Source organism: Jaculus jaculus, chromosome 15, assembly GCF_020740685.1.
Source record: "Jaculus jaculus isolate mJacJac1 chromosome 15, mJacJac1.mat.Y.cur, whole genome shotgun sequence".
Classification (NCBI taxonomy): domain Eukaryota; kingdom Metazoa; phylum Chordata; class Mammalia; order Rodentia; family Dipodidae; genus Jaculus; species Jaculus jaculus.
The window spans coordinates 39,688,800-39,760,888 of NC_059116.1; the positions used below are offsets into that span (position 1 = coordinate 39,688,800).

General features: G+C 40.2%; 1 protein-coding gene across 1 annotated transcript; it reads left to right on the forward strand.

Moving 5' to 3' along the window:
- Window positions 1-6,283: 6,283 nt before the first annotated feature.
- On the forward strand, window positions 6,284-38,395 carry LOC123455057 (vomeronasal type-2 receptor 116-like; the record flags this gene model as incomplete). The annotated part of the gene is made up of 7 exons (XM_045134743.1): window positions 6,284-6,366; window positions 9,532-9,621; window positions 30,438-30,725; window positions 31,082-31,319; window positions 31,724-31,885; window positions 33,350-33,470; window positions 37,509-38,395. Coding segments are annotated over exons 1-7 (1,869 nt in total), but the record flags the coding sequence as incomplete, so codon positions are not given.
- Between the last annotated feature and the right edge of the window lie 33,694 nt (window positions 38,396-72,089).

Consider the following 72,089-nt stretch of genomic DNA (forward strand, 5'->3'; position numbering starts at 1 on the left):
CCTGCCTTATGGAATGGCTTATGTTTGTGGAGGTGGGATGGCCTAAAAATTTCTGCCCACCAATTGGACAGGTCTTTGTGCCCCAGCCACCTTAATCCCAGATGTAGATATAATTCCTGGAAGCTAGATTCCCTGGCTAAGGTAGTCCTACAAAACAGGAGAGGACTATACTTACTAATGGCCAAAACGGGAGGCATATGTTTGTTTTTATAGGAAAAATGCTGCCTTACACCAATAAATTAGGAGTCATCTAGGACAAGATTAAGAGGCTCCAGGAAGACTTGAAGAGGAGGCAATGGAACCTCCAGGACAAGCTGCTGCAGATGGGCTTATATGACTTCTTACCCTACCTTCTCCCTCTACCTGGACCCCTCCCCCTCTTTCTCCTTCTCCCTCCCCTTCTCCTTCTCCGCGCTGTAGGGCCTTGTGTAATTAACAAAATTACACAGATTATTCACCAGTGGCTAGAGGCAATAAAACTACATCAGGTCAAAGTACATTTTCACAGTCTGACAACTCAGGAATTATGTTCCTCAGATGACCCACTGCCATTGCCTCTGTCCTCCATGTGACCAATGATGGGTAAGCTCCACAGAGAAGGACAACTTAAGACAGGCCATGGAGTGCGTTCTCAACGAGCTAAACACATGGTACCCAATGACGGGTAAGATCCCCAGAGGGGGACAACCTAAGACAGGGGCCACAGTGACTAACGCTCTTACTAAAACAAAAGAGGGAAATGTTGGGCCCTGAAAGGTCCAGGCATGAGGCCTAGTGGGACTTCATGAGCCTTGGCAAAAGTTTGGTGACCTGTCTCTGGCCAGCTAGGACTCAGTAAGATGCCTAATGGCTTCTTGCCTGCCACCTCAACGTAGCAATTGAAATTAACCATTTCAATAGTTAGTTTCCTATTGGCCCTTACCTCTTCCCCCCTCCCGCCCATCCTAAAATCACCCCCAAGCAACTCCTCTTCTATGCTACTGAGCAGGAAAAAACATGACATGATGCTCACTGAAGTGCAATAGTGGCACACAGCCATAGTGGGTAACCAACTGCACTTGAATGGGCTAACAGATCTTCTCAGTGGAACAAAACCATGGCTGGAACTTGGAAACAAGTCAGAATCATATCCAAAATATGAGTTAGCTCTCCACTATCAAGCTCCCACCAATCTTGGCCTACAAGAGGTTCTACAACTATTGAATTTTCTCTGAACTAATAATGGTTATCTCATTTATCCAGTCCTGACTTCAGTCTCCATTTCAGAATCTGCTCCTCTTTGTCATATGGGTGCAGAACCTGAGGAGAGAATCATCCTATGGCACCTCTCCAGGGCCCCAACTGAAACCTAGAGCAATTGGGAAAATGAGCAAGAGTTCTGCTTTCTTGGTGAACCTGGTACCAGCATAAGTGTGAAGGAGATAGACACCGAAAACAATGAAATCCTACCAAACCAGAGATCCAGAGACACAGAGGCACCCAAGACCTCTTGAATGTAGCAGACCTAAAGTGAACCCAACATGGCTCAGGGATAGTCATGAAAGAATGGGTGTAAAGATTGTTAGATACACAAGTTGGGAAGTTATGCACAGAGATATTGCCTGTTCACCTTAACTGATGGCTATCCCCACAAAGAATGACCCACAGTTCCCATGGGGATATCTGACATTCCCAATGAGGAAGGTCCCTTTGGAGGGGGGAGGAGGCTAAGGATGATACCAACATGTGCTGTTTACACACTGAATATGGGCATAACTAATGAAGAAGAAAAAAGAAATACCTGAAGTAATTGCCACTTGTTTGCTGAAGCCCAGACATGCAGACATGAGATACTCCAACTTCAGGGAGTAGAATATAACAAACCTATTTTACTGTGCCATTTACTCATGGTTAATTTTTGAATTTATGGTACATTTGAATGAGTTCCTGTCTGTTAAAGATAATATCAGCCAGTATAGCATGAGCTCCTCTAGTCATTGTCTAAGGATGGTTAAAAACTGACATGATTTTGCAAGTTTGCAGGTGTTACGGATTTGGATGAAATGCATAGCTGCTCTAACCTGTTTGCAAGGGGAATATTAATAATAACTTTTTATGTGGTTGTTTCAGAAAGATTAAATTAAGAAAAATATGGAGGCATTTATCAATATGGTCTGTAAGATATCAAGCCCATAAATATTAGATTCATGGTTAATTTTCTTGCTCTGTTTTGATAGAAATAAGCTGGGTTCCACTGAAATCATAGAGTAACATATTCAAGAAAACTGGGATCTGAAGAGAATCAGATGGTTCTGGAACCTCCAACATTCTTGCTCTATATTCAGCTCTTCTAAGTCATGAGCTACACCATCTTCTCTGTAGCAATTAGTCTATAGTCTTGAAAACAATACCAAGTATCTTACAAACAAACTAATTAATTTAACCTAGAAATTTTCAGAAAAGGACAAGGAAGATACTCTACAGCCTTAGCACCTGTGACTGTAAACATCTTTAATTAGTTTAGATACCTGTGTGGGTAACAATTACCCAGAGAACGTTGGAAACAGAGACACAGTACTTGAATTTTTTTTATTTTTTCAGATGACAATCAATGTTTGAGCATCTGGCTGTACCCTAAAGTAGGGAATATGTCTTAAGAGTTAATTTTGTTGTAAGCACTGGACTTAAGATGCCAGAAATGAGACAGTTACTTTACATAGAATAGAGCAGAATCTGGTCTTATTTGAGCTAAAACAGCTAGCTGAATTCTAACACAACCCTTAACAAATCTCTTTCAAATGGAAAAAATAATTGACAACCAGATTTTAGTTTAATCTTGATAGGTATTAATTTTATGTAATAGGAATTTTTATTTAAAAAAATATACATTTCACCCATGAATTAAATTTGACAAAGCTTAAGCAAGATATCCCAACATATTTTACCTAACAGGAGCAAAAAGATTATAGTGACTGAAATTAAATGACTTGGAGCATCCTTGAGAATTTATAAACATTTGAAAAATCTTTAACTTTAGGCATAGTGTTTAGGCTTAGCCTGAAAATTCTTTCTTACATATGCACACCTTTATCCACATACTTTAACATTCTGATCTAAGTACCACTCAAAAATCATTTTTAATGAGCATTTTATGTCCAGCATTGAAAAGTTCCTTCCCAGTTTCTTCATTCTACTCATCTCACCCCATAATTAACCATGTTTTTTATAAGACTATTAAGAGTAACTACAGCAAATTTATTAATCCTATTACTCTCTGACAAGCATGTAGTCTAGATTAAAGACAATTCTCATCATTGATTCCTCTAACACACTTTGAAATGATTTTATCAGGATTAACTAAGGCAATTTTGTTTTGTCTTAAGGCAGGCTGTCCTAGAAATCAGTTCAGTTGCCTCCTCCTTTTAAGTAACAGGACATTACAGTCATTTTAACATACTTGGCAAATAAGTCACCACCTCAGAGAGAATTTTGTTGTTTTCAATAATCCTGTATGTAACTTGAAATTCACCTAGAACAAAAACTGAGTAATTATATTTATGATATCATGTAACAAATGACATTGTTTACATAAAACTTTAGTTCACCATAGGCTTTAGTTAAAAATGACCATTTTTTCGCCCTTGCCACTTCATGGTTCTGGCTGATACAATATAAGGAGGTTCCCAGGCAACTGGCAAAGGTCACAGGGCAAAGCCTAAGTTTGGGTATACCAGCATTGGAGAGGGCGTGGCCTCCTGTAGCCCGGGGATCCCTAGCAATGACTGGGTAGCTCAGGCCCATCTCCTGAAGGCTCCAGCCTATCCCTGCAATGCCCAACCCAGGTATATGGGATTCCTCTGAACAATTTTTCTCTTGTGGCATGAGTGTGTGCATGTGGTGTACATGTGTGTGTATGCATGATTATATGTGCATGGGCACACATGTGAGGGCACTCATGTCCATGCAGCAATCAGAGGTTGACATTGGGTATCTTCCTCCATCACTCTGTCTTATTCTTTGAGACAGTCTCTCTGAGCCTGGAGCTCACCAGTTTGACCTGACTAGCTGTCCAGTGACCCCTGGGGCTCCTCCCACCTCCTCCTCCCCAGTGCTGAGAGTGCAGGCACATACTGCCATGTTTGGCTTTTACATGAGTGTTGGGGGTCTCAGCTCAGGCCCTCATGCTTACTCTGAAAATGCTTTCCCCACATCGCTGTTTCCACACAACTGAATCTATGACCCCTTCAAAATAAAAGCTTTGATTTAAAACCGAGTATTGCAGCAACTGGGGAAACAGGGCTTCTGTGCATGGACAGAGGTCTCCTGACAAACCTGGATGTGCTCCAGAGTGTAGATGACTGGATTGGAGAAGTTTTCTTTCTTCTCCCCAGTCACGATGCCCCCAACAACACAGAAATTTATCTTCAGCTTTCTTCCAGACTTGGTCCAGGAGGTCTGAGTATCATGGAAGAAGTGCTCATCAAAAACCAGCTCCATGTGTGCAAAGGACATAAAAGCCACTCCATTCATCCCTGTATGTTTCCCCAAATAAAAAGAATTATATACCCTATGGTTAATACATATGGCTCAACACATACATACATGTACACACACATGTCAATTTTCCCATACATTTTAACAGCCTATTCTGAAGATTTAACTTCCAGATTGGTTGGGGCAGGATAAAACACAATAACTTTTATTCAGCCTTGAATCATAAGGAAATTATGACATTATTTCTAAATAGATGAAATAGAACTTCTGGTTTTTTTTTTTTTAAAAAAATAACAAGGAAGCCTCACAATGATGTTTAGCACCTTTTCTCTAATTTGCAGGATCTGCATTCTTCTTTCATAGACTCACGACATAGATGTCAGAAAGTGACACTTGGGAGAGGAAGTAGGAGAGACAGAGTAGGGACACAGTGACGTGTGAGGGATGATGCAAAGAGCACCACATTATCTCATAGTCAGAAACACGCAAATATAACCTGACATGTAAACTCGTGATACAAAAGCAGAGAAGAGACACTTGGGTTGAGGATGGGAACCAGTGGAAAGAGAGAACAGGGGTGTGGTTAATGTACAATGTGGAACACAATGTTATATGTGTATGGAAATATCCTGTGAAATCCACTATTTTGGATGCTCACTAATAAAAGAAGAAAAATAGACATATGTTCTAGGCATTATCCTAAATATTTTATCTCATGAATGATTAAATTTCTCCCTCCCACCATAATGGAACCCCCTTTTTGTTTTTCTGCCTCTGCCTCTTAATTCTCTCCAAGGACTTTATTCCCTCCCTTTAAATATATGGATGTTTTTTAGACATTAAGCTATGTGCAGATAAGCACAAACGATGGAGGAAGGAAATGTTTTAGATGAATAAAGACATCGCCACAAGATAAATATCCATGGGGATTGAGCAGCAGGGAGGGACTCATGGTGTGGGAATCCATGTGAAGCTTAGTGTCTGTGTTGACATTGAGGGACTGACCAGACAGTTTGATTCACCATGAATTGGGAGTTTCATGATTGGTAATGCAAACATTGGAAAGCAGTTACAGTTGTTGGAATTCTCCACATGTGACTGGTAATTATCAGGGCATGGTTGACATAGTGATGGTGAGTTCTCTGGGTGACTGTACACTGGGCACATGCAAGCCACTGCCTGTGTTTGGCAGTTAACTATGTAGGACCCATGGTTCTGCCTGAGCTCTGACTCCCATAGACCCTTTCTGATACTTTCAATTCACATGTTTCTTGGACCCTCTGATGAAATCCACTTACATCATTTCAACTGTTCTCCAAACAAATCACTATTGGCACAGACCTGGAAAAATATTTCATCAGATTAACTCATTCCCTAGCAGGCGTCTGTGGACATGAGTGAGGTCATGGCACCTGAGGCAGAAGAGGATCTTCACAACATGTTTTTCAACCTCTATTTGTCACTCAGATGGGGACCTCAGATGCAGATGCCCAGGGCAGAGTGTCTCATATTCCTCCAGAGAGAACAAACTTTGTGGAAAGTCACATGGGAAGTTGAGCGGCCTTTCCATTCAGACACAGAGAAAAAACAGACACCCCTGGACATGCACGAACACATCTCATATATGGTGAATATCTTCATGACAGCACATGTCTTACCTCTGGTCACGTATATGTCTCAGAAAGACATGGAGAAGAGGTTCTCCCTGTTTTTTTTCTCTTTGCTCTTGAACTTTCCACACCAATTTGGCAGTTTCACTGGAAGCAGGTGCTTTTGGAGAACAAATCCCCAAAAGCACATTTTTGAAGGCATGCAGGATGACTGCATTTTTGATATTTATTTACAGAAAGAGCATATACCAGAAGGATTTTTCATGTACCTTCTTAATGAAAAGTAAGTGTCCTGTAGTTGCTTCATTTTCTGTATGTTATCATCACCTGTTGATGCATAAATTGTATGTGGCTGATTAGCTAACACTGTAGGTCTTCTGTCATATTACCTCAAATGACATCCATATAATGTGACCAAAAATTATTTTGGTCTTGTAATGAGCCACAGTGTTTTGTGTTTCTTTCCACACCTCACCTAAAATGGTAGGAGTGGAAATAAACAGTCCTCTCTGCCTGGCTTCCTCACAGGTTTCCTTCTGTTGCTAACCCCAAGGCATGTGCTCAGTGAACTTCTCAGAAATAGTTTCAGTGACTGTGTTCAGGGATGAGCTGCTTCAGCCAGGTGTCCCTTTGTGTCTCCAGTGTTTCTTCACTGGCATTAGTTCCTAAGGCCTCAGAAGGGTCACTTACCTCTGTGCCACACTTGACAGGGAAAACCACTCATGTAAATACTTATTGACTCATTAGAATGATGTGGCAGCATCACGTAACGACATGTGTGCTCTGTGACCTATGGATCTGACATTAAACACAGGTACAAGACCGCCACCCACTGAGGGAGTTCATGCTCTGTGAGGTTATTGTGCATCACTGTGACATATGCATGGCCACCAATTTGAATTTTATGAATTTCAGGTATTTGCTAAACATTCTAATTAATGAAAGAAGCTGGCACTTAGTCAATTGTGAATCTGTGTTTGCCCTTCTGGTATAAATGGGATGTCAGTGAAGGCACTGAATGCTGTCCTGGTCAAAAATCCTAAAGCAGCAGTGGCTTCCAGTGCTGGCCACTAACATTTGCAAGCAGGGGTGTATTTTTCACTACAGGTTACCTTTGCAATTATGAAATAGGTCTGTATCTTACATTGTTTGATACAGCATTTTGTCTACTCCTCTATATTTCTAGGTTTTCTTACTATATATTCCCTTCTTTTCCAGTAATTTTATAAAAAGTATTTTCAAACTGTGACCAATGTGCACACAGTGATGCTGATGGTGATGCAGTGTTTTGTGATGTCAGGGGTGCAGAATCTGACCTTTCAGTAGTGGATGTTTTTGCCTCCATTCTCTTGTCATTGGCATAAGTATTCTCATTGTTTACACTTAATAGCATTGCTAATAATACTATGTTTAAGCTGGGATATATCTGCTATAGACAATTCTACTATTTAAAAAAAAAAAAGATTGTGCTCTGTACTGGATATATGATTGGCAATTGCAAATTGAGAGAAAAGGAGCAGATTTCAGATTCCCATGTCTGAAAATAATTAGTTAGAGTTAACAGAGGCATAAGGAGAGGTTCTGGTATAATGCGGATTTCTAGAGAAAGATGGTATGGGTGATCAAACAATCCTTTCTTGATTTAGTTGAATTTGGAACACAGGGATATCAAGTGATCAGACATCTATATTAGGTAGATTGTCAGAGAAATTCATAGCTAAATTTAACAATGGGATATGAAAACAAAATTCTAAGTGAGGGTTCTAGTGGTAAACGAAATCAGGGAAATCTCTAGAATTTGAACAGAGTGCATATCTTGATTTTGAATACAGCAGAGTAATTTCAGTTTGACCCAACTGCCTTATAATGCTGGATGTTGGGTAGAGATATTTTCTGTGTTCATTAGCAGTGAGACTGGGGTGCCTCCAAATCCTCTCCTGCTCTCACTTTCATCTTAGAGACCAACGTGCCTCAGTGACTGCTTCTTCCAGTCATGTGCCCTGGGCATGTTGACTATGACTGAAAGAATATAATTACAATTATACTGGCTTTTAACATTCAGGTGACACATCCTCTCAGCACTGGATTCTAGGGCTCCCAAGGCTTGTTTCAGTCATCCTAAATTCATAAGGAATAAGAGGAACACTAAACCAAGGAAAGCATTTTCCTGCATTAATTACATCTTTTGAGAATTCCTTGGTAAGTGCATTGCCGGTTATGCCTGTTTGCCTCTTGCCCATCTCTGTGGGTCACACAGCACCTCACATGCTCCATGTTCTTAGAAAGTGAATAAAACTCCTTTCTTGTTCTCCCTCTTGCTATTTCATTGCACTTCTAATTGTCAAGTATTCCAGAAATAAGTAGATATCATAATGGTGGAAATATTACCCTGTTCTGATTTTATGGGATTTCAAACATGGATCCTGTAACCATGTTCACTGATGACAAGAGGAGATCTCACAGGTCCATCTATGTATGTCCCTGTTCATAGCTTCTGATCATGTCAAGTGTAGGGCACTGGAGTGGTTGGATTCATGTGTCCTCCAAAAACCATAGGTGTTCTGATTGCAAAGTTACCACATGATGGAGCTTTGGGAATCAGCACTTCTTGGAGGCAGTGTACTTTTGGGGACAGACTGATGGGCATTTAACCAGGTTCCCCTTGCCTGTGTTTGGCATAGTCTCCTGTTCCTGTTGTCCACTTTATGTTAGCTAGGGTGAGATATCTAACCTGTTCTCATCCCATCCTTTTCCCTGCTCTCATGGGACATCCCCTCAAGTCGGAAAGCCAAAATAAGCCCTTTATTCCCCAAAGCTGCTCTTGGTCAGGTGATTTCTGCCTGTGATGCGAACCTGACTGCAACAGGCCTTACTGTGCAGTTAGCTTCATAGTGTACTAGGATGTAGCTACTCACACCCCCACCTTGTGTGAGACAAAAGTGTTTGCTTTTAGAAAGGTGTCTAGACCATTTTTTTCTTTAATTTAAATCAACGTATTGTTGCAGGGCTTATTCATATTATTTAGGTCATAATGTAATGTTTCCTTTTTAAAAAATATTTATATATTTTATTTATTTGAGAGAGATTTAGAAAGAGGGGGAGGGAGAGATAGAAAATAAATACAACAGCGCTTTCAGCCACTGTAAATGAATTCCAGATGCATGTGTCACCTTGTGCATCTGGCATACATAGGTCCTAAGAATTGAATCTGGGTCCTTTGGTTTTGTTGGCAAGGACTTTAACTGCTCAGCCATCTCTCCATCCCCTCTCCTTTTTTGTGAATGAGATTTTTATCGATTCATAAGAAAAGTAGTACATAAGATGTTCAGTGGATACTCTAGGCTCCAGCTAGCCTACATTTCACCAATCAGACAGGGCTAAGATGCATGATCATTTTTCCCGAATGTAATTTTATAGCTGTTAATAATGTTTGTGCTATCTTACATAGGACAGGTTACAACTGTGATGATAATTTGGGGCCCAATTTACAATTTGTTCATATAATAAAGTTCTCCCAGAAAAATGAAAATTCCAAAGGGTAAGGATGCTTTAAATATAAAATATTTAAGAAAAGCTTTCTCTCTGTTTCTTCATCTCTTAAGTAAGAAAAGTGGTACTTATGGTTGCTACAAGGTTGAAATGTGCTAACACAGATAAAGGTCCTGGCTTACAATAAATGCTCAATACATTGTAGTTTACATTGTTCATCTCAAAGACATTAGGCCTCCTCCTGCTTAGACTATGTCATTTCAAATGCAGTAGAGCTCTGTTAGGTGACATCTGCCTTCATCATGTTCTATTGGATCTGTCAATTTGTAGTTCTTATTTGTACAGAGAACTCACTTATGTAATATGGTATATATGCCTCTGTTCCTTGTCATGTAGTAAATTTTCTCAATAATTTTTATCTCTTGATCTTATTTCATAAAAGAAAGAAGCAAGCTTTTACCTAATGAACAAATTTAGCAAAACTTGTCTATTTCAAAATATACTAATTTTAACTTTCTCTTTTTTACTATTAATTTTAATTTTTTATTAGCTAAGTACATATTCAGTGTGTAAATAGCACATCTTGTTACCATACTTCCTGTCATGCCTGTGCCCCTCCAAAGGGCCCCTCCTATTTGGGGATGCCAGTTTTCCCCATGGGTATTGTGGGTCATGAATTGTGGGGGTAGCAATCAGTTATGGGGAAGAAGCAATGTTGCTGTGTACAATGTCCCAACTTGTGGATCCAACAATCTTTCTGCCCCCTCTTCCTTGAATTCCCCTGGATGATGTTGGTTTTTTTTTTTTTTTAGGTCTACTTCAGTGATGAGATCTTTGGAGCCTCTGTGTCTCTGGATCTCTGGTTTGGTAGAAGTTGATTGTTATCTTTGTCTATCTCCTTCACCCTTGTGCTGATACCAGGTTCACCAAGAAGCAGCATTCTTGCTTATCTCCCCAATTACTCTATGGTTTAAGCTGGGGCCCTGATGACGTGCCCTGGGCTGACTCTATCCTCAGATTCTGCATCCATCTGAGAAAGAGAAGCAGACTTTCCAATGGACAGTTAAGTCAGCACTGGATAAATAGGATAACCATTATTAGTTTAGAAAGAATTTGATAGGTGTGTAAGCCCTCTTGTAGCCCAAGATTGGTTGGAGCTTGAAATTGGAGAACAAACTTGTTATTTACATCTGATTCTGACTTGTTTTCCAGTTCCAGTTAAGGTTTCAGTTCCAGTTAGCAGATCTGTTAGCCAATACAAGAGGAGTTGGTAAACCATGATGCTGTGTGCCACTATTGTACTTGGGTGAGCATCACGTCATGTAGTTTGCTGCTGAGTAGACCTGGAGTCCTTGTTGGCCATTTTCCCCCAGTAGCTTATGTAGCATCTTCTGGCACTAGATGAGCTGACCATCTGGGGACTTCCAGCCCCTCTGTTCTATTTTAATTTAATTTAATTTTTATTGACAACTTCCATAAGTGTAGAAAATAACCCATGGTAACTCCCTCCCTCTGCTCACTTTCCCCTTTAACGCTCCACTCTCCATCATACACATTTTTCTGTCAACCAGTCTGTCTTTTATATTAAGATCATCATCTTGTCCACCTGTTGTGAAGGACTTCTGTAGGTAGTGTCAGCACTGTGAGATCATGTGTATCCAAGCCATTTTGTATCTGGAGGAGTGCATTGTAAGGATTCCTACCCTTCCTTTGACTTTTACATTCTTTCTGTCACCTCTTCTGAAATGGACCCAGAGCCTTGGAAGGTATGATAGAGATATTTCAGCACTGAGCACTCCTCCATTACTTCTCAGCACCATGGTGTCTTCTGAGTTATCCCAAGGTAATTGCATCTAAAAAGAGAAGATTTTCTAACAAAAAGTGAGAGTAGCATTAATATATGGGTAAGAACATAAATAGAAGTGCTTACAAGGCAGTTTGGTGAACACAGTGAACACATTTAGCCAGACACCACACCCCTAGGGCTCATGACTACCCCTGTGTAGGTTTTCAGTGTCAGCGATGCATTACTTCCCATGGAGCAGGTCTCCAGACCAATTAGAGTAGCTTGTTGCTCCTATAACAGACATGCCACTATTGAACTCATTGGATCATTTGCCTGGCTCACCAACTTTAAGGCATGCAGTGTCCACTATTGAGTATCTTCATTGGTGATTTCTCTCTCTCTCATTGAACTGCATGAAGCATGACTTTTTCTACCTTTCTGTCAGCTGGTCTACACGGAGGAGGCTTTCAGTTCAGCTCCAGCAGGGCTTCTCAGTGACATTGCAGCAGTCTTCAGCAATAGGGTCTGACCATCTATTCCTGGTGGGAAACCAAGGGCCTAGGCAATGGCCTGTAATGTTTTGGGGGCATCAGGGACCTCCCTGGCCAATACCTCACTGGAAGGTATCCCATCACTAGCATCGAAAATTTTCTAGTAACAATCTATGGCTTCTGAGTGTCCCATTGTTCAAAAATGTACATTTCCATATGACTTATTTATAACCTCTTAGATTTGGATCAGCCCTCCCTTCTCCCTTCCTTCACTCAATCTCTTCCACTGACCTCACTTAGGCATTTCCCCCCTCATTAGACTGTTCTGCTTACATTTATACTATAGCATCTTATAAAGTCCTCCCAGTTTATTCCTTTTATATCCCCTTTCCAGCCAACTGACCTCTGTTACTGAGTTTTATTCCACATATGAGGATCCACATATGAGAGAGAACATGTGACAATTGGCTTTCTTGGCCTGGGTTACCTCAAATAAGTTGACTTCACAAATATAACATAAGTCTAACTAGCATGTCTACCATGTAGCTTAACTCTTACTACACTCGAATTAGCTTACATACACATATTATTATTCTTGGTTCATACATGTACATGATTTTGGATAGCTATGCTCCTCCCACTGTTCTGACCCATCTCACTTCTGACTTCTTTGACTTAGCTATTACCCAGTCTTTACTCTTAGACTTAGATGATACTGAAGGTCACCTACCTTTCATATCTATGATCTCTTATATACTTATTTTTAATTGTTTTTAGTTTTAGGAAAAAATGTTGACAAAATGTCCTCCCATAATACTAATATCCCATGACAAATGGATGTTCAATTTTATCAACATGTTTATGTATTTTGATAAAATATTATCTTACATACATATAAAGATGTAGATAAATAGATAGATAGATAGTAGGTAGATGGCTGGATAGATAGATAGATAGATAGATAGATAGATAGATAGATAGATAGATAGATAAATGTAAATTGTGTAAATTTAAGATATTATCTAATGTTCTAATAGTGTATTCATTTTGACTATGTTCACATTATATTTTGAGGTGGAGATAATAAGCTGTAAGATACATCATGAATGTAAAGCCGCTTCTCTCCTATGTTATCTTTTTGGGAAAAAGGTAGAGAGACATTGAGATAAGAACACACCATGACCTTCAGCCATTCCAAATGAACTCCAGATGCATGTGCCACTTTGTGCATATGGCTAATGTGTGACCTGCATAATCGAACTTGGGTCCTTCGGCTTTGCAGGCAAACTCCTTAACTGTTAAGCCATCCCTCCAGACCTCAATAATGTCTTTCATTAGATTTTGTCATAAAACCCTAGTGGACTTTTCTTCTGCTCCAAGTGCCTGGCTTGATTATATTGTGTCACCTATTAAATACTACATTACATTATTTGCATTCATATACACTGTATCATATTTGGGGCTCATTTATGGAAAGAACTTGGAAGGAGTTGAAACGTTAATCTAAGAGATACCTTGCAGTGTTGAATGCAGTTTCATGGACAATTACTTTCAGAGATGAAAGAACTGAAGGCAGTGAGAACTGTGGAGTACAAGGATTGGCTCATGAAGGGAGGAGAAACTTTGTAGATACTGGGTTATGCATTGCACTGTTAGGCAGAGGTAGGAGGATCGTTGTGAGTTCAAGACCACCCTAAGACTACATAGTGAATTCCAGGTCAGCCTGGGTTAGAGTGATACCCTACTTTGCAAAACCAAAACCAAAATCAATCAAACAAACAAACAAAAAACAGTATGTGTGACATACTTGCTATGTTCTCATTGACTATACCCTGAGAATTTATTCAAGGTTGTGTTGCATGGAAATGGACTGGTCTGAGTAGATGGATATGGCACAGAAAGAGATAAAAGCTTAGGGCCAAAGAGAAAAGCTTAGTTCAGCTGCAAATGTTTGAGACATCATAAGAATTGACACTAGTCCAGCTGTTCTCCATTGGGACAGCAAGAAAAATGCTGACTCTATTAAAAGTAAAAGGCCTGAATGCTGAAAGAGTGTCCTGCCCCTAAATCTGGCTTTATTATCTCCTGGATTAACAAAATTGGCAGCCTGTCTAGTACTTTCTTATGCAGTATTAACAATTGATAGAAAGGATCTTTGGATTTGCAACCTGGTTTTGGGTGCGTTTTCTTGAGGGGTGGGGAATGGCCATGAGTAATGTGAGGAAGAACTATTGGAAGTGCCTGCATGGAGGTCCAGTGGATTCATGATGATGAACCTTCGGCTGCACTAGAGACCAAATGGAGTTACCAGATCTAAGAGATGGCTGCTAAAGAGAACTGCTGGTTTGGGATAAAGTTTTTCCCAGTGTGTAAGCAGACCATCTGGAGGGGCAAAAGTGGAAACCTCAGGCAATTTTCACTTGTTAGTGTTGTTGGACATGGAGATACAGAATTTGTTTGCCCATTTCTTTTAAATCTTGTATTTGTTCAATGTTTCTTTACTTTTCTATGTCATCATTTACAATTTTAATGTTTACTCTGTGCCATTATTTTATTTTTATTTTTATTTTTACAGCTAACCATTAAGAGCCCTTGCACTACAGGGATGTTTGTACAATGTTAGGATCGATAAAACTATGGGGACTTTTAAAGTTCAACTGAATGCATTGCATTTTACAAACATGGTTAGAAATTTATGGGGGCCAGGGTGGAATGTGGTGATTTGAATTAGTTGTCCCCCATAAAGTCATGTATTCTGCAAGGTTGAGCCCTGGCTGATGGAAATTTGGGGTGGAGTGTAACTGAAGGAGGAGTATTACTGGGAGTGAACCTTGATGGTTTGTTAGCACTGGCTTACCTGTGTAATTTTGGCATACTTTCTTGTTGCTGTTATCTTCCTGATGCTGGCCAGGAAGTGATATCCAGCCTTTGCACAGACCACAGTGTTTCCTGTAATGACAGCGTTTACCCTCTAGTTGCTATGCCAAAATAAACCATTTACTCCCACAAGCTGGCTTTGGTTGGGTGTTTTGTGTCAGCAATGTGAACTTAGCTGCAGCACTTTGCATAGTATAATAATTTCCAAATCTACTCATTTTAGAGTGAATACCATCATTGTGTTCTTCATGCTGAATGAGCTGAGCTTCATTTTGTACATGTGCCCACATTCCACATCTGCTTGTCTGTGGGTGAGCAGTTACTATGATTCCATAATACGGCTGCTGGGCAAAGTGCTGACAGGAATTGGATACCAGGTGACTCTATACTGGGTTGACTTATATCCCTTCAGGCATGTGCACAGGAAGGTAGACCTGGATACTGTAGGAGTTTATAGTGCATTGTGCATAACCATTTACAGAACTTTGTATCACCATCAGAAAAATTTTGGTGGATCATTGATGATACTGATATTGACAGAGGCTTACATTCCCAGCAGGAAAAGTCAGGGATTCCTCCTGGGTCCTCACCAGACTTTCTTGTACTTTGCTTGTGTGTGTCATGGTTACTTAACTGTTTTAGATGGAGTTAAGTGGACATTAGTTAAATATTATCCTAATGATTAAGTATTATATTCATTTGCTCTGTAATTACAGGTCATGTGTACCTCTTCTCCTATCCTGACTGACTGGTCAATGTACCCATTTATTGTTTGGTTCACTCATACATTTCTGTTTTATTGTTGCATTTTAATATATTCTCTGTATGAATTCTTCTCCATGAATTGCTGTAAATTGTTCTTAGTAGGGCACTTTGTGTGGTTTGTTTCCTGTGCTGTGTGAAAGGTTGTATTTTTCATGTAATCTCATTTATCAAACCTTGCTAGATTCCTGGAATTCTTGGAATAGTTTCCCAGAAGTCCCAAATCTACACCTATATGTTGAAGTAATTTCCATGGTTTTATCCTAGCAAGAATCCCTTGCCTCATGTCAAGGTGCCTTATTCTTTTTGAGTTAATTTTTGTATGAAATGTGGTCTGGTGGCATTACTCCATTCCTCACCATGTGAATATTCTTTTTCCCTATATTCATTAGAACTAAAACTTTTCTCCAATATACATTTTGGTGACCTATGTACAATTTGATTGGATGTAAGAGCCTGGTTCATATTGTGACACTTCCTTTAAATCACATTGTATCCTTGTCTATTTTTGTGAGACTGCCACATTTTTCTTATCATGGCTCTGTAGTATGAAATCTATAGTGTGAAATCTGGTACAATGAAACCTTTTGTATTGTGCTTCCTTCTCCTGACATCTAAGTATTTGTGGATATTCTGTGAAAACAGATGAATTTTACCATTTTTATCTCTATTTTCATTATAAATATCATGATCCAATATTGTAAACTTTGCTTTACATAAAACACTATTTTGAGAATTTTATGGGAGAATTTAGGATAATCATTGATCTATTTAAGAACCAGATTTGCTGGTTTTTTTTTTTTCCTAAAATATTTTACATGCTGTCTTTCAATATTTTTTTAGGTTTGGGTCTGTGATACAAACTATCTCAGACTCAGTCACATGTTATTTGCTCCTGTCTTCAATGGTTACAAGGTCCACTCTTCCTTTTGTTTATACTTCCACATATCCACTCAACAGGTATTTTCTCCCAGGTCAGATATAGAAATGGTTTGCATATATTTCTGCCATTGCATCTCTAGGCTTCATTTGTTACATCTTTAACCAACACAGTGATGTGATTTTAAAGGCAATCAGTTATATGAACAATGATTAGTTATACCTAGTTATTTCATTTGTATATTTAATGGGAAATTTATATGCAATTCAAGAAATTATGTTTTATGTTCCCGTTCATTTGATGAATTTCCACATGAGAATTTTACTAGCAAAGCAAAATGAATTTCTCTCATGGTAGCTTCAATAATACTTTATTATACTTTTTATAATAGTTGTTTGGTGAATGAACATTGTAGCTTATTTGTTATAATTTGTGAACATTAAAGCAAGGCTATAGTTTAACAGTGTCATATTCTAAGAGCCTGTGTGATGAGTCATTGGATACTATGTCACATGCTGGAAGCTTGTGAGATACTGAAGTGATGCACTGGGGAAATTTCACATTTAGGCTGTGACCTCCCAACATACATTGTGGAATCTCAATGTTTCCATCATTTTCTTCTTTACATCCCTAAAGTGACATGAGTGTTTTGTTACACTACTTCCCTATGATCCTCTGGTCTTCTACATTCACAAAAGCACTAGAAACCAAAACCCCAAATTGTGGATTGAAATCTCCAAGCCTCTAAGGCCAATAAAACCTTTCTTCTTTTTAAGGTGATTATCTCAAGTATTGTGTTTTAGCAGATAAAAGCTTAAATTCATGAAATTTTAGGTGTGCACATTGATGTATATCATATTAATATGTTTGCTTCAGAAAAACTACAAATGAATTCTAACAATTTCCGTATCTAAATTTAATCTTTTCCTGAAAAGCTGAGAAATGCTGATTGTTGATTGCTTTGCTTCTCACTTATTTTTGCTTTATATTTCTAACTTGTTTGTGAAATTACACTTTAGAATTTTGATTAAATTTTCATTATTATTTGTGCATGTGTGATTGCATATTTGCTCATGCTAATGCTTTTTGTGCCCTATTTGCCTTCACCTTCCAAAATATTCTCTTGTCTCTGTCTCATATATTGCATCAGCCTCAGTGTGGTGGAACTACAGAAACCTGCCACAGCTTCTGGCTTACAACATAGGGCCTGGGGACCAGAGCCTGAGCTTCAGCAGTGAGTGCTTTATTCACTGAGCCATCACTCCAGACACTCAAATAACTTTTTAAATTTTGAATTTTTTTATTTTAAAAAATGTTACTTGAGATATGTGTGTATTGAGTACACAAAGGGTGATACTTCTTCACTGATATACCCACTGGTAACTTGCCCATGCTCCTATATTAACCCACATGTGTGCTCATGTAAGCAACTCTAGTAAAACTCAAGTGTCACATACACAAATACACACAAAGACATGGAAATAGAAGAGTGGTTAGTTTAAATGTAAAAAAGGATCAGTTGAAGGGAGAAAGAGAATATAAAGAGAGGTGATTATGTCCAAGTATCTATGACTGGGGAGTTGGCTCAGTGAGTGATGGTGCTTTCTTGCAAAGTCTGCCAGCCCGAGTTGAATTCCCCTGTACCCATTTAAAGTCATGTGCACAAAGAAGCACATGCACGTGGAATTTGTTTGCAGTAGCCAGAGGACCTGGCACAGTCATTCTCTCTCATTCTATCTCTGTGTGTGTGTGTGTGTGTGTGTGTGTGTGTGTGTGTGTGTGTGTGTGTGTAGAGCTGTCACTCTTTCTCTCTCGCTCCACTTGGAACTTCTGCAATTGCAACAAAATAAGTAATATTTATAAAACTATATGTATTCTTAATATTCCTAATGAAAAATTAAAATTAAGCAATGGTCTACAGTTGTTCTTAACAAACTATCACTATGATATGATTGGTGATATTTTTTAGTTTTTTTAAATTTTAATTTATTTATTTAAGAGCGACAGAGACAGAGAGAAAGACAGATAGAGGGAGAGAGAGAATATGGGCACACCAGGGATTCCAGCCTCTGCAAACGAACTCCAGACGCTTGCGCCCTCTTGTGCATCTGGCTAACGTGGGACCTGGGGAACCGAGCCTCAAACTGGGGTCCTTAGGCTTCACAGGCAAGCGCTTAACCACTAAGCCATCTCTCCAGCCCTGGTGATATATTTTTATATAAAGTAGGGTGGACTATCATTCATAATTCAAACTTTTCTGGTGTTCATACTCAACTTCCTATACCTTCAATGTAATCACAGGACATTTTTACTATAAATATTCCATATATATAAATATGCCATCAGTCATGGAAATAATTTTATTCATTCATATGCTTCTTTTTGCATAATAACTACGTTAGGTGACTAATTTATTTTTATAGTATTGTGATTCATTGAGACTTTGTGCATATATTTGCAATGAATATGACAGTACATATTCATGACTTCTCCTTCTTAATTCTGCTTTGCTTTTCATTTTCCGGACTACACACACTTTACTCTTTTTTTATTTATATGTATATATTTGAGAGAGAGAGAAAGACAATGAGAAAGAGGCAGAGAAAAAGAGAGAAGTTGGATAGAGAATGGGTGTGCCAGGTCTTCCACCACTACAAGAGAACTCCAGACACGTGGGTACTGGGGAACAGAAGCAGGGTCTTTGGCTTTGTAGGCAGATGCTTTTACCACTGAGCCACTTGTACAACTCCTTGATTATTTTTATTAGCATATTATTGTATTTCCTTTGAAATGTGTCAGCTCCTTTGATTATTCACTTATTGATTTGATTGTCTCTTTTGTGGAAAATGGTTGATTGTTTTATCTCCACCTTTCTCCCTCCACAAGATGGTTAAGGAGAAAAAAAGAAAAAAGCTTTCCCCATCCTCTGTCTCTTTACTCTATTCAATGTTTATATTGCTGTGCAGGAGTTTCTACTTCAAGTATTCACATGTCAATTTTGCTTTAAATTTATATCCAGCAATATTGGACAGGCCAATATGTAATATGTTCTCAATGATTTTACCTGGTAGCTACATAAATTCAAGGATTTCTTTAGCCTTTCAAATACACATGATTGATTTGATTTCTGTTTGGTTCAGGAGATATATATCTCTTTTCAGTCTTGTTCAAGTGGTCATCCAGTCTTCAAAGATCTATTTCTGGAAGAAACTGTCTGTACTTGAAAGAATGCTTTGACAAGTGATTGAATATTTCAACATTTGTATACAACTTCTATGTGATATTTGTTGTTATATAAGAAATAATAACTTTTCCATTCATTATCTTCAAATAAGTGAAAGTATATACATTTATTTTAGCGGAAGATTTGGAATGTTGGAGAGATGGCTTAGTGGTTAAGCGCTTGCCTGTGAAGCTTAAGAACCCCGGTTCAAGGCTCAGTTCCCCAGGACCCACGTTAGACAGATGCATAAGGGGGCGCATGCGTCTGGAGTTCGTTTGCAGTGGCTGGAGGCCCTGGCGCGCCCATTCTCTCTATACATATATCTGCCTCTTTCTCTCTCTGTCTATCGCTCTCAAATAAATAAGTAAAAATAAACAAACAAAAAATTTAAAAAAAATATTTGGAATGTAAAAATAATCACACCTCATAGTTTGCCTAGTAAATAGACTCAAGAATATGTGTAGTTGTATACTAATCTGCTTGCTATGTAATAAGCTTAACATTTTTATACTAGTGGATTTTAATTCTAGTTCCCATTCAAAATAAATGTTATGTGGATATAGGAGACTGAATTCTTGTTTTCATGAATACAAGGCCAGCACCTTACCAACTGGGCTATTTACTGTCCCAAAATCTATTTCCTATTTTATAAAATTATAATAGCATGAACTATCCAGGCAATTTTATTATATATTCTTTGACTGAATTAATTTTCTTACTTTTCCCTACACAAATGCATCAATGTTGTGCTACTGCATAAGAATAATATGCAAAGGTGGTTAAGGGAGAGAATTTTGGGCGTGCTTTCTTAGACATTCCAATCCCAAACAGCATTTTAGAGCCTTCTAGTTCACTAATGTGCCTATCAGAGAAAAGTGTTGTCCACCACATTCTGTTCCCTCCTCTTACATATTGATACATATATGAATGGAGTTTCAGAGCCTGGTGACTCCACTTTTCCTTGTTAATGCAAGTGCAATATAGTGCATTTTAAATGAAAGTTCTTCCATGAACTATAAATTTAATCATACATTGAGTATGAACAAAAAAAGAAATGCCATGAAAAATGTGATTGGATGCCATCAATTAGAAAACTGGACTATCCAGTGGCTGATGGCCAAGAGTAAAGAAAGCTAACCTGTAATAATTTACTATTGATTTATATTCCAATTACCACAAGTAAATTTGTGTTTCACTGATTGACCAAGAGGAGTAGGAAATCATATTTAATTTTATGTCAACTGCAGTGCTTTCAGGAAAAAAAAAATGTACCATAAACAGGAAAAATATCCATACTCAAAGCCCCAGATATTCCTTAGATTAATACATTGAAAGTAAAAACCTCTATGTAAAGCATAGTAAAACACAAGACATCATGTCATTGTTTGATGACAAATAGATAATGATTTTTTTGTTTGTTTGTTTTTGGCCTGTAATCAGAGTACTATGAAGACAGAAGCAGACAGCTCAGGGGTTTTCTGACTTCTCATTCTAGCCTAATTGGTGAGATCCAGACCAATTAGAGGCTCTGTTTCAATAAATTGGATGGCATCTGAGTTTGAGTTTGACCTTTGTCCTCCATATGCTTGGACAACTATATGCATCCACACAGATATGAACACATCACACACACACACACACACACACACACACACACACACACACACACACCTGCACAACAAAAAAGGCTGACAGATGAAGAGACTCTAAAAAACTGATATTTAAGCTGAAAGAATAAAAAATCCATACTACACATGTACACTATTGGAAAGCTAGATGATAACAGTCATATACTTTTGTGTACATGACAGACTTAACATATGAAAGAATAGAATAATTGATAAGAGTTAAAGTGGTTCAGGTATGAAATCCTGACAATGGAACAATAAATTCTCACTTTTTGAGATAATGTATACAACCCAGAAAAATGTGCTCTGGTATACTGGAAGTAGAGTACAGTATTAATGGAAATATGTAGAAAAATGCAAAGGTCCATGCCTCAACTTACACATTAATGATGAAAACACATCAGATTCCAAAACTCCAAGTTACCAGAAGAAATGCGGGGCATAAAGTACATATGGACAACTCAAAGACACATTATTAAAACCCATTCAAACAAATGTAAGCTCAATATGTTGATGTAATGTTAACTAACAAGGGATAAGTGTTAGCAAGGATTCATTAATGAAATATTTTTCTACAGATCACATGCATGTAAATTGTAATGCCAAATACTTATAGTCCATTATGTCATGCCTAAGATAGCAGGAATAAAATGAAGGAAGAGGAGGATGAAAAGGGAAAATAATTGTTACTTCAATTCACTTCAAGAACCTTACAAGAGACAAGTGTTGTTACTATTGACATATGCTGACAAGAGGAAAACAGAATACAATATATAAAGAAACAGAGAAAAAACTTTCATGTCAAATAATGCTTAAGACACTAAACATAGAAAACAAAGAAAGAATCCTAAGAGCTACAAGAGAAAAACAGATTATCGCTAACAAAGGTAACCCATCTCAGTACATCAGATTCTGCAAATGGAAACTAAAAGCCAAAAGAGTTTGGCATTGACTATTTCAAGTTTTCAAATACGTTGATGTCAATCCAAAATATTATACTAGCAAAATTAGTCCTCGTTATAGAAGATAAAATGTCTTTCCATGGCAAATGCTGGCTTTATAAGTTTTTGAGAGCTAAACCATCCCTACAGAGAAAACTGCAATGAATACCTCATACTGCAGAGAACAAACATACACAAAATCCTACAGGAGAGAAAAAAAAAAATCAATGCTCAAAATTGGAGCAGACATAAAGCATATGAAGACAAGAAACTCAAAAGTCAAAATGCCTTCAGTTTAAACTGGGATTAACTCATACCTCTCAAATATAACTCTGATCATTATTGGACTCAGCTCCTCAATCAAAAGATGCAAGGTAACAGGTTGAATCAGAAAACTAAATTCATCTATTTTCTATCTATAAGAAATTCACATTTATGATTAAAGATAGACACTAACTGAAGGAGAAAAAAAAATCAAAAAACATTCTAACAAAATGAAAATGGGAAACAATTAGGTCCAACTATTCTACAATCTGACAAAATAGACTTTAAACAAGAGAGGTAAAACTGACAATTTATACTTAGTAAGGGAAACATACAAGATATTTTTACCATCATAAACTTTTATGTGCCAAACACAAGTGCACCAAAATTTTAGAGCAAAATTTATTTGATATTAAACAAATAAATATGAACACAACAATAATATGTCATGTTAATGCCACAACATAGTCAAGAGACAAACATGTAGCCAAAAACATAGAGAAACAATGGAGATAAAGAACACCATAGATCAAATGGATTTAACAGGCATTTATAGAATATTCCATCAAACTTGATAGCATACACATTCTTCTCAGCAGCTCATGGAAATTTCTGTAAAGCAGATCCGACATTATGGCATAAAGCATGCCTCTACAAGTTCAGGAAAATTGACATAACACCCTGTATTATATCTGACTGAAATCAATGAAACTAGAAATCAACAAGTGAAACAAAACAAAATATACCAAACTCCTGGAGATTTAACAACACAGTATTAAACAATGATATTTAAAAATCAATGATTTAAACAATCAATGATTTAAAAAAACAATGATTTTAAAATATCCTGAATAAAATGACAATGAGTCATGACCTTCAAAAACTTTTGGACTATAATGAAGACAGTCTAGAGAGGAAAACTGATACTTCTAAATACCAATGTTTTAAAATAGAGAAATCAAAAATAAATAATTTAACCATTCACATGAATACTTTTGAAAAATAAGAACAATTCCAAACCAAAATACTAGACAAAAAGAATTAATCACGATAAGTACAGAAACCTTTGAACTCATTTTTTGAACTGAAAAATTGTTGATACTAATAGATGATTGTTTAAAATTTAAACAAGATTAATAAACTAATGGCCAAATTTATCAAAAGAAAACTAGAGAACATTATGAATACGGTAGCACAATAAATACTAATGAAATAGGGAGAGTCGTTAAAACATACTTCAAAAACATGTATTCCAAAAAAAAATGGAAAATAAGTAAATTTCGTGATTCATATCACCTACCTAATCTGAGTTTAGAAGAGAAAAAATGCATGGATGTAGGTATAACATGTAATGAGATTGAAAAAGCAATTAAAACCCTCTCAAGAAAAAAAGTCCAGGCCCAGATGTATTCTCCACTGAATTCTACCACATACTCATTGAAGAATTAAAACCACTTCTTCTCAGATTATTTCCCACAATTAGAAATGAAGGAAGGGCTGGAGAGTTAGCTTAGTGTTTAAGTGCTTACCTGTGAAGTCTAAGAACCCCAGTTCAAGGCACAATTCCCCATTGCCCATGTAAGTCAGATACACAAAGGTGGCACATGCACCTGGAGTTGTTTGCAGTGGCTGGAGGTTCTGATGTGCCCATTCTCTGTCTGTCTCTCTCTCTCTCTCTCTCTCTCTCTGTCTCTCTCTTTCTCTCCCTGTCTCTCTGAAGTAAATAAAATTAAAATTAAAAAAAAGGAGGGAATATTCCTTTACATCCTTTATGAAGCCAAAATTATACTAATACCAAAAACAGACAGAAACACAAGAAAAGAAAATTATCCCTCATGAACTTAGATGTGAAAATTATGAATAAAATTCTTGAAAATTAAATCCACTACCATATCAAATGTATCATCCACTTGATCAAGTAGGTTTCATCCCAAGGATGCAGTAATTGTTAAACATATAGATAAACATAAGAAATCACATAAATAAATAGAGTTAAGAGCAGAAATCATATGATTATTTCAATAGATGCAAACAAAGCCTTCAGCAAAATACAAAGAGCCAATAAACATCTAAGAAGAGTATTCAACACCTTAGCTATCAGAAAAGTGAGAGTAAAACTACTCTGATGTTTTATCTCATTCCAGTCAGAATAATAATTATCAAAAAAATCAAATAAGAAAGTACTGGCAAAGGTGTCAGAGAAGTACTCTCATTCACTGTTGATAGGCGTGCAAACTTGTACAATTATAGAAATCAAGGTGGAAATGCCTCAAAATTCTGAAAATAGGGCTGGAGAAATGGCTTAACAGTTAAGTGTATGCCTGTGAAGACTAAGGATCCTGGTTCAAGGATCAATTTCCAAGGACCCATGTAAGCCAGATGCACAAAGTAGCAAATGCATCTGGAGTTTGTTTTCAGTGGCTGGAGGCCCTAGTGCTCCCATCTCTCCCTCCCTCCCCCTCCCTCTTTCTCTCTATGTCTGTCTGTCACTGTCAAATAAATACATAAAAATAAACAAAAAAAGTCTGAAAATATATCCACCATTTGATCCAGGGATACCACTCCTGTGTACATACCCTAAAGACTGTGCTCTTCACCACAGCGATACTTGCTGAGCAATATATTTTGTTGCTGTTTTCATAATCGCTAAGAATTGGAATCTTCACAGATACCTACCTGTAGGGGTTCAGCCCTGGTTTGAAGGAAGGTCCCCAAAAACAGGTGTGAAAGTGAGTGGCACAATAACGACTTGAAGTCAAATTCTGGTACAAGCTGACAGGCTAATGTTGAAGGCAGCTGAGTTTCTCTGTCTCTTTTTTTCTGCTTCTCTTTTTCTCTGCTTTTCCCTTATTTTCTCTCTTTTTATTTCTTTCTCTTTTTCTCTGCTGCCACAGCTCTTAGCATCAGTCTCTTATTTTCTGATAATGTCATGCAAGAGCAAACTTCAAGAAAGGTACAGTTCCACAGAACTCATAGAAATTCTTTGCTATTTCTTTACATCAAACAATCCCATAAATTATTTACCACAAGTATAGTCATCAGGCCCCTATAATGATGAACTATTTTCACACTTCCCCCAAGTATGTGCGGTCAAGCACTTGCAATTTCCTGATCTCCTACTTTCAATTACTATATTAAAGGTGAGAGATAGAACAACCAAAAAATGGGGGTTCCCACCATTGACCCAATAAACCTATTTATCCCTCAAACATTTTCCTTTTTATGTCTCTCCAATACTTAGATTTGGTCCCCCCAATTGAACTCTTTCTGACCTTGGTTGTTTTTCCTGTAAGGATTCTTGGTAAAGAGTCATAGTTTGCTGCAATTGCCACCATTCAGAAAAATTAGTCATAGAACAATTTTAACATTGTTCCAGGAGGTTCACTGTTTCATCCTCAGTGTACTGCACTTCATGCCTGATGTTCTTTAGGGCCTTAGGGAAAACAATTATTTCTGACCCATCTTGTTTGTCCAATTCTGAGATACTCTCAGATACATAGACCAATACCTCACTAACATCAATTTTTGATGGAACAGTAAACTTAGATGTTGGTGCACCAACTGAAAGACAGAAAAAGACAAACATTATACAAAAAAACATAGATATCTATAGCACAGAGAGCCAAAGATGTTTCTATAGAGGGGCCACACTGGACTCCAAGGAAGAGACAGCTGGGCTGGAACTGTGTCATGCAGCTCTTCAGCACACAATACCTTGTTATCCTGAAGTGGCATGCTTGCCATCTCTGACACCTTCCAGCAGATGAATGGATAATGAAAATGTATTACATGATCACAATGGAATGCTACTCAGCAGTAAGGAAAAATTCAACAGTGAAAATTACAAGAAATGCATGGCCTTGAACAAAATCATACTAAGCAAGGTTACAGGCTCAGAAAGAAAACCACCCATTCTCTCCTCAGATGGAACCAATTGAGTTGTGTATAAGTTGTAATAACCATAAGAATTATTGGCAAGGAATTCGTGACACCAGGAGAACAGGGAAGGAGGGAGGGATGAATGGAGGGGATACTAGAGAGAGAAGTGGAACGACAGAATACAGGGGGCTAACACCTTCAGAAACATTTGGGTAATGGATGTTTGGAAGGTGGAAATATACAAAACTAATGATGTCATGAATGAGTGCTATAGAAAGCATTCTCTTGGTCAGTTAATTAAAAGATATAATACTTAGTAAGAGGGGCAAGAGTAGTATGGGCTGAAATATAGTGTAGGGTGTGGAGAAAGCTTAACTCCAAATCTGTAAGTTTTGCTCATAAATCCCATATGAAGAACTGGGTTGCCCCACACAGTGAGCTGTTTTCTCTGCAACCCACAAGCTATGGTGGTGACAATGGTCTCCAAAGCATGAACAAGCAGATCCTACCATAGACAAAATAACCAGCCAATGCAAGATGTACACACCAGTGTAGTAGTTGCACACAGTCTATGGGGGTAAACAAATGCACTCTGGCTGGATCTGAGGTCTGTCCTGTGGAAGGGAGCTCATTCCTGCTTCTGAGAACCTAGTGAAAGGCCTATGAGTAGAGAGGTGTTACATTCTAGAGATGATAGGCCTCTATTCTCTGGATAATGTGAGAAAGTACACCTGTCAAAAATGTTTTAAATAACTATGCTTATGCCTTTTGACCCTTGTTGGTCTCACTCTTGGTTAGAAAACCTGCTTTATACATATGGAACAGATAGTGGGAAAATTTTAAATTCATCAGTAGGTCATGGGGAAAAATGCCAACTGTATAGCACAAGACAAGTCATCTCTATTGTATCTGCCAGGTTCAGGACATATTACAGAGGAAAGTTAAAGGTATCGTAATTTATTAAAAATTTATTAATTTAATTTATTAAATTATTATTATTTATAAATTATTAATTTATTTAAAAATTATTTATTAATTCATTTGAGAGCAACAGACAGAGAAAAAAAGAGAGAGAGAGCATGGGCAAACCAGGGCCTACATTCAGTGCAAATGAACTCTAGACGAATGCACCTCCTTGTACATCTGGCTAACGTGGGTTCTAGGGAATTGAGCTTGAACCAAAATCCTTAGACTTCACAGGCAAGTGCTTAACTACTATGCCATCTCTCCAGCCCATGTCACAAATTTTTATACAGTAATCATTAATTCGGTTCTGATTTTTCTGTAGTTCGCTATTAAGAAAACACCATCAACATGGTAGCTGGCATGCCAATATTTTGCCATGTTTCTCAAGAATGATAACTCTAGGATCAATCCATTGACAAACTAATTATCTGCTCAGAACAATGTTCATGTTTAGTATTAAAACAATAAAGAATCCCCTACACCATCATATGGTGAAGATGTAATAATCTCCTAAGTGATTATCAGAATAGTAGCTTTTACCATCTCATTGCTGGGACAAAGCACAAACTGGAACAAGCTAATGAAAGGAAAGGGTTTATTTTGGCACAAAGTTGTTAGATGAAGTTTTAGTATGGTAGAGAATCATATTAAGTATTGATAACAAGATATCACATCACTTGGGAGGAAGCACGAGTAATGGAGCTAATACAAGCAAGAGAGACTTGATGATAAAATCCCATGGCCCACCCAAGCCACACACCTCCTCTGGCAAGACTGTCCCCTGATGGCCACACCAGCAGGTTATTAAGCGTTAGGCAGAATCACAAACACTTGAGGCAATGAGGGCCACTCCACATTCAAATCAGCACATTCGGCCACTTGCCCCATAGACTCATGGCCATCCCATGACTCCAGATGCATTCAGTCCAACATTAAGAGTCCTCATAGTCTTTACAGGTGCCCACACTGTTCAAAAGTCCAAAGTCTCATCATGGACACAAGACCATATCTAAACTGTGAACCCAGTAAAATCAAAACAAAAGGCACTCAGGCTTTCAGCACATCATGGCACCAAGGAAACATTCCCATTCACAAAAAAAAGAAAGAAAAGAAAATGAGGGAAGAGTAAGTAAAAACTGGACCAATGCTAGATCACAAATAAGCGTAGATGGACTGGAGAGATGGCTCAGCAGCTAAGGCCCTTGCCTTCACAGCCTAAGGACCCATGTTCAGCTCTCCACATCCCTCATATGCCACAAGCACAAAGGTGAGGCAAGTGCAAGGTCGCATATGCCCACTAGGTGGCGAAAGCATCTAGAGTTTGATTGTTATGGCAGATGCTCTAGTGTGACTCTTCTCTCTCTCTCTCTCTAAAATGAAAAAAAAAATGCTAAAATAAATAAGCATAGAACTGTGTAGGGATGGATTAGAGGTTCAGGAATTTGCCTACAAAGCCAAAGGACTCAAGTTTGATTCCCCAGAACCCATTTTAGCTAGATACACAAGGGTATGCATGCATCTGGAATTCATTTGCATTGGCTGGAGGTACTGGCATGCCCTTTCTATCTCTTTCCCTCCCTCCCACTCCCCCCCCCCTCTCTCTCTGTCTTGCTCTCTTGCTCCCTCTTTCTCTTTCAAATATATACATTTGGCATATATATGTATATATGGCATTAAAATCTAAATTTTCCTCTCTGTCATCTGAGTCATAAGATGAAATCCTCAGGGCTCCAAAATACTTCAGCATCTTTGTCCCTCAATCTCTGTTGCTTGTAGCCAGGACAGGGTCTTCTTAAGCAAGAAGATTCCTTTGTGGTTGCCTGGCATCTTCAAAATTATGTAGTATCAACTGGAACCCATATCATGGGCTCAGGGGTCTCCCTACAGGGTCCTTTATATTTCCTCATATTTTCTACCCTCTATGACTTCTGAAATAATGGTATAAAATAATATACCAAACTTCTGGCATCCTCATGCTTCCAAAACCACTACAAATTGAGGAATACCAACAAAGTTGTCAATCCAATATGATTTTGAAGAACATCCATGTCCTTCAGGATTCTTCCTTCCATTCTTCCTTTGAAATGAACCAGCACTTCTCCTACTGTCAAGAGGAGAATAACTTGCATATCCTCAATGATGTTAACCTTTTAAAAATATTTCAGCTAAAGCAGCCTAAAACAGCCCACACAATCATCTATGACAAACTCTATATCCTTCATATCCTTCTACTCTGTAATTTCCTCCATCAAACAATTGTCCATTACTCTTAAATTCAATGTTGCTCAAATTTCTTGCACATGTGTAGACTTCAGCCAGCCTCTCTACTATAATATCACACAAACTGCTTCTAGCTGATTTCCTGAAAACATTCTCTTTTCACTCTGAAACCTCAAATGGCAAACCTTCCCAGTTCACACCTCAATCTGCATTTAGGTTTTTCAAACACTTACTAGAATAGTCTACCAAGCAATACTTCTAGCATTCTCTAGTCCAAGTTCCATATTCTTCAATCTTCGTCCAGCTAACCAGTTCTAAAAGGCAAGAACCAGGTAGTCAGGATTGTTGCACCAATCACTCCAATTCTCATTACCAATTTTAGTAGCAGTTAACTTCTCCTTGCTGGAACAAAATGCCTGAAAGGAAGCAGACTAGGAGAGTAAAGAGTTTATTTCAGCTCCCTGCACCTTAATAGAAATTATAAGGGGAAATTTCATAACAGTGTGGGCACATACCAAGAATAGACAGCATGAACTCTCATCTTTCAACCTCAGCTGGAAGAAGCAGCAAGAGTAAGCTAGCATGTAATGTCAAGCCAGACCCACCCATGGTGATACACCTCCTCCACCAAAGCTCCACCTGCCAATGGTTTCACTAGCTAGGCATTGAGTATAAGACTTAACCATAAACACATGGAGTACAGAGAACATTTCACATTCACACCACCACAACAATGAGAATAAACTTATTTACAATTGTTTTACTCTTATGAGTTTTCAAATACTAGCTTCTAAAGATGTCATGTCCCCCCATTCCTCATAATAGAAGGAACATGATCAACAAGAGAAGTTCAGGGAGAATGTCATTTGGTACATAGTGTTCAGTGTGCTTCATATGAAGCCTATGAATGACACGTCATTCATGATGATGTTTGTGCTCCCCTTTCAGATTGCCAATCAGAAGGTTCCAGCATGTGCTGGCATTGATTTTTGCCTTGGAAGATATTAACCATAACTCCAAGCTACTTCACAATATGTCATTGCAATTGCATTCCATTTCTAAGATTTGTCGGAGTTTTTCAGTATTTGGTATTGAAGATGAATTTGCAAATCTCATGAATGATGCTCCGAACTATATGTGTGAACAGAAAGTATGTCAGATAGCACTTATAGGACCCTCATGGGCAGGATCTGCCAGACTAGGACCACTCATGCAACTCTATGTAAGGCCACAGGTGAGTCTGAGTCTATAGAGGGAATTGAAACTCAGTCTCTTAGTTGCATTTTCTAGTAAATGGACAAGTGGCTTATGCCTATGTTGATCATGATTTTAACTGAACTGGAAAACACTCAGATTTGGTGGATAATTAACCATTACTTGCTTGAAATAGAAAAGAAGAACAGGGTAAGAGAAAATGAGATTCTCTAGAGGATGCACTGGTCAGCAATTTCCTATCAGGTTCTGGGAAATCAGATATGACTGTTGTAATAGCATGAACAAGATTTTCTTCCATTTTCTGCTGCTTTAAAAGGTCAGTTGAAAGTTACCTTGTACCTGACAAAATCCTTCTCCTTTTGTAAATTCCAATGTTCTACTTTCTTTAGATTTCATCCTACACTAAGTGACCGGGAGAAGTTTCCTTATCTTTATCAGGTGGCCCCCAAGGATACAAACCTGCCCCTTGCCATGGTTTCCTTGATGCTTCATTTCATCTGGACATGGGTGGAGCTGTTCATCTCAGATGATGACCAAGGCTTTCAATTTCTCTCTAACTTGAGAGTAGAAATGCAGAGATATGGTATCTGTTTAGCATATGTGAATATGATCCCTGTAAACACAGATATATTATTGACAGCTCTTATAAATTTGTGTTATCCAATCTTCACATCATCAGCAAGTGCTGTTGTCATTTATGGTAACATTAACCCTATTATGGAAATGAGCTTTAGAAAATGGGAATGTTTAGGAATATGGAGAATCTGGGTCACCACCTCACAGTGGGATCTCCTCCCATGTGAAGGAAACTTCATCCCTTATCCATTCCGTTGGTCTTTCACTTTCGTACACCACCATGGTGAGATTTCTAGTTTAAAAACTTTTATCCAGACAATGAACTTTTCCAAATATACAGAAAACATTAATTCTGTAAGATCAAGGTGGATGGGATTTAATTGTTCTCTCTCTCTTCATTCTATGAAACACTGAACAACTATTCTTCCAACCCTTCACTGGAGTGGTTTTCAAAGCACAGCTTTGACATAGACATGGATGAAGAGTTTTACAACATCTACAATGCTGTGTATGCTGTGGCCCATGACCTCCATGAAATGATTCTTCAACAAGTAGATTCTCAGAGGATAGGAAATGAGTTTATGAAATATGTTTCATGCACTCAGGTAAAGTGTCTTAAAATCAGTGGTATGTACTTTCAACAAATGTGACATCCTCAATGTTGTCAAAACATGCTCATGCCTGTTTGTCTAGGATTCTTTGTTTCATTTGCATGGCTTTCTGTACTTTGTCATGTCCAAGCAAGTAAAACTCTATGTGTCTATACATCATGAAGAAGACTATGAGTAAGGTTTGCTAACATGCACCTATAATCTCAACACTAGGGACACTAAGAAAGATTACTGTGGGTTTGAGGCAAGGCTAGGCTACAAAGGATGAGTTCTAGTTCACACTTGGCTAGTGAGAAACACTGCCCTAAAATTAAAAATAAATAAATGAATAAAGTTACTAGAAAGCAAGGAATCTTTTAGTGAACTTCAATGATTTAAGAGAAAGGTGACCTCAAGATAATGCTTAAATTTGGTGGTGTTGACCTGGAATTCACTATGTTGTCTCAGGGTGGCCACAACACATTATGATCCTCCTTCCTCTGCCTTCCAAATCACGGGATTAAAGGCATACACTACCAGGGCTGACAACTCTTTCTTTACTTGAAATATAAACACAGACTTTACAGTATAAAGTGTAAATGAAGAGCTCATGAAACCATGCTCCTGAAGTAACAAGAACAAGGGGTTGTTTGTTTATTCAAAGCAGGGTCTCACTCTAGACCAGACTGATCTGGAATTCACTCTGTAATCCTAGGCTGGCCTGGGTCTCACAGTCATCCTCCTAACTCCACCTCCAAAATGAGGTGTTACAGGTCCAGAAAAGTCCTTGAACCCCACACCCTGGTTGCATGTCGACTTTTAACCAAAGTATTGAATAAAATAAAACTGAGAATAATAATTACTAAATTATTATATTTATTTAAAGAAGTACAGAAACAACAGAAGGAAAATGACTACACTCACATAGCTTGAAAGCTCAAATGATCGCCCTGAAGAAAACACAGAAATGAATGAAAGGAAAGTACAAAGAGCTCTTGCCATGTGGAGAGCAGGAGGGGGTAAAGAGTCCATGTGGAAAGTAGGTGTTAGGGGGACCCGCCTGAGCTCAGCCCAGCCAGGCCAACGCAAGGAGAAATTCAACATAAGTATTGAATGGATTACCAAGAAAAAGAGGTTTGTCCCCTCACATACATCTGTTTAAGACATTAAAGTGGTAGGCCCTAACTTCTGGCTAAGGTGAGCCAGAGAGTCAGTAAGTGGTCTGGGGTAGGGGCTGTCTCAGGAAGAGGCGTGTCATGACACCATGTTTCAGGGGCTGAACTTCAGGAACTACAATGATAGGACTAGATTTAAATCCCAGGAGAAACTCCAAGTAGGGGTCCAGGCTTTGTGTGGAAAAACAGACCTAAGGAAGAGATGAGAAATCAGATCATGTTTTGATCTCTAGCAAAGTAGAAACTAGAAGGATAGGCCCAAAGAGATTCCTGCTTCTAACTTTCAGGTGCCCAGTTATCCTAGCTGCCTTCACTGTGCAGTGTGCCGTGCCGTCCTGGGTTCAAGAAATCCCGTAAGGAGGGACAAGCAGCCTGCTGCTTCTATTGCTATTGGTGCCCAAAAAATGATATTTCCAATGAGACAGGTAACTGCATGCGAGAAAGAAAAAAGTGCCTCAGATTTATTTTCTTCTATAACACACAGGAGGATTTCAAGGGTCCTGGAAAGAAACTCTAGGGAAAAATATCAGCCAGGCCTGGTGGCACATGGCTATAATCCCAGCACTTGGGAGCAGAGGTAGGAGGATCTCTGTGTGTTGGAGGCCACCCTGAGATTACATAGAGAATTCCAGGTCAGTCTGACCTACAATAAAACCATACTTCAAAAAACCAAATGAAAAAAGAAAAGAAAAGAATCTCTTCTGTCTTACTAATCACTGAATTTATGTATCAATATTGCCCCTTAAAATATACACACCCTATTACTCAACTCATTGTTGTAAAAAAAAAATTCCTATGTACTTCTGTGTGAAAGTCTATATAAGATTTCCCTTAAGTATGCATTATTTTACTCTTGAGACTTGTACAGAAATAATATGAAATGTACAAGCCCTGGATTTGCTACAGAGTGAGAAGTTATTTTATTTTTTTACTTTTTAGATTTGGAAATTCTGTAGAAATTAGAACTTTTGCCATGGTTTAATCTAAAAGTGAAAAACAGGAATGGCAGAAGTTGAAATTGTCTGACATACTGCTGTGTATATTTCAGAATCTTTTTTTTTTAATTTTTTTTATTTATTTATTTGAGAGCGACAGACACAGAGAGAAAGACAGATAGAGGGAGAGAGAGAATGGGCGCGCCAGGGCTTCCAGCCTCTGCAAACGAACTCCAGATGCGTGCGCCCCCTTGTGCATCTGGCTAACGTGGGACATGGGGAACCGAGCCTCGAACCGGGGTCCTTAGGCTTCACAGGCAAGCGCTTAACCGCTAAGCCATTTCTCCAGCCCTTCAGAATCTTTTTTAAAAGTAGGATCTGTCCATTTCTTGAAAATTCTGAATTTCTTTTTCCAATAAGCATTTTGCAGGAGCTTCTTTTATAAATAGCAAACAATGTGTAAGAATACAAAAGCATATGAGATTCATTTAAAACTACATCATGACTCTGATACAGAACACTAAAAATTTGATAGAAAAAAACAAAAATGGAAGGTCTCCATTTTAAATGTCATTCATATAGACCTTGTAGATTACACCTATATAATTTTATACACTTTTAAAAGGACATATTATTGAATTACTGAAAAAAATAGCTTATTATTTCAACCCATTTTTGTTTGTTTGGTTTGTGTGTTTGTGTGTGTATCAAAGTTTTATTAGGTAAAAAGAAAAAAGAAGAAAGCTTCATCCAAGAGCTCAAGATCTCAAGATGCAGCCTTGATCTGTTAGGTGTGTCAGTTTTTATTGGAAGTAACCACATGATGTTTATAGTTTAAAAAAGAAAGATCATGAGTTAAGTCACAAAATCACATTCTGTTAAACAAGGGAGAACTATTACAAGAAGTTACAAGGTTATATACATCACATAGCAGGAAGTGAGGCAAGAAACATTCTATGCTATGTAATCACAAAGATATTCAGAAACAAAGAGATACAGGGAGGTCATGGTACACTGCACAGAGGGATCATCCAATTTCTTAGGTAAAAGTAAAAACCTGCATTGCACAGAGGGATCATCCCATTCCTTTCACATTCCATTCTCCATTTCCCCCTCTGATATGACACTAACTTAAATCCTTGACTCGTGAAGAACAGTGTCTAGGGCATTTTCATCTAAGGGGGTGTATTGTGTCCACAATACCATGAGTTTAAAGGAATTTATTCTATTCTTTACATATCTACTTAGAGCATTAATAATGCAGGGTCCTATGGTAAGGCCTAAGAGCAGTAGTATCAGGGGGCCAGCAATAGAAGAGATAAGGGAAGTTAGCCATGGAGACCAACGAAACATAGACTGAAACCAATTACTAGTGTCTTGTCTCTGAAGTTCTTTTTCTTTGATATTTTTCTCTAACTAAAGCCATTGTATTTTGGATTAATTCCTAACTGATTGGTTTAAAAGCAATAAGTTTTATCTAGAGCCACACATAGGCCCCCTTGTTTCATAAAAAAAATAAGCCTAAGCCTCTTCTATTTTTTCCCCTCTACTTTCACAACTGTTGGAGTGGTTAGGATGACCTGGTGGGGGCCCTACCAATGTTCCAATATGGTGTCTCTTGATCTAAACTCTGTCACCAAACTGAAAGGGATGGGGGCAAACAGAGTGCTTCTGAAATACAGCCTTGATTACTGGAACAATGGACTCCTGGACTCTTCATAAGATTTGGATAGAAAGAAGCCTTCCATTAATAAAGTTAGTTATCTGTTGAAGACCCATCTGGGGCAGGAAGAGTGGGGAGGGGTTCTATACATAATTCTAAATGGAGTAGTTCCTTTTACATAAGGGGTACACCTGGTCCTGAAGGAGTCCCAACCATCCTTCATCAGTCTCTAGGATAAATTTAGTTAATGTCTCCTTCAAGGTCTGATCCATCCTTTCTACCTGTCCTGAACTTTGGGGAAGATAAGCACAATGTAATTTCCAATTAATCCCCAATGTCTTGGTCAATTCCCTAGTGATTTGACACAAAGGCAGGCCCATTATCTGGTCTAATCTGGAGGGAATTATCTCCTCTAACAATTCCCTAGTCACTATTTGAGCTGTCTCAGACTGGGTTGGGAAAGCTTCCACCCATCCTGAAAATGTATCATTATAAACAAGTAAACATTTATATTCACACTGATCTGGCTTTACCTCAGTGAAATCAACTTTCCATTATCTACCTGGCTATGTTCCCTGATCTCTGGCCTCCATTGGTGGTACCTTACCAGAGGAGGCATTTATCTGTTGGCAGGCCTGACAGTGGGTGGTGATGATGTAGATGACTGAGTCTAGACCAATTCTTGAGCTCCAGATAAAGTAATCACACCTGTCTCAAGAATAAGGAGGACAACAATAGAAAAGACTACCCAGTGCTGAACTCTAGTCTCCAAATTCCCACTCACACAGGTCCATGCACACCCAGAAAGAAACATGTAAAGCACAAAGGTCTTTGTACATGCATGTGCATGCACACACACACACACACCACAAATACACAAACATGCACACACTGAAAAGAAATAAAGGTATCTTCATCATTGTGCATGTTCAATATAAAAAGATATTCTTCAAATTTATCTAAAGAAAAATGTATTTAAAATTAAATATTAACATATATCATAACAAAACTTTATCTTACAGCTAGGAGTACTGACTTCTTCCTTTTCTCACTACATGTCATCTATTCCTTGGTAATTTGTTTACTGGTGTTTCTCATCCTACTTTCTCAATAGGTCTTGAATAAATTACTAAGGCAAAAGATTATGGAGGTAAAATTCAATAAAATGCATAGATGCTATCCATGTCCTCTCAAAATTAATTTGCAAAACCCTCCTCCAAGGTGATGGTGTACAGTTTTGGTGATACTTATACACTGGTGTCCACTTTTAGTCAAAAATTACTATCGCTTAAAAAGATAATGGTGGAAGATTTGAATTTCCCCACGGTGAATAGCCAACACAGAGCTCCACCTAGAGTCAGACAGTAGAATGTACTAGTTTCCACACTAAGTTGGAATGCACAGTTTGAATAATTACATATATTACATTTACAATTTCTGAATTACCCTGTTTAAGTTTTTTCAAGTTTTCTCTGAGGCAAGAGTTCACTCTAACCCAGACTGACATGGAACTCACTCTGTAACTGAAGGCTGATTTCGAGCTCTCAGTAGTCTCCCAACCTCTGCATTCCAAGTGAGTGTGAGGTGTGAGGCACCACACCAAGCAATTAAGACTTTTACTATGACTCTGACTGTGTTGACACAAGTAATATTAAGATAAATGAACTATTTTGTATATGTGATATAAGTGAAAGTAATAATGGTTCCAACGTGTCCTTCTCAATGCATGTGAGATGTCTTCAGGATAATCCACTGATTTTTTGTCAATGCTAACACAGAAGGAACATGCTGGACACCCTTTTGTGAGACATCAGTAACACATGAAAAATGGAGCTGTACTGATAAGTCTTTGCTCTCTACCTTAGACATGGAGCAGTGTGTGAAGTGTCCAGGTGACCAGTATACCAATGTACAGCAAACCCACTGCCTGCAGAAATCTGTGAGCTACTTGTCTTATGAAGACCCCTTAGGGATGACACTTGCCTGCCTGGTACTCACAGTTCTTGTTCTTGGGGTGTTTTGGAAGCACCAAGACACTCCCATCGTGAGGGCCAATAACCGCACCCTCAGCTACATCTTGCTCATCTCCCTCAACTGCTGTTATCTCTGCTCCTCACTCTTCATTGGACGTTCCAACACTGTTACCTGCATCCGGCAGGAGATCACATTTGGAGTTCTCTTCACTGTGGCTGTTTCCACTGTCTTGGCCAAAACAGTTACTGTGGTCCTGGCCTTCAAGGTCACCACCCCAGGAAGAAGGATGAGGGGGCTATTGGTATCAGGAGCACCTAACTTCATCATTCCCACCTGCACCCTGGTCCAAATTACTCTCTGTGCAGTGTGGCTCAGAACGTCTCCTCTCTTTATTGACACTGATGCACAATCTAAATATGAACACCTCATCATCATCTGCAACAAGGACTCAGTCACTGCCTTCTACTGTGTCCTGGGATACCTGGGCTCTCTGGCCATAGTGAGCTTCACTGTGGCTTTCTTGGCCAGGAACCTGCCTGACACCTTCAATGAAGCCAAGTTCCTGACCTTCAGCATGCTGGTGTTCTGCAGTGTGTGGGTCACCTTCCTCCCTGTCTACCAAAGCAGCCAAGGGAAATTCATGGTGGCTGTGGAAGTCTTTTCAATCCAGGCCTCCAGTGCTGGGTTACTGGGCTGCATTTTTGTCCCCAAGTGCTACATTATTTTGCTACAACCAGATAGAAATTCTCTTCACAAGGTCACATGTAAAATCAATTCTTTTTTTTTTTTAAATTTTTATTTATTTATTTATTTATTTGAGAGTGACAGACACAGAGAGAAAGACAGATAGAGGGAGAGAGAGAGAATGGGCGCGCCAGGGCTTCCAGCCTCTGCAAACGAACTCCAGACGCGTGCGCCCCCTTGTGCATCTGGCTAACGTGGGACCTGGGGAACCGAGCCTCGAACCGGGGTCCTTAGGCTTCACAGGCAAGTGCTTAACCGCTAAGCCATCTCTCCAGCCCGTAAAATCAATTCTTGAATATATATCTTTCCTTACAATTTAAACTAAGGTTACTATAGAGACTGAAGACATCATAGCATTATTTTTTAATCCCAATTTGTTTTCTGCATCCCCACGCAAGTGAGATTCATTTGTTCTCAATGATAGTTATATATCATATGAGTGGTTTAACATGAATTACTTAGACAAGTCAAATCTTGTATCAGAATGACAATGATTGATAAAGAGTTTTAGAAGAAAATTACACATAGGGTCATGACCAATCCATGAACCTGAATTTGGACTCAGTCTCACTGGTCACCCATAGGATGATGAGTATAATGATACTTATTGAGGAAGAATATTTTATGAGATTATATGAGGATTCAAATTGTATAAATCTTGTCATGGTCTTGTGCTTTACTTAAACAGAATGTACATTAATGAATTATTGAAACCATGAAGAAAGGAATTCCTTATTACATTGATCTCATTGCTTGTTCTTTAATTGGCTGACTATCATAAATAACTTGTGCAGCTATGACCATGTCATGAAGTAGATCCCTAACATGGGATAGTAATGGTGGTGGTGGTGGTGGTGTGTGTGTGTGTGAATATTACACATATTGGCCAGTATTAGTGGCTATGGTTTAAGGCCACTTTTCTCCCAAGAGTCCTTGGGGAGGAGAGAGTGTTGAGGATCAGTCATTAAGAAGTGTGCCTTACTGGGTTGTAGTAACCATCCCTCTCTCAGTCTTCACTCCCATCTCGCCTGGAAGTTTTCACTCACATGCATTCCCACGGTTATGATAACCTTCCTCATGAGTTCAGCATACACAGCACCATGCAACAGACTGAGAAATGCTGTTAGGACACTTTGACTACCAAAGAGCTTATTTGCTAAAGTAATGCAAAGTGGATTTCAAATGTAAGAATGATGCATGTTTTCAGGGGTTTTGGAGGGTCCCACAACTTTATGAACACAAATTTGAGAACCTGTTCTATTTTTGGAAAAGAATTGATAAAAATAGTCAAGCCAGATAAATTATGAATTATTAAGCTTATTTAAGGAGAAATCACAAATTTGGGCTATTTAAGGGATATTGGCATCTAAGAAGAAGGCTAGAGCAGCATCATTAATATGTGAGAACTAGGAAACATGCTCTCATGTGGAAAACACTGTATAGTTTATAATTTAATAAAAATTGGGGTTTGTAGGGAAAGACTAATATACAGACACAAACCTATGGAGGGTAGTTCATAAAGCCCTTTTAAGAGAGACTGAGGCTTTCAAGAAAAGACCGGAGTGGAGGCACAGCACATGGAGAATAGAGTGTAGAAGCTTGTGCAGGGAGACATAGGAGAAACAAACATTGTATCCACCTTATGTTTCCCCATGGAAGACAATTAAGAGGGAAAATAGTGGGAAACTAAGAAAGAATAACAGAGTGAAAATACCAAAGGAGAGACCAAGAAATTTAGATAAGACATCTTAATGTAGAAATAGAATTGGACCCATGATTGTCCCAAGTTTAGAGACACAGGTAACAGGCCTAGAGTTAGAAAAAGCATTTACAAGGTAGGTCTGAAGTTTAAGGAAAATAGATACATGGTAGATTTAGAGACCAGAAGAACATGATACACATAATTAAAGTGACAAATTACCCCACAGTAAAAAGTAGAAGCAAGTAAATAAAAACATTCCTCCAAGCCAAGAAATAGTATTGCATTCTCTGGGTTGGGTGGGGGTAGATGCCAGGCTCCCATTTATTCCACTGGCCTGAGCAAGGAGAGGAAAGCAGAGAGAGAATCCAGAGAGAGTGACAGGAAGAAGACTGAAGCCTTTATACTATAGAAAATGTATTCCTTGTCAGATTCAGGTTTGCAAGGAGAAGACCCAGTTGTTTTGTAGATTTGGAGGGAAGACCCCAGGGCCAGCCTACCTGGACTATCTATCTAGATAGCATGCTATACTTTGGTCAGCAGGCAGGACACTGTAAATCAATCCAATTATACACAAGTTTCTTTTATGCTAAGAGTTCTATTCTTGTGCTAGAGCAAATTTGCATGTGGGGTGGCATCTCCTAGTTCTCTCTGGCCCCCAATTTCTACTCCTTGTAGTTTAGCCAAGCCACAGCTGGAACCACTGGGGAACTGGGAAGATAGCAAGAGTGCTGTGTCCATGCTGTACCTGATAATCAGTGCCGTGGTATAGGAGACAGACTCTAAGGATACTCAACACCTACCAAGCAGAGATCCAGAGGCTGTTAAGCACTCATCGCTGAAGTAGACTTAAAACTCAGCTGCTATGGCTCAGGGAATTTAATGGAAGATGGGGTGGAAAGACTGTAAGAGCCATAGGTTGAAACATCATGCTCAGAGGCATTCTTCCCAAAATTAACTGACTATTGATTCCACAGTACATAAACCAGAATCCCATGGGGAATACCTGTAAACCCATGGAGGAGCTTCACCAATAGAATGGGTGGAGGGGCAAAGCAAAGGAGGGTACCAATACATGGTGTATCCATATGAAACATGTTAATAATAATAAAACAATTAGCTAAATCACCTGCCAGTGATGATGTTATTTTGAGAAAAGATGTACCACCTCTGTGGAGTGTCATGAGAGTTAATGTGTAGACAATGGACCAAGGTGACGGAACTGATGTCAGTACTAGCCTTGGAGATATATTACAACCTGGTTTGAAATATAAGAATTGAGGTAAAATCAAAAAGGTGAATCATCATGTCAATTTCTTCTCACCTTAATATTGCTTCACCATTCCTGCAGGGACTCATTGGCCTTTCAGTATGATGACATATGAGTCACTGCCAAGCCTGTACTGGCTTTAGGAAGCTACATGTATAAATTAAAATATTTTCAGACAAGGTTAGTGATAGTGGTGCAAAGGTTGCTCACTGTAATATATTAATTGAGCTAGTATTCAAGGGACCCTCGTTTAATACCTAGTATCACCAAAATTTAAAAAAATAGAGATTCAAAATCATATCTAGATGATTTAGACAATGTGTTAGTCTGAATTCATGTCCCTCAATAGACTCAGATGTTTTATTGAAGCTTGTAACTTAGATTTCATTCCACACGGCTAGCAGAGGTGCCCTGTGGGTGGCTCCTACAGTCCAGCGCCAAGGCGTTACTGGGAGCCGACCTGAATTCCTGTCTGAGATATGCACAATGAGTTCTACTTTGGTTCCCTGTAGTTTACCTGATGATTTTGCTCTTGTTTTGGGTGGTACTGGTGTTGGTTTTTCTCTTTCACCATTAAGAAACATTTCCTGGATCTGTCACCTGAAATAAATCACTTCTTCCCATCAACTATGTCTGGTTAGGAGGTTCATCCACCAGTGTGGAGCTGAGTAGAAAAGACAGTAATGATATTATATGAGAATGCCTCCTTGCTCAGATGAAACTCAGGATATGTTTTCAATTATGAAGAGAGGAACATAGAAGACAGGAGAAAAAAATAATTCATATTTTCTATACTTTGGAGAAAATGAATTTCAAATCATGCAAAATCACATAAACCCAGTATTAACCATCTGATCCATCTTTTTTTTTTAAATTAGTTTTGTACTCAATGAATACAGTCACGTTGGTACCATTGTTAGGCTCATCCATATCCTACCACATCTCATTAGCCCCTCCTTGTTGTGGAATATGGGTCTTGCATTGTGGGGTCACCCCTCAGTTAGGGTAGGAGAAATGTCTCTGTATATCATGACCCAATGAGTGATTCTGACAATCTTTAGACTCCTTTTTCCTCAAATGTCTCTGAACCATGTTGGTTTCATTTTTATTATGTTTCAGTGATGAGTTGTTTGGGGCCCCTGAATCTCTGGATATGTGATTTGGTAAGAGTTGATTGTTCTCTGTGTTGATCTCCTTCACCCTTGTGCTGGTGCCCAGTTCACCAAGAAACCAGCACCCTTGCTTGTTATGCCAATTATTCTTAGTTTCAGCTGGGGCCCTTTTGAGGTATGATGCAGTGGTTCTCTCCTTAGGATCTGTGTCTGTCTGAAAAAGGGAAACAGATTCTCCAACAGACAGTAAAGTTAGCACCAGACAAATGGTATAATGCTTATTTTTTTTACAGAGAATTTCATAGGTGTGGGCCCTCTTATAACTCACAATTTGTGGTAGTTTGATAATGGAGAACGTGCTCATGTTTGGATATTGTTCTGACATGTTTCCCAGCTGCAGGTATGGATCCCGTTCCACTGAGGGGGATCAGCTAGCCAAATCAAGAGCAGTTGGTTTCCCACAATGGCTATGTGCCACTATTGCACTTGTGTGAGCATCACAACAGGCTATTTGCTACTAAGTAGGTTAGACCTTGAGTTGCCTGGACAGTTATTGTTCATTTTCCCCCATTCGGCCATGGAGCACCTTCTGGCACTAGACGCACTGACTCTCTGGGGACTGAATTTCTTCCATCTTCCGACCATTTCACTTCATATTACATGTAAACTGCCTATGCTGTCTTCAGCAGTAGGGTCTTACCACTGACCTTTGGTGGGTCATCAAGTACACTGACAGAAATCTGTCTTTCTTTTAGGAAACCTTGTAGGTTTCTCCAATCAAAAGTTCATTGTGGATGATAGCCTCATGCTGGTACTAGGAGTTACAGGTCAGTGCCCACTAAGAAAAGGAAGATAAAGATAACTAATATAAAAGAGTTAGAGAGAAAGAGAGAGAGGCTGTAGAAGATTAAGATCAGTCTTCATCAACCCTCTCCAGTGCCTTGTGGCTCAGGTGTTCCCTCTAAGTGCCTGGTGAAAGTTCAACCATTTGGTCTACTCTTTAGGATGTAGAATTTTATGGTACCATTGCTGTTTGGGTCTAGATTTGTGTCTCCCACCCCCTCCCTTGCCCTTGCCTCCCTCCCTGCACACCCTATTGTCTAATCCTCGGGACGTTTGCTGTATATGTTAGCATCTTGGGTAGATTCAGGTTTGGTGCTATATATGAGTGAGACTATGAGGCAATTATCTTTCTGTGATTGGGTAAGTTCACTGAAAATGATCTGTTGCAGGTTCAACCATTTTCCCTTAAATTTCACTGTGTCATTTTTTTCTTACTGCTGTGTGAAATTCCATTCTGTAGATATACCACATCTTAGTTATCAATTCAGGTAGTGATGGACATCTGGGTTGATTCCAGCTCTTATCTATTACAATTTGAGCTGCTATAAACATGATTGAGCAAATTGCCCTGGACTTTGGTTTAAAGGTTTTAGGGTAAATGCCCAGTAAGAGAATAACTGGGTCTGTAGGTAACTCCATAGTCAGCTTTTTCAGGAGTCCCCACATTTCTTTCCAAAGTGGTTGTACCATCTTACATTCCCACCAACAGTGGATGAGGGTTGCAAATTCTCCACATCCTTGCCATCATTTATTTTCTGTTGATTTTTTATATTATTGGGGTAAGGTGTAATCTCATAGTGATTTTAATTTCCATTGCCCTGATAATTAGGGATGATAAATATTTTCTTAAGTGTGTGTTTGCCATTTGTATTTCTTTCTCTAGGAACTGCCTGTCCAGCTCTTTGCCCCATTTTGTGAGTGGGCTGTTTGACTTTTTATTGATTAGATTTCTGAGCTCTTTGCAGATTCTAGAGAGTAGGCTTCTGTCAGTTGGATAATCAGCAAATATTTTCTCCCATTCTGTGGGTAATCTATTGGCCTTGCTTATTGTATTCTTGTCTGTAAAGAAACTCTTCAGCTTTATGTGATCCCATTGTTTGAGTGACTCTTTAAGATTGGGAGCTACTGGAGTTTTGTTCAGGAAGTCTTTTACCATTCCTATATCACAGAAAGTTGTTCCTATATTTTCTTCCAGTAGTGGCTGAGTTTCTGGTCTTATATTGAGGCCTTTGATCCATTTGGACTTGAGTGTAGTGCATGGCGAAATGTGTGGATCAAGTTTCAATTTCCTGCATATGATTATCCAGTTTGTCCAGCACGATTTATTGAAGATGTTGTCTTTTTTCCAGCCTATATTGTTAGGGCCTTTGTCAAATAGTAAGTAGCTATAGTTGCTTGACCCAAACTCTGGGTCCTCAAGTCTATTCTATTGGTCTATACTCCTGTTTGTATGCCAGTACCATGCTGTTTTTATTACTATGGCTTTGTAATATAGCTTTAGATGAGGTATGGTGATGCCTCCAGAGGTATTTCTTTTGCTGAGTATATGCTTTGGTATCTGAGGCCTTCTGCCTTTCCATGTGAAATTCAAGAATAATTTTTCTATCTCTGTGAAGAACACTGTTGGAATTTTAATTGGAATTGCAATAAATCTGTATATTGTCTTTTGTAGCATTGCCATCTTCACGATGTTACTTCTGCCTATCCAGGAGCGTGGGAGGTCTTTCCATTTTCTCAAGTCCTCTTCAATTTGTTTTTTGAATGTTTTTATGTTGTCATTGTATAGATCTTTCCCTTCCTTGGTTAACATTATTACAAGTTATTCTATTTTTTTTTTGTTGCCATTGTAAATGGGACCATGTCCCTTATTTCTTTCTCTGTATCTTTGTGATGTGCATATAGAAAGGCTACTGAATTTGGGCATTGATTTTGTATCCTGCTACTTTGCTATAGGAGAAGAATTTTATGGTACCATTGCCGTTTGGGTCCGGATTACTGTTTTCCACCCTTCGATTCCCTCCCTGCCCTCCCATCCACCTTATTATCTAGTCCATGAGGTGCTTGGTGGGTATGTAAGGCATCTTGGGCAGATTCAGGTTAGGTGTTGCAGATGAGTGAGACTATGTGTCGATTTTTTTTCTGTGATTGGGTAAGTTCGCTGAGAATGATCTGCTCCAGGTTCAACCATTTTTCCTCAAATTTCTTTATGTCATTTTTTTCTTACTACTGTATAGAATTCCATTGTGTAGATATACCACATCTTTGTTACCCATTCTTCTAATGATGGACATCTGGGTTGATTCCAGCTTTTAGCTATTACGAATTGAGCTGCTACAAACATAGTTGAGCAAATCTATCTGGCTTTTGGTTTGAAGATTTTAGGGTACATGCCCAGTAATGGTATAACTGGGTCTGTTGGTATTTCTATAGTCAGCTTTTTCAGGAGTCTCCATATTGCTTTCCAAAGTGGTTGTACCATCCTGCATTCCCACCAACAGTGAATGAGTGTCCCTGCTTCTCCACATCCTCGCCAGCATTTATTTTCATTTGACCTTTTGATGTTGGCCATCCATATTGGGATAAGGTGGAATCTCATAGTTGTTTTAATTTGCATTTCTCTGATGATTAGGGATGATGAACATTTTCTTAGGTGTGTGTTTGCCATTTGTATCTCTTCCTCTGTGAATTGCCTATTTAACTCTGTGCCCCATTTTGTGAGTGGGGTATTTGTCTTCTTATTGTTTAGACTTTTGAGTTCTTTGTAAATTCTAGAGATAAGGCCTCTATCAGTTGGATAACCTGCAAATATTTTCTCCCATTCTGTGGGTATTCTATTGGCTTTGCTTATTATATGCTTGTCTGTAAAGAAACTCTTCAGCTTCATATGATCCCAATGGTTGAGTGACTGTTTAAGAACTTGAGCCACTGGGGTTTTATTCAGGAAGTCTTTTTCCATTCCTGTATCATGGAAGGTACTTCCTAAATTTTCTTCCAGTAGTTTTCGAGTTTCTGGTCTTATGTTGAGGTCTTTGATCCATTTGGATTTGAGTGTTGTGCATCGTGAAATGTGTGGATCAAGTTTTAGTTTCCTGCATGTGGTTATCCAGTTTGTCCAGCACCATTTGTTGAAGATGCTATCTTTTTTCCAGTCTATATTGTTTGGGCCTTTGTCGAATATCAAGTAGCTATAGTTGCTTGACCCAAAATCCGGGTCCTCAAGTCTATTCCATTGGTCTATACTGTTTTTATGCCAGTACCATGCTGTTTTTATTACTATGCCTTTGTAGTATAACTTTGTATCGGGTATGGTGATGCCACCAGAGGTATTTCTTTTGCTGAGGATATGTTTGGATATGCAAGGCCTTCTGCCTTTCCATATGAAATTTGAGATCATTTTTTCTATCTCTGTGAAGAACACTGCAGGGATTTTAATTGGAATTGTGTTAAATCTATATATTGCCTTTGGTAGGATTGTCAGCTTCACAATGTTAATTCTGCCTATCCAGTAGCATGGGAGGTCTTTCCATCGTTTCAAGTCCTCCTAAATTTCTTTTTTGAGAGTTTTTATATTTTCGTTGTATAGATCTTTTACTTCCTTGGTTAACGTTATTCCGAGGTATTTTATTTTATTTTTCTGTTGCTATTGAAAATGGGACTATGTCCTTTATTTCTTTTTCTGTGTCTTTGTCATTTGCATACAGAAATGCTTCCGATTTTTGTGCATTGATTTTGTATCCTACTACTTTGCTATAGGAGTTAATCACCTTCAGGAGTTTTGGGATGGAGTCTCTCGGGTCTCTTACATATACAATCATGTCATCAGCGAATAGCGCTAACTTAACTTCTTCCTTTCCAAATTGTATCCCTTTTATTTCCTTCTCCTGCCTTATTGCTTGGGCTAGGACTTCCAGAACTATATTGAAAAGCAGAGGTGAGAGAGGACATCCCTGTCTTGTTCCTTATCTCAATGGGAATTCCTACAGTCTCTCTCCATTAAGTATTATTTGGGCCTTTGGAGCTTTGTATATTGCCTTTATTATATTTAGATGTGAACCGGCCATGCTGATTCTCTCCAATGTTTTGATCATGAAGTGATGTTGTATCTTGTCAAAGGCCTTTTCTGCATCTATCGAAATGATCATGTGATTTTTATGTTTAAGCTTGTTTATGTGGTGTGTTACATTGACAGATTTTCGTATGTTGAACCACCCTTGTGTTCCTGGGATAAATCCCACTTGGTCAAGGTGGACAATGCTTTTGATGTGCTGTTGGATTCGGTTTGTGAGAATTTTGTTGAGGATCTTTGCGTCTATGTTCATTAGGGAAATAGGCCGATAGTTTTCTTTTCTTGTAGCACCTCTTCCTGCTTTTGGGATTAGGGTGATACTAGCTTCATAGAAGGAGTTGGGCAGTTTTCCCTGTTCTTCAATTGTGTGGCACAGTTTTAGGAAGATTGGTTAGAGTTCTTCCATGAAGGTTTGATAAAATTTGGCTGGGAATCCATCTGGTCCTGGACTCTTCTTTTTGGGGAGGTTTTTTATTACTTTTTCAATCTCCATGAGCGTGATGGGTTCATTGAGGTGGTTGATCTGCTCTGAGTTTAGCTTTGGTAGATGATATGCATCCAGGAATTTATCCATCTCCTCCACATTTTCCAGTTTTGTGGAGTAGAGGGTTTTGAAATAAGTCCTCACGATTCTCCCAATTTCACTTATGTCTGTTTTGATCTCTCCTTCTTCATTTTGAATTTTGTTATTTAGAGCCTCTCCTTTTCTTGCTTGATCAAATTGGCCAGAGGTTTGTCAATCTTGTCTATTTTTTCAAAGAACCAACTCTTTGTTTTGTCAATTGCCTTAATTGTTTCCTTGGTTTCCAATTCATTAATTTCTGCTCTGATTTTAATTATTTCTTTCCTTCTGGAGCTCTTTGGGTTGGATTTTTCTTGTTTTTCCAATGCCTTTAGGTGGATGGTTAGGCTATTGATTTGGGATCTTTCTGTCTTTTTTTATGAAGCATTGAGTGCTATGAATTTTCCCCTGAGGACTGCCTTCATTGTGTCCCACAAGTTTTGGTATGATGTGTTCTCATTGTCATTCAATTCCAGGAATTTTGCAATTTCATTTTTTATTTCATCCACTATCCATTTATTGTTTAAGAGTGTGCTATTCCGTTTCCAGTTGCTGTTGGGTCTCTTGTTGGTTTTTTTGTTGTTGATTTCTAGGACTATAGCATTATGTTCTGATATCATGCAGGGAATTAAGTCGATTTTCCTAAATATGTGGAGGCTATCTTTGTGACTCAGTATATGGTCTATTTTAGAGAATGTTCCATGGGCTGCTGAGAAGAATGTGTAGTCTGTGGATTTGGGATGGAAAGTTCTGTAGATGTCTGTTAGGTCTAAGTGCTCTATGGTTTTGTTGAGCTCTCTTACTTCCCTGTTGAGCTTCTGTTTGGATGATCTGTCTATTACTGATAATGGTGTGTTAAAGTCCCCAGCTATGATGGTGTTGGTGGTTATTTCTGTATTGTCAAGTATGTTTTGTTTTATGAACTGTGGTGCCCCTGTGTTTGGTGCATACAGATTTATGATTGTAATATCCTCTTGATGGATTGTTCCCTTTACAAGTAGGAAGTAGCCTTCTTTGTCTTTTTTGATTGTTTTTGGTTTGAAGTCAACTTTATCGGATATTAATATAGCTACACCTGCTTGTTTCTTATTCCCATTTGCTTGGAATATTGTTTTCCACCCTTTCACCCTGAGGAGGTTTCTGTCTTTAGTGGTAAGGTGGGTTTCTTGAAGGCAGCAGATTGAGGGGTCTAATTTTTTGATCCACCCTGTTATCCTGTGTCTCTTGATGGGTGAATTAAGGCCATTAATGTTTAGGGTGATGACTGTGAGATTTGATTTGATCCCTGTCATGTTGTGGTGGTAGAGGTGTGTTGGCATTTCCATGGAATTTAATTTTTTTTTTTTCTATCTACTCTGGGTTTGGTTGCTGTGATCTGCTTCTTGTAGGCATTTGTATATGGTTATTTGTTTCTTCTATGAGGAGAATTTCCTGGAGTACTTTCTGTAGGTTTGGTTTTGTGTTCATATAATTGTAAAGCTGAGTTTTGTCATGGAAAGTTTTCCTTTCACCATCTATTATAAGGCCGACTTTTGCCGGGTAGAGTAGTTTGGGTTGGAAGCCATAGTTTCTTAGAGTTTGGAGAGTATCATTCCAGGCCCTTCTAGCTTTCAGGGTTTCCATTGAGAAGTCTGAAGTAATTCTGATGGGGTTTCCTTTGAAAGTGGTGTGCTGTTTTTCCCTAGCTGCTTTTAGGATTTTTTCCTTGGTGTCAATGTTTAGAGTCTTAATGATAATATGCCTTAGGGAGTTTCTCCTTTGGTCTAGTCGGTTAGGAGTTCTGTTTGCTTCTTGAATCTTGATGGGCCTTTATTTTAAGAGACAGGGGAAGTTTTCTTCAATTATTGTGTTAAATAAGTTCTCCATGCCTTTGGTCTGAAATTCTTCTCCTTATGGTATTGTAATGATTCTGATATTAGGACGTTTAAGTGTATCCCACAATTCTCTCATGTTCTGTTCACAGGAACTTTTGAACTTACTGAAATTTTTGGACTCTCGAACTGTTTCTTCCATCCTGTCTTCTAGATCAGAATTTCTATCTTCTACTTCGCTGACTCTATTCTTGAGAGCCTCTAGTAAGTTTTGGACTTGTTCAATTAAGTTTGCATTTTCTACTACTTTCCTATGTATCACTTCCATCGCTTTGTCCAGCTCCCTTTTTGTCTCATTTTCTGATTTTCTTGCTGATTCTTGGAAATCATCCTTGCATTTCTTTATGTTTTCATTTAGTGTGGCCAGCTGATTTGTAAGGTCCTCTTTTTTTTCACTCTCCCTCAACTCTCTTAGCTCTCTTTGAATTCCTTCCAGTGTCTTAATCATATTGCTCTAGCTTAGTGATGGTAGCATCCATACGATTATCTATCCTTTGTAGCTTTCCTGTCAGTTCTACCAGTAGTTTGGTCAGGGTTGCATTGTTCATTGCTTCCACTTGATGTTCTGATCCTAAACACTCTTCTATGTTTTGGTTAGTTGTGATCCTTGTTGGACTGGGTGATCTGTCTGGATTGTCTTCCATTTTATTTTTCTTGTTATTTCTTTTGCACTGTGGTCTACCCATGTCAGTGTATGGGCAGGTAGGTGGGTGGAGTGGCCTGGGATCTAGCTTAATGAGAATCCAAGGCAGCCTGGGGCAGTTGTAAGCAGCCTGGGTTTTTGCTCACTCTTGCTAAAGCCGCCTACCTATAGCCTGACAGGGGCACCAAAGTTGCCTGAATTCTCACCCAGTAATGCACCTAAGCTGCCTGCCTTTGAGCTTGAAAGGGGACTGAGGTAGCAAGCCCTGAAGGTGCCTAGATTCTGGCTGGGTACACTGGGGTCTGTAAACAGTCTGTGCTCTTCCGTCTCAGGGAATGGGGGATGGGTGGCGATGTACAGGTAGAGGATGGCAGCTGAGCTGGCTCTAGTGACTCAGTGTGGACTTATGTGGCTCTTGCTGTGGGGTGGGCCTGCTGCACGTGCAATTGTAGTGCAGAGGCAGATGATGTGGGTACGGAATCAGGACACAGCAGAAGCTGACCGGCGGCAAGTGATGTGAGCACAGCAGCAGGGGATCTGGCAGCCACCTATTCACGACAGGGGTGGCCCCCACAGGCCTGCGAACCAAGCACCACGTGGCTGGTCTACTCGCAGGATCAGAGAACAAGGGCAAGGTAGAAGGTCTCAGCTTCAGTGCAGCAGGCTGGCAGGCATGACTGGTGGGTGCCCGATCAGAGCACAGCCATGCGGGATGTGCAGAGGGTGCGTGGGCGGGTGGGCGGAAGGGGGTGCGGGGTGCGGTGGTGTGTATGGAGTTAGTGGGGCACGCGGCGGTGGGGGTTGGGGTGCACCAGGGCACCGGGCAATCAGGATGGGGTGTGTGGGAGGTGGCAGGGCTCAGGGGGTGCGGGGTGGGGTGCCCTGGAGGGGCGTGGGGCGTGGGGTGCTCTGATCAGTTAGGGGGTGAGGGGCGCGCTGTTGGTACGGGGGGGTGCGCATGGAGGGGGGGTTTGCGGGGTGTGGGGGGGGTGCGGGGCAACCGGGGGGCACGCGGGGGGTCACGGGGTGCGCAGGGGGGCGCGGAGGAGTGTGCGGGAGGCGCGGAGGGCTAGGGGCACAGGGCACGTGGGGGGTACATGGGGTGTGCAGGGGGGGGCGCAGAGTGAACGTGGGGGGAGGGTGTGTGGGGCACACCAGGGTGTGGGATTCCAAGGGACGCTGCAGGGTGCTCTGGACGTGCGGGGGGGCGGGGCTTGCGGGGGGTTGAGGGGGGTCACACGTGGGGCAAAGGGCGTGGAGGGGGGGTGGTGTACGCTGAGGCATGCTGGGTCGCAGGACGCGTGGGGGTGGGGCACAGGGGGCATGGGGCACGCCTGGGCACGCAGGGGCGCGCTCGGGACGCGCGGGAGCGCCCGGGCAGCGTGCGGCAGGGTGACGAGGGGCGTGCGGGGTGGGGGTCGGGAGGCACCGGTGCGGGGCACGGGGGGTGCAGCGAGCGCTTCAATGCACACGGGGCTCATGGCGCGGATGCTCCGGGGCACGTGGGGCTGGGGGCGCAGGGCGCGCGGGGACGGGGGGCGGCTAGGAGCGTGGGGCGCTCGGGTGGGCGCGGGGTGCTCTGGAGTCGCGGGGGTGGAGCGGGTCACATGGGGGAGGGGGTCAAGGGGGTCACGGGTCTTGCAGGGGGTGTGGAGCACGCTGAGGTAAGATGGAGTGCGGGACGCTGTAGGACGCCGTGGGGCACTCTGGATGGGCGGCGGGGGTGGGGCGCACGGGGGGGGGCTCGAAGAGTGCGGGGGTGGGGTGCTGGGGTCTCGGGGCACGCAGGGGGCGTAGGGCACACCTGGGCACCCGGGCGCGGGACACTGCGTGGTGCTTGGAGGGCGCCTGCTGCGTGTGGGTAGGGAGCGTTGGGTGCGCGGGGGGGAGGCTGGGGCGGGGCGTGCGGGGGTGGGCTCGAGGCACGTGGGGGTGGGGCGCGTGGGTCTCGGGGTGAGTGGGGGGCGCAGGGGTGCGGGGCACGCCTGGGCACCTGGTGCGTGGGGCGCTTGGGTCGCGCCTGCTGAGTGTGGATAGGGAGCGTGGGGTGCGCAGGAGATGGGGCGCGCTGAGGTTGGGGCGGGCGGGGGGGTCTCGAGGCATGCGGGGGTGGGGCACGGGGGTCTGGTGTGCGTGGGGGGCGTGGGGGCGCAGGGCAGGCCTGTGCTCCGGGCTGCGCGGGAAGCTTCGGTTCGCTCGGGCTGCGCCTCCGTGTGTGGATACGGAGCGTGGGGCGCGCTGGGGGGGGAGGGGCGCGCTGGGGGTGGCAGGGTGTGCGCGGGGTGGGGCGCAGGGGTTGTGGGGCGCGCGGGGTCACCGGGGCGCGTGGGGCTTGGTGCGCACGGGGGAGCCGGGCCACTGGGGCGCCGGGCTGTGCCCGATGCGGCCATTCACGGTGGGCAGGGTGGCGGGGCGTGGATCGCGGGGGTGTGTGCTTCCCTCTTTTATCCCGATCTGTGCCCTCCCTCTTCAAAAGTTCCTAATTTCCCTTGAATACTTACCATTTTTTTCCCTTGTTGTTTGTAGTGCAGCTAGGAGGTCGCCATCTTGACCGGAAGTCTCCAGCTGATTTTTGAGGTCCTCTTTATTTGCACTCTCCTTCATATCTCTTACTGTGTTTGAATACCTCCCATTTTCTTATCTATTAGGTCTACTCTAGTGATGGCAACATCCACATGATTATCAGTCCTTTGTTGCTTTTCTGGAAATTCTGCCAGTAGTTTTGTCAGGGTTGCATTGCTCATAGCTCCATTTTGGTGTTCTGATCCTAATGACTCTTCTATGTTTTGATTAAAGATGTTCATTATAGGACCAGGTGATCTAACTGGATTTTCTTGCATTTGATTTTTCATGTTATTTCTTTTGCGCTGTTGTCTTCCCATCACAGTGTATGAGCATAGAGAGTAGGACTATGGTCTGGATGGGCGGGGAAAGTGCTGCCTCTTGGGGGAGCTGGCCTGGACTACCTGGCAGGCAAGCAGATGGGCTGAGTGTTCTTGAGCTAACACTTGGGCAGGTGGATCAGCCTGAGCTCCAGCACAGAATGAATCTGAAGCGGCCTGAGGCAGATGCCAAGGAGTCTGAGCTCTTACTTAGCACAATGCCAAAGCAGCCTGAGCTCCTGTGGGGTAGGGGTGCCAAAGTTTCCTGAGCTCTTGCGTGGTGATGTGCCAAAGCTGCCTGCGCTCACAGTCAGAGGGATGCTGAAGCATCAAGCACCAAAGAAGCCTAAACTCATGTGTGGTAGTACACTGGGACCCAGAAGCAGTCTGAGCTCGCCTGCATCAGGACACTGGCTGCTGGTCAGCCGACATGGCAGACAGGGAGATTTTGCACCTGAGCTGGTTCCTGCAGACAGGTAGACTGAGCCTGAGCTCACGTGGATATGTGGAATGGGCCTGGGCTCCACATGAATGGCCTTTCTTTCCCAGGAATGTATGGTGCAGTTAGGTGGTCACCATCTTAGCTGGAAGTCCCCATCTGATCCATCTTTACATGTGCACATCCTTGTCATTTACCCACTTTGAGGCCATCACACCACCCATTTCTTGAGATAACTCATCTGCCCACATGAAACTCTGCAATCTCCAGAGAAACTACAATCACTGATCATTCTTCTACAATAGGGTACTCAATTGTACCAATGGTACATGTGATATCACTGTGGGGTTTGCTAATGTTATATTAGTGATTTGTGATGGCACAGTGGGGAATGGTCATATCAAAATGGGGCATTGTGTTTTACAGTGTTAGATGTCACAGTGGGATTTGTGATGTTAGTCAGTTGGAAATTATAATTTAGTGATATAATTATCACTAAAGAGAATTTCATTGTGCATAGATGCCATAACCATATTATCCATTCATGAGTTTAATGGCATCTGGTATGATTCCATTTCCAAACTATTATGAATAAAGCAGCAGCAATCATGTCTGTGCAAGTTTATCTATAATAAAGAGTTGAAACTTTAGGACATATGCCTCTAGATCAAATGAAATATACATTTTTTGATTTTTATTAACCAGAAAATTTGTTGTATGGTCACATCATAATGAGAAATTCCCATGCCATGTGAGGAAGATTTCATCCCTGTCTCATTCTGATGGCTTTTTATGTTCTTACACAACCACAGTGACATTTCTAGTTTAAAAACTTTTATCCAGACAATGAAATTTCCAAATATACAGAAATCTTTAATTCTGGATGATCAAGGTGGATGGGTTTTAATTGTTTTCTCTACAAATCCTGCTTACAAAGTACTGAATAACTATTCTTCCAACCCTTCACTGGGATGGTTTTCAAGGCACAGCTTTGACATGGCCATGGATGAAGAGTGCTACAACATCTACAATGCTGTGTATGCTGTGGCCCATGCCGTCCATGAAATGATTCTTCAACAAGTAGATTATCAGAGGTGAGGAAATGAGTTTATGAAAAATGGTTCATGCACTCAGGTAAAGTGTCTTAAAGTCAATGGTACTTGCTTCCAACAATGTAACATCCTCAAAGATGTTAAGACATGCTCTAGTCTGTTTGTGTAGGATTGTTTTTCTCAATTACAAGGATTTCTGTACTTGTCACCTCCAAACCAGTAAATCTACATGTGTGTATATATGATGAACAGGACTTTGAGTCGGGTTTGGTGACAAACTCCAATAATCTCAACACTAGGGAAGCTAAGACAGAAAGATCACTGTGAGGTTGAGGCAAGACAAGGCTACACAGGATGAGTTCTAGTTCATACTTGGCTAGAGAGAGATGCTTTCCCAAAACAAGAAAAAAAATCAGTGGAAAGCAAGGAACGTTTTAGTGAACTTCAATGATTGTAACGAAAGATGACTTCAATATAATGCTTAACCTTTTTTGGAGGAGGGAATTTTACAGTAAGGTCTCAGTCTATCCCAGGTTGACCTAGAATTCAGTATGTCTTCTCTGTGTGGCCACAACACAGGGTCGACCTACTGTCCTCTGTCTCCCAAGTTCTGGGACTAAGAATGCATGCTAGTAGCCCTGGCAAATTTTCAGTATTTGAATTTTAAAAAAGACTTTATGCTGGGCATGGTGGAGCATGCCTATAATCCCAGCACTCAGATGGCAGAAGTAGGAGGAGCTTTGTGAGATAGAGGCCACCCTGAGGCTACATAGTTAATTCCAGGTCAGCTTCAGCTAGAGTGACACCTTACCTCAAAAAAAAAACAAACAAAAAACACATTATAATAAAATCTACAAATGAGGAACTGATGAGACCATTCTTTTGAAGTAAGAGAAGCTGGGTTTTGTTTCTGTTTTTTTGTTTATTTATTTATTTATTTATTGATGTATTTTTTATTTATTTTTGTTTAAAGCAGGGTCTCACTCTAGCCCAAGCTAGAGTAAATCACTCAGTAACCCCAGACTGTCCTGGAAGTCATAGCAATACTCCTAATACTCCTAACTCAGTCTCCTAAAATTTTGTTATGGGTTCAGGAAAGTTCTTGAACCTCAAACCTGGGTTCATGTCTATATTTAACCATGAAATTGAATACAATAAGACTGAGAAGAGTAATTATTAAATTGTTATATTTAATTAAGGAAGTATGAAAGCAAGAGAAGGAAAAAGAATACACTCACAAAGCTTGAAAGGCCACATAATGGGCCTGAAAAAGCCATAGAGGACAGAAAAGAAAGTACAAAGAGCTCATGCCATGTGCAGAGCAGGAGGAGGTAAAAAGCCCATGTGGAAAGTTGTGGTTAGGGGTTCTCCCCTCAGCACAGCCCAGCCAGGCCAACCCAAGGAGAACTTCAACATAAGTGATGAATAGACCAGGAAGAAAAAGAGGCTTGTACCCTTGTCTACATCTGTTTATATCCTTATAGTGGTGGGCCCTACCTTCTGGGTCAGGTGAGAGAGAGACAATGACTGGTCTGGGCTGAGAACTGTCTCAGGAAGAGACTAGTCATGACACCAAGTTCTTGACCAACCACAATGTTAGGATGAGATTTAAATCCTAGGAGAGACTTCCTTGCCAGATGGGGTCCAAGTTGTGTGAGAAAAACAGATCTAGGGGAAAGATGAGATATCAGATCATCCTTTGATCTCCAGCAAAGTGGAGACCTTGAAGTTTGCATCCACATGCATTCCCACTGCTGTGATAACCTCCATCACAAATCCACCATCCACGGCACCATACAACAGCCTGGTAAATATCATTGCCACATTTTGACTCTCAAACACCTCAATAGCTACAATAATGCAATGTGGATTTCAAATGTAAGAATGATGCATGTTTCCAGGGGTTCTGGAAGGTTCCACAGGTTTATGAATCCAAATATTAGGTCCCGTTCGATTTTTTTTCACCACAAGTCCATTTTAATTTGAAGTGAACAAACATTTATTATCTTAACTTCTCTTGGTGTTTCCAAAAGCATTATCCATACTTTTTACAGCTATTCTGTGAAAGCAAAAATAAATATATCTTAATCAGACATAGAAAGTCTACCAACAGAATAAATCTGATGCTTCAATAGTGTTCTCTTTTGAAGAAAGAAGTGACAAAAATGAACTCTGGCAGGATAAATTATGAATTATTAAGTTTATTTAGGGAGAAATCACTAATTATTGGGATTATATAAGGGATATTGTGATCTAACAAGAGGGCTACAGCCAAGTCATAATCATATAGGAAATAGGAAACATGCTGTCATGTGGAAAACACTGTATACTTTATCATTTAAGAAAAATTGAGTGTGTTTTTTTTTTTTTTTTTTTGAGAAAGACAGGTATAGAGCCACAAACACACGGAGGGGAGTTCATAAAGCCCATTTGAGAGAAATGAGGCTTCCAAGAAAATACTGGAGTAGAGGCACAAGCACATGGAGAATACATTATAGGAGCTTGCGTAGGGAGACTAAGAAGAAACACACATACTATTCACCTTATGTTTCTCCATGCAAGAAATTTAAGAGGGAAAATGGTGTGAGTTTAAGGAAGAAAAACAAAGTGAAAATATCAAAGGAGAGACCAAGAAATTTAGATGAGAAATAGTAAGGGGGAAAGAGAGTTGTACCCATTTTTATCCCAAGTTTAGAGACACAGGTAACAGGCCTGGAGTTAGTGAAAGTGTAAGACCCCAAAAACGAGGACCCCACGCTCTGCCCAGATATGGCGACACCCCAAATCACTCACGAGAAGCAGTCTTGATGTAAACTGTAAGAGGATTTTATTCCAAGCGCGCTGGGGCCCACAGTCATACACTGCACAGGGGTAGAGGACTGCAGAGCCCCGAATGCAGGAACGGGACAGTTTTTATAGGGTTTCTAACAAAGCCTGTGCATTAGAGCAATCATATTTTTAATATCAGGAGCCCGTGGGGTGCGAGCCAATCAGTTTGTGCCACTCCATAGTTTCTAAGCCAATTAGTTTAATTTGTTCAAGCCCCTCATGGGCCAATCAGTCTCTTATGACCTTGGTGGTCAGCATTTGAGCAGGTACTTGGGTGGGAGTAGTAGAGTATGGTATCAGTCTCCTATGACCTCGGAGGTCAGCATTTGCGCAGGTCCTTGGGTGGGGGTAGCAGCGTGTGGTATCAGTCTCCTATGACCTTGGTGGTCTGAGGCAGGCTGCTACAGCTTATGGTGTAGGCTACTAAGGCTTACAGTGTGGGCTATTAAGGCTTATGGTGAAGGCTATTTACAGAAACCAAATAAGTGGTTTACTTTATTACTCATTTCCCATCCTTGAGGGCTATCTCATGCCCTTTTTATCTAGTTTTATATTAGGAGCGGGCTCTGATATAATGAGAAGAGGGATTCTTTACTTGCTTTTAACAGAGAGTAAAGCCAGGAGTTTGAGGTATGCAGGGGCCCGCTTAAGCTCCCTTTGGAGCGTGATAGTATTTCTGGGCTTCTGAATTCTTGGGCCTTTCAAAAGCATCTACAGGGTAGGTCTGGGGTGTAGTGGAAATAGACACATGGTAGATTTAGAGACCAGAGGAAAATCATACACATACTTAAAGTGAGAAATTGCCACACACTAAAAGTAAAGGCAAGCAAAAAAAAAAAAGGTCCTCCAGACCAAGAAACAGAATTGTATTCTCCAGGATGGGTGAGGGGAGAGGCCAGCCACACATTTACACCTCTGGCCAAGAAAGTAGAGGCAGGCAGAGAGGGAATCCAGAGAGAGTGACAGGAAGAAGACCACAGCCTTTATGCTACAGAGAATGTATTCTTTTGTCAGATTCAGGTATGCAAGGAGAAGACCCTATTGGTTTGTTGATTTGGAGTGAGGACCCAAGGGCCAGCCCACCTGGATGTTCTCTCTATGTGGCATGCTATATTGTGGGCAGTTGGGGAGGGCACTACAGATCAGTCCAATCTGACACAAGTTCCTTTCCTGCCAAGAGTTCTACTGTGTGCCAAAGAAAAGGGACAGGTGGAATGATATCTCTTTGAGTCTCTCTGGCCTTCAATTTCTAGATGAAATTACCTCAAAAAAATGAAATTTCTCTGATTCTCCTCCAAGAGGATAGAATTAGGTATGGAAATTAGCAGAGATTTTGGAACCCAGAGGGTGCAACATGATATAAATTAGTTCACTGACTTGCCACTGATGATGTTATTTGAGGACAAGATGTACCATCTGTGGAGTTTCATGAGACTTCATGTGTAGACAATGGCCCATGGGAAAGAACCTGGGATGGTTATTTGCCTTGGAGAAGCATTACAGTCTGGGCTTTAAACATCAGAATCAAGGTAAAATTAAAAAGGTGAATTGCCACTTCAACTCATTCTCACCTTAATATTGCTTCATCATTCCTGTAGGGTCTCACTGGCCTTTCAGTGTGATGACACATGAGCCATTGTCAATTCTGTACTGGCTTTAGGAAAGTACATGTAAAAATTAAATACTTGAGTCAATGTCAATGGCAGTGGTACAAAGATAGCACAGTGTATTGTATTAGTTGGCCTAGTATTCATGGGACTGTAGTTTAATCCCAGGTTCAAAAAAAAGATTCAAAAATATATCCTAGATGGTGGAGGCAGTGTGGTAGTTTGAATTGTTTTTTTTAAATTTTGTTCATTTTTTATTTATTTATTTGAGAGTGACAGAGAGACAGACAAAGAGACAGAGAGAGAGAGAGAGAGAGAGAGAAAGAGAGAGAGAGAGAGATTGAGAACGGGTGCTCCATGGCTTCCAGCCACTGCAAACGAACTCCAGATGCTTGTGCCCCCTTGTGCATCTGGCTAACGTGGGTCCTGGGGAACTGAGCCTCGAACCAGGGTCCTTAGGCTTCACAGGCAAGCGCTTAACCGCTAAGCCATCTCTCCAGCCCGTAGCTTGAATTTATACGTCAATTGGCTCAAATATTTTATTAAAGCTTGTTACTTCGATTTCAAGCCATCACACTCGAAAGGGTGTCACTGTGGGTGGCTCCTGTGGTACAGCCTTAAGATGTTACTGGGAGCAGAACTGAATTCCTGTCTAAGGTATGCACAGTGAGTTCTACTTTTGTTCCCTGGTGTTTAGGTCCTGATTTTGTTTTGTTTTTGGTGATACTGGTGGTGTTTTTTCTCCCTTTCACCATGAAGGAACATCCCCTGGATCTGTCAGCCTGAAATAAATCACTTCCTGACATCTACTGTATCTAGTTATGGAGGTTCATCCACCAGTGTGGAGCTGAGTACAAAAGACAGTAATGACATCATGTGAGTGTTCCTCCTTGTTTGAGTGAAACTCGGGATATATACCTTAAATTATGAAGAGGGGAACATAGAAGAAAAGAGAAAAAAGTAATTCAAATTTTCTATACTTTGGAGAAAATGAATTTTCAAAAACAAAACGGAATTTTATCTGTGAATTTCAAATAATGAAAAACCATATAAAACCCAGTGTTAACCATCTGATCTATGTTTACATGTGCACTTCCTTGTCATTTACCCACTGTGAGGGCAACACACCACCCATCTCCTGAGATCATTCATCTGCGCAACTGAAACTCTGCACTCACCAGAGAAACTATAATCACTGATCATTCTTCTGCAATAGGATACTCAATTGTCCCAATGGTACCTTGTGATATCACTGTTGGTGATGCTGGTAATGTTACAATAGTGGTTTGTGATGGCACAGTGCAGAATGGACATATCATCATGGGACACTGTGGTGTACAGTGTTAGGTATTGCAGTGGTATTTGTAATGTCAGTCAGGTGGGAATTTTCATGTCAGAGTTGGCTTTTGTCTTGACATAGAGGAACATTGTGGTATTGCATCAAGACCTGTTGCAGTAACAGCAGGGTCTCTTATGGAACACTGGGGCATTCATATGATGTGACACTAAGAAATTGTGATTTCAATGGGAGAGTTATGATGTCATAGTAAGGAAATACATATCAAAATTGGGGATTGTGATGAAACACTTGGAATTTTGTTGTTATAGTAGGTTATTTTGAAGGGGCATTGGGCATGTTGAATGTAACCATCTGGCATCCTAATGTAAATGTGAGCTATTATGATGTTACAGTTCTGTACTGTTATGACACAGTGGGTTTTATTAAGTCATATTAGGGCACTGAGATATCATAGTGAGGACCATGATGTCATAGGTGCATATTTTGATGTCATATTGGGACTCACTGATGCAATAATAGGTCATTATAATGTCATATTGAGGTAATGGTATGTCAAAATGTTACTTCATGGTGCTTAAAGGAATATATTGGTGCCACAGTATGGTATGGTGATGTCATATTAGAGCATTGTGATATCAGATTTCCATATGTTGTCACTATTATGCACTTTAATGTGGGAGTAGGCTTTTGTGATGACATAATAGGGAAACTGACTTCACAGTTGGGCATTTTGATACCACTAGGGTACCAGTGATGTTTCAGGTATAATTTTCATGTCACATTGAAGCATGGTACAGGAGATCTAAGATTTTTCAGTGGTATATGTGGGATTATGTTATCTCAGTGGAGGAATTTCCCTGTCACATTCGAGTCTATATTTATATATTCTATCACATGATATTAATTATAGTTATATTTAACAGGTAAGAATTTTGATGTCACAATGCACACTGAAGAGTCTCAGTGAGAATTTGTGTATAAAAATATGGTTTTGTGGTGTCACAGAAGGGTATTTTGATGTAGAATATTGTGATGTCACAGGGAAGTATCGTGGTGTGTGACAAATTTTGATGTCACACTGGGGTATTGTTATGTTCCCTTAACTGTTGAGTCATTTCTCCAGCCCCTTTTGGTGGCTTTTATCCTTGGCAACTCACATATTATTTTCTAGCAGTATGAAAAATTGCTGACAGAATGCTCACATCCTTGTCAGTTCCATCATGATCACTGAGTATCATGTGATACATGTGGTACCTTCAGGGATAGATTCTTAACATTTAGTTTGCATGGATAACCAAGCAGTTTTCCAGTGACCTGCATTATTTTGGAGCCCTCGTGTCTCTCTCTGACCAACACCAAACTTGAGTGTAACCCAATTCTAGCACTGGGATTTATCAGAAAAAGCCTAGGGTTTTAGAATAAGGCATGCCCAGTCCTAAATGGTGTTTCTACCCAATGACCTCTTTCTCTTTACATGCCGTCCCATTACCTCACTTTAATTCTCCTCCCTCAAGATGCTGGTTTTCATATTAGAAGTAATGATGTTTGCTACATAACAAATCATATTTTTCATTTAGGTCTACATATAGTAAAGAGTCTGTAGCAGACAGCTTCAGGTTCACTGAGATAAACTTCCAGACCAGGTACAGTTATGGAGGAAGGGATATTTGTTGAAGCTTACAGATCCAGGGGAAGTTCCATAAGTGGCAGAACAAGCTGGCCTGCCTTCACAGGCCCAAGCAGACAGAGAGAAGCACAAGCCTAAAGGTCAAAAGCCACAGCACACTTCAGGAACTCCAGCTAGGCACACTTTGCATATCTTTAGATTGAAATCTGTAACCCACCATCACACTATTAAGATCCACCCAGTGACACTGCCTCCAGGAAGGTGGCAGCAGATGCAAACTACAAACAAATAAACAACTGAATATATTGGGGGCCATCTATTCTATTCAAACCACCACAGAGTCTTTCTAACAGTGGTTAACCAAAGAGGATAATATTTCTAGATACATCTACTTTGCAAATTTCATTTTTCATTATCAATAAGTAGAAGTTCATTGTGCATAGATAACATAACTAGATTATATTTCATCAGTTAAATGGTATCTGGGATGATTCCATTTCCAAACTATTACCAATAAAGCAGCAACAATCATGCCTGTGCAAGTTTATCTACAGTAAAGAGTCAAAAATTTATGTCATATATCTCTGGATCCACTGATCCATATATTTTTAGATTTTTATTTCATTTATTAATCCAAAAATTTGTTGTATGGTCAAATCAGGATAAGAACCTTCCATGCTGATTTCTTTAATACAAGCTTACATTCCTGGCCCCCCACCCAAACAAATGAATAAGTATTATATTTTCTCCACAGGTTTGACAGGACTTTTAATTTGATTTTTTTGTTTGTTTGTTTATTTTGGCTTTTTGAGGTAGGGCCTCACTCTGGCTCAGGCTGACCTGGAACTATGTAGTTTCAGGGTGGCCTCAAACTCACCATGATCTTCCTACCTCTGCCTCCCAAGTGCTGGGATTAAAGTCATGCACCACAACACCTAATTTAATTCGATTTTTTTGTTTTGATGGTACCCATTTTGACTCATGTCAGATGGAATCTCTATATAGTGTTAATTTGTGTATCCTTGATGGCTAGAGAATTTGAACATATTTTAGGTGTTTAGTTTCCATGGGTATTTCTTTGAAAACTGTGAGCTAAGTTCTTTACCCCACTTATGACAAGACAAATTGATTTTTATTGATTAGTTTGTACTATATTATGCTTACATTCAATATATTTAACTGTTGGGCTCTACTAGCAGGTAGTGTTGGGGGAGGACCAGGCCTGCTGGTTCCTCCCAAGGTTTTGAGGAGGAGGCTGGGTGTCAATGGCCAGGAACAAAACCACTGAGTTGGGAGTGTTGCCAAAGCAGGACCTTACTTTATTGTAACCAACAGGTGTTTATATAATGTTGAGAACAAAGGCGGGGATTTTAAGATGGGGTGAGATGTAAGGGCCAATAGTATACCGTGACCTCTGAGATGATTGGTTCTAACTTTAATTGCCTGTGTGGAAGTAGCAGGCCAGAGGCCATTTGGCTCCCTGCTGAGTTCTAAGTGCACACAGGCAGGAACTCTAACTTCCTGTGTGTAAGTAGTAGGCCAGAGGCCATTTGGCCCCCTGTTGAGTCATAGCTGGCTGTAGGGAATTCGCCATACTTTAGCTAGGCTCAGGAAGTTTTACTAGGCCTCACATCTGGGCCTCTCAAGGCTCAACACCTCCCCCTTTTGTTTTTATAAGACTAGTAGTCATCATGGTCCCTGTCTTAGGTTGTCCCCCTCTGGGGATATTACCCGTCGCTGGGTACTATGTGTTTAGCTTGCTGAGAACCCACTCTATGGCCTGTCTTAGGTTGTCTCAGTTAGTCTGTGATCTTACCCATCATCGATCACATTGAGGGCAGAGGATGTGGTAGTGGGTCATATGAGGAACCTCATTTCTGAATTGTCACTCTGTGGTAATGTATTTCAACCTGATGGATTTTTATTGTCTCTAGGTGTTGGTGAATGAATTGTGTAGTTTTGTTAATTACACAATGCCAGACAGTGAGAAGAAGGAGAAGTAGGGGCCCAGTAGGGGAAAAAGGTAGGGTAAGAAACCATGCAAGCCCATCCATAGTGGGTTGTCTTGTAGGTCCTGCTGTCTCCCCTTTAGGTTCTCTTGAAGCCTTTTGATCTTCTCTTGAATGATTCACAATCTATTGGCATAGAAACAGGTTTTTTTTTTTTTTTTTTGGTAAAAATAAGTATGTCTCCCTTTTTGGTCATTAATAGGTCTAGTCCCCTCCTGTTTTGTAGGACTACCTCAGCCAGAGAATCTAGTTGTTTTTGGAGATCACGGATAGTGTTGGACATTGTTTTTATGTCATTGATTAACTGGAGAGAGAGCTTTTTGTGGAGATGGACTGTCATACCCATCCTGGCTGTCCTGGTGGTCATGCCTGTGGTTATTCTCAACCCAACTAGTAGGGTCGTATGGGCAACTGTATTATTGGTGATTACTGTAAGCAGTCGAGGAGGCCCAGATCAGAGGAAAAGCCAGCAATCCTCTACAAGGGAGGGAATTGTTTGGTTTAGCAGGGTGAAGACCATTTTAGGAACAGTCCTTAGGGGTAGGAAATTCCCTGGAGGGGTGATTATCAGTGTCCCCTTGTTGGGGTAAGTATTTTAGGACCCTCGCTGGTATCCAAATGGGTCTTTTTTAATCTTGAGGGAAGACACATTTAAAAACTCTCCCTGCTGTGAGGAGTGGGTCTGGTCCTCTCTAGGCCCCAGTCAATGGGTCTCTCTATTTGATCTTGATTGAGTTGTATGTGACAAAGGATGACCAATGTTTTTGAAATGGAGATATATTTTTTTTATTTTTAGAAAAATGTAAAATATTTAAGGTGAATAACTTTTTTTAGTTGATCATGAGGGGGTAGTGATTCCCCCTTTTGTTTTTGTAATTGTGATTTAAGTGTTTGGTTACAACTTTCAACGAGAGCTTGGCCTTGAGGATTACATGAAATGTCTGTGGCATGTGTTATTTGCCACATCTGGAGGAAACTTGTAAAGTTTTGACTTATAAAGCAGAGGCCATTACCTGTTTTTACTTGATTGGGCAGCCCAAGAGTGGCAAAACATTGAAGAATATGACTTTTGGCATGTTTAGATTTCTCCCCGGCATGTGTAGATGCCCAACAGGCATGGGAAAAAGTATTAACTGATAAAATGATATATTTAAGTTTTTTAAAGGGGGAATAATGAGTAAGATCTATTTCCCAAAGATGGTTGGGGCGAAGGCCCCAAGGGTTACTCCCAGAAGTTTGGAGGGGGGAAAGCTGGAGGAAGGGTTGGTAAGACTTGTATGTCTTAATAATCTTTAAGATTTTTATTTGGTATTTTGTGAAATCTTTGTTTAAGGCCTTCCTACTTGGTGTGGGTTAGGGAATGAAATTGGATAGCCACTGAAACAGTGTGACAGTGAATCGTAGAGGCCAATTGATCAGCCAAGCTATTTTCTTTTGACAGGAAACTTGGTACGTTTTGATGGCCTTGAAGATGTTGTATGAAGATAGGGTGGACTTTTTGTTTGAGTGGGGTGTGAGTCTGGATTATTAAGGGTGATATAGAGTTCGAATTAAGTCTAATGTGAGCTTTAATAAGATTGGGCAGTGGGTTTACTACATAGAGATTGTTAGAAAATAAGTTGAACAGCTCCTGAACAGTATGTAGAGCTAGAACAACTGTAAAAAGCTCCTTGTACTGTATTAATCCCTCTATTTTCTGAGATTGACTTGATGTGCTTAGGGTTGACCCCCAATTAAAGGGGGGAATATACAACCAGGGAAGCCCCAAGGCGTCCCCCATCTGTAAAGGCAATGAAGAAGTTAGGGTTGGGTTGAGGTAGGATAAGCCTGGGGGTTCTCCACTCTAGCCTAAAAATAGAGCTTATCCACTTACGATGGCCACAGTGGTAGTCAATGGTACCCAGGAACACTTTTAAGTGTCATAGTGACCCTTATATTATTTATTTGAAGCCAAGTGAAATCAGTTATCTTATATGGAGTAATAATGGAGTGAGGTTAAATACCAAAGAGGCTAATGGCAGTTTTCCTTTTTTTAATGATGTAATCAGCTACTTGGTTACTTAAAGAATATAACCTATGGGCCCCAGTGATACAGAGGTGAATCCACTGAATATGCTCGCCCTTTGAGCCAATGGGGTAGTGGTCAGGGAAAAGGTAGAGGGAGAAAGGGAGATCAAGATGGAATAGTTTGAGATTACTGTTATCTATAGCCTCCTGGACTCTATGGAGGACTTGTCTCTGCCCAGGTGTTAAGGTTACTTAGGACAAAAGATTAAAACCCATTAGTAGGTCAAACAAGGGGGATAATTTCTCAGTGGTTATGATTATCCAGGGGCTCATCCAGTTAATTTCTCAAAAGAGCTTCTGGAGTTGAGGCAATTTATAAGAATTCTGAATATAAAGTTGTGGTTTAACAGGTGAAACTGGATCTAGGGTAAGGATCGAGTCCAAGATCTTAAAGGGAGGCATAGTTTAAACTTTTTTAGGAGCTACTTTAAAGCTGTGAGTATGAAGGATAGTTAGACATTGGTGGGTAATGTCCTGGAGTATGGAGGCATCTAGGCACCCAAGAATAATATCATCCATGTAAATATAAAACAGGATATTGGGGGAGATTGATAAGAGAAAAGAAAATGGATGACAGGAAATATTGACAAATGGGTGGGCTATTAGTCATGCCCTGAGGTAAGACATTCCACTCAAATCTCCTATATGGACCACAAAAATTAACAGAAGGTACAGAGAATGTAAACTTTTTTATGTCTCCTGGATGGAAGGGGATAGAAGAGAAGCAATCTTTAATGTCAATGATAGTAATATGGTATATATTGGGAATAGTTGGGATCCATGGCAGTCCCCTCTGGGGGGATTTGAAGGGGATTATGTGTTTATTGATCTTCCTTAAATCATGTAAAAATCTCTAGGACCAATTATGCTTTTTTATGACAAAACAGGAGACTTCCAGGGATTAGTGGAGGGACGGATATATCCGGCCTCCAACTGTTGATTAATGAGTATGTGGGGTTGGTGTAACTTAGAAGAAGGGAGAGGCCACTGTTTAATCCATATAGGATCCCCTGGTCTCCACTGGATTTTAAATGGGGGGGGGGAAGGCTAGGCAGTGGCCCTTAGAATTAAGGGTGTTTAATGGAGTACTTTTGTCTGAGTTGCTCAAAATAAGGGTCATCTCTATACTTTGGATGAGATTCCCTCTCTTTTGCAAACTGTAGTTGGTATATATTTTATTGAACAAATCATTATAAAAGGCTTTATGATCAGTAGTGATGAAGGCCTCGGCATCTCCAAGGATGTCTTGTCCCAGTAAGTTAGTATTGAGCCCAGTCACCACAAGAGGGTGGACTTCTCCGCTGTCCCCACCAGGGTTAGTCCAAGGGAGCCACATGGCAGTCTCCCAGGAGGTGGATTGCCACATCTTCCACATCTTCATTATCCATTCTTCTAGTGATGGACATCTGGGTTGATTCCACCTCTTGGCTATTACGAATTGAGCTGCTACAAACATGGTTGAGGAAATCTCTCTGGCCTGTGGTTTGAAGGTTGTAGGGTAGATGCCCAGTAAGGGAATAACTGGGTCTGTTGGTATCTGTATAGTCAGCTTTCTCATGAGTCTCCATATTGCTAACCAAAGTCGTTGTAACATCCTACATTCCCACCAACTGTGGATGAGTGTTACTATTTCTCCACATCCTTGCCAGCATTTATTTTCATTTTATTTTTTAATTGTTTGCTATCCTTATTGGTGTAAGGTAGAATCTCATAGTTGTTTTAACTTGCATTTCTCTGATGGTTAGGGATGATGAACATTTTCTTAAGTGTGTGATTGCTATTTGTATTTCTTCCTCTGTGAACTGCTGTTCAGCTCTTTGCCCCATTTTGTGAGTGGGGTGTTTGACTTCTTACTGTTTGGATTTTTTAGTTCTTTGTAGATATTAGAGATTAGGTCTCTATCAATTGGATAACCCTCAAATATTTTCTCCCATTCTGTGGGTATCTATTGGCTTTGCTTATTGTATGCTTGTCTGTAAAGAAACTCTTCAGCTTCATGAGATCCCTTTGGTTGAGTGACTGTTTAAGATCATGAGTTACTGGGGTTTTGTTCAGGAAGTCTTTTTCCATTCCTATATCATGGAAAGTACTTCCTAAATTTTCTACCAGTAGTATTCAAGTTTCTATTCTTATATTGAGGTCTTTGATCCATTTGGAGTTGAGTGTAGTGCATAGTGAAATGTGTGGATCAAGTTTCAGTTTCCTGCATATGGTTATCCAGTTTGTCTAGCACCATTTGCTGAATATGCTGTCTTTTTTCCAGCCTATATTGTCCAGGCCTTTGTGAAATATCAAGAAGCTATAGTTGCTTTAACCAAAGTCCGGGTCCTCAAGTCTATTCCATTGGTCTATACTCCTGCTTTTATGCCAGTACCATGCTGCTGTTATTACTATGGCTTTATAATATAGCTTTAGATCTGGTATGGTGATGCCTCCAGAGGTATTTTTTGCTGAGGATATGTTTGGATATGCAAGGCCTTCTGCCTTTCCATATGAAATTTGAGATCATTTTTTCTATCTCTGTGAAGAACACTGTAGGGATTTTAATTGGAATTGAATTAAATCTGTGCATTGCCTTTGGTAGGATTGCCATCTTCACAATGTTAATTCTGCCTATCCAGGAGCATGGGAGGTCTTTCCATTTTCTCAAGTCCTCCTCAATTTCTTTTTTGAGTGTTTATATGGTTTCATTGTAGAGATCTTTCACTTCCTTGGTTAATGTTATTCCAAGATGTTTTTGTTGTTGTTGTTGTTACTATTGAAAATGGGACTATGTCCCTTATTTCTTTCTCTGCATCTTTGTCATTTGTATATAGAAGGGCTACTGATTTTTGTGCATTGATTTTGTATCCTGATACTTTGCTATAGGAGTTAATCAGCTTCAGGAGTTTTGGGATGTAATCTCTTGGGTCTCTTACATGTACAATCATGTCATCAGTGAATAGAGCTAACTTAACTTCCTCCTTTCCAAATTGTATCCCCTTTATTTACTTCTCCTGTCTTACTGCTTGAGCTAGGACTTCCAGAACTATTTGAAAAGCAGAGGTGAGAGAGGACATCCCTGTCTTGTTCCTGATCTTAATGGGAATTCCTCCAGTCTCTCTCCATTAAGTATTATTTGGGCCTTTGGAGGTTTGTATATTGCCTTTATTATGTCAAGATATGAACCAACCATGCCAATTCTCTCCAATGTTTTGATCATGAAGTGATGTTGTATCTTGCAAAGGCCTTTTCTGCATCTATTGAAATGATCATGTGGTTGTTATGTTTAACCTTGTTTATGTGGTGTATTACATTGACAGATTTCTGTATGTTGAGCCACCCCTGTGTTCTGGGATTAATCTTACTTGGTCAAGATGGATAATGCTTTTGATTTGTTGTTGGATTCGGTTTGCGAGGATTTTGTTCAGTATCTTTGCATCTAAGTTCATCAGGGAAATAGGATGGTCATTTTCTTTTCTTGTGGCATCTCTGTCTGGTTTTGGAATAAGGGTGATACTAGCTTCATAAAAGGAGTTGGGTAGCTTTCCCTGTTCTCCAATTGTGTGGCACAGTGTAAGGAAGATTGGTTTGAGTTCTTCCATGAAGGGATTTGCAGCACAGCTATGAGGTTGCTGTGTTGGCCAGAAGCCCAAGTTTGAATCTTTTATTGTCAATATTTAAAATAATTTTGGGTCTAAGACCAGGGACCAGAGGGATGGACCAATGGGCTTTGATGGTCTCTTACCCCTTATTTCACGGGGTTTGGGGGAGCCCCGGCAAGAGTTTAAAGGCTTTCCCTGTATGTCAAAATTTGGGAGGGGGTCAAAATTAATTCTTATTCTGTTAGCTTTATTAGGATGTGGTAACAACATTGACATACATAAAAGAAACCTATATTAGACCCAGTTAAAATGCCCCTAGCCAGGTAACAAACATTAAGTTTAAATGTTCTACCACTATCTATGAGCAGACAATGTTCCCTTTCTAATATCATCTGTCAGTGGATTTCAGATTCTTTTCGGTTTCTTTTTTGAGAGGCAGAGAGAGAGAGGATGGGCACAACAGAGCCTCCAGCCACTGCAAATGAACTCAATGCATTTGTGCATCTGGTTTACATGGATCCTCGAGAATCAAACCGGGATCCTGTGGCTTTGCAGGCAAATGCCTCAACTGCTAAGCCATCTTTCCAGCCCGATTTCAGATTCTTTACCACTGTAAATTCTGAGTCTTGTCATTTGTCACCATGTGAAACCACAGTGGCAAAGTCTGAGGAGGGAAGGTCACAGTGGTTCGGGTGCTTTGGAGACTTGGTCTTGGCACCATAGAGCTTACTGGTGTTTGCTGAGATTGGTGGCCTGGGCTCAAAGCCAGTATTGAACTAGACAGGCTGGTGATGCCACACTCCATACCTCAGGTGGCAAGGAATAGGCATAGGGAAGGACCAACACCTATTCTGGAGGGAGGGAAATCAATAAAGGGAGCCTCCTTAAAACATTCTACAACAGGGCCCAGTCCTGAGAAAGACCTAATTAAGCAACCTGCACTCCCTAAGCTTTGTTTTGGAAAACCTGAGTGACCCTAGTCCATCTCCATACTGCATCCCAGTGTGCCTTATTACCCTCATCCTGACCTCCTGTCATAGCCCCCCACCCCAACTCAACATTGGTGGTGCTTCGGCTTTCTAGTTTAAGCTCCTCTTCAAGTATCCAAATGGTCCACATGTTTAGAGTAGATTCTGTTCAACAGGAACCAGATAATGCCCTCACAGGGCTAAAAGACTGGATTTGGGAAGCAAGGAGAATATGACTGCTGATAGGCCCTGGGGTTAAACAAAACTCTTCCCGTATATCCTATGTTCATTTCTGGAAGGATGAGTTTAAACTGTTCTTAACTTTTATAAACCATAAGGTTAAAAAAACTATTTTGGAGCCAGAGATGGCTCAACAGCTAAAGGCACTTGGTTGCAAAAAATATATTTCATTGTTAGATGGTAGGAAGTGCAGGAAGCTATCCCAAATACCTGTTTTCTCCAGAAGAACAAATCACTTGAACAGTAATAGACAGAGCCGCCTAGCTGAAGCAACAGTGTTCACAACCCTACTTTCCTGTTTCTGATTTAGAGCTATGCTAAAGTCCTGCTGCAACATAGTTTAGGGGATAGAAATCGTCTGCTCTCAGCCCTTACACACTTTATGACTAAAACCTCAGTCATCTGTGCTAATTGCTGTTTTGTTCAACTCAGAATTATAGGTTAGGAAGAAAAATAAACTATGGAAAGCCCCATTTGTTCCTCAGAGGAGGAAAGCCCATCACCCCTTGCTTGTAGAGTGAGCTCCTTGTGGGAGTTCTTGGTTCCTTTGTGGGTAATTAGAAGTGTTGAATCAAAGGGGATTTTTGAATAGTCAGCAACTCTAGCATCCATTTTGGCAAGATCTAGGATCTAATATTCTCTTTGGAACCTGGATGGAACACAAGTCCAAAAGTAGTGGTTGGTGATAGGTTCCTTCAGGTACAATGCCTCCAGAAGTCCCATTCTGAACTTTGTCCTGACTACTTATGAAAGTGGGAAATGGCTTCTCTCAGCAGCCAGGACCAGAAGAGGTCACACCCCGCCCTGGACACTGAGCTGAGTCCTTGGGCAGGAGTTGTGCCAGGCCTCAAAATTATATGCATGAATGCTTCCTTTCCAAATCTTGTTCAAAGTGATGGAGCCCTCTGTCCCTCTGAGGCTAATGAGGAGGGTGAAGAGTTGCTAAGGTATGGCCTGGGGAGATGAGCTTCCCCTCCCTCGCCATTCACCTAGTGTCTAGTCAATGAGGTGCTTGCTGGGTATGTAAAGTATCTTGGGTAGATTCAGGTTAGGTGTTG